This window comes from Malaclemys terrapin, chromosome 2 (genome assembly GCF_027887155.1).
Source record: "Malaclemys terrapin pileata isolate rMalTer1 chromosome 2, rMalTer1.hap1, whole genome shotgun sequence".
NCBI lineage: Eukaryota > Metazoa > Chordata > Testudines > Emydidae > Malaclemys > Malaclemys terrapin.
Genome location: NC_071506.1, coordinates 88,651,969 through 88,724,057, shown reverse-complemented (window position 1 = coordinate 88,724,057; position 72,089 = coordinate 88,651,969). Strand labels below are relative to the sequence as shown.

Genomic DNA, 72,089 nt, shown 5'->3' with positions numbered 1-72,089 from the left:
TTTCCTACTCACTGTCTTCTGAAATGTCCACATTCAAGAATCTGTCAAAAATCATGACATCTTTTAAGAACCACCGAGAAGTCTAGATGGTTTAGATTAGTTACATGTTTGGGTTCAAGCTTCACAGGACTTTGTAGCCAAAGTAACATAGTCCCCATGGAACAAAATCCCATTGTACGTGGTATGATTTCAACAGCCTTTCATGAGCCTGAGCTCTGAGATGGGATGCTAGTGAAGGAGGTTCTACATAGCTGCACTCAGCCATGTGCAACGGGCTTTCCACTTCAGCTCATTCTCTGGGAACATGGGTGAAATCCTTAGCCCTACCTTTTACACTGGGTAAGAGTGGTGTACAGGGGCCCTAGAAGCCCCAGCTCTAGTTAAGGGAGATTTAAGCCAACACAGGTACTGCAGGTGACAGTTAGAAGGCTACCTTCTGAAGACCGCTGTCTGAAGCCCTGGAGTAAGAGGCATGCCAGGGCAGGGCTGAGGATGAATGTGATGTTGACACTGCAGTACAGCAGAGAGATTCTGGCCACTACTTTATCCCAAAAGGCAGGCCAAGTTTTGGAGGAAGCAAACATGGCTTTAAGCCACCATAGCCCTGGCCCCTGCCATCCCTTGTGGCTGAGAGTTCTGTGCTACACCTCTTGGAGGCACTGCACAGAATCTCACCAACAGGCTCTTAAACTTGTTGAAACATACAAGAACCAATTTGAATAGATCATAATTCCCGCTACCAAGCATGTCAACCATTAATAAATTTGTCCTCACAATCCATCTGTTAAGCAGCAAAGTATTATCTCCATTGTATAGATGGGGAGCAAAGAGAGGCACAGACTTGCCCAAAGTCATACTGTTACCTGGGGTTCTTTTAACCCAAAGCTCTTGGTAACATTTACACGGTGTGAGGTGGTGTCAGGAAATAAATCAGGGGAGACACGGCTGTCCGACCGATAGATGGCTGGCACAAACAGGACAACACAAGCGTGCTTTCACTTAAAGCTAAACTTTACTTAGTCTAAAGCACTTACACATGTCCGCAACAGGTTAGTAAAACACCCACAACCCTTGATAATTACCAAAGCGGAGCATGGTTTTTGAGTGGCACCATGACAGGCTTCACCTGGCCAGGCTTCTGTCTGCCGGTGGGGACCCAAAGATGCGTCCAGAGGGAGTGTTCCTGAAGAGCCCCTCCTGAGAAGTCCAATTACCTTAAACTTTTCCCCCTTATTTATACATTGTATTACTAATGACATATCCCTTAAAGATATGCTAAGCAAGCAGTTTTTAAAAGATCAAGAAATTCTTATTGTCATCAATTTACCAGATATGTTCCCCCCCCCCCCAGAATGTCCATACCTTAGGTCCGTGACAAACATTTATATGCCGGGGGCGCATATAAACAGACTTCCTGTTTTTCTAAAATACATAGATCAGCAATTTTAACATTCTCAGCAGGAAGGACGCAGGGTCAAGCTGCCCTGTCTATGGCACCCAAAACCCCTTCCCGCCCATCTTGGTCTTGCAGAGGCCTCAGCGTAACCAATTTATGACCTGCTGACTTGGCTATTGTTACCAACTATTGTTGGTATTGTTAGACACTTTACTGGTTTGCCAAAATCTCCCCGAATACTACGAAGACTAAGAGTCAGGAATTGATCCAGAGTCTTCGGAGTCCCAGTCTAGTTCAGCAGGGCAGCCCAGACCCCAGCCACGCAGGCCCTGTGGCCTTTAGCACACATCTGGGCTGCAGCTGTGTGTGTGTTAATTGGGCCGCATGTGAGCTGCACATTGAGAACCGCTAGTCTAGATAATACTTAGTCTTTCCCTGAGTGCAGGGGACTGGACTAGATGACCTCTCGAGGTCCCTTAAGTCCTATGATTCTATCTGTGTTGGGTGAAAGTCACCTTAGAGTAGGTTACTATCGCTACTCTCTGAATGGAAGAGGAAATGTTTTAAACTGGAGAGTCATGAATAACGCTTCTAATCTGAATTTTCAGATTTAGAACGGTTTGTATGAAGACTCACAAAACTTTCAGAATTCATTAATTTTTTCATTAATACCCAGAAGTTGTTTAAATATTCACAAATAATAAACATGATGCGACAAGTCATAGTGACCAAATCTGACCCTTTCTTTTTGCAAAGATATTCACAGATCAGATTCTTGGATTTTTTTAAACTGTTGAACTAGCTCTGATAAGAACATCTTATCACACTGTGTTTATGTCAGTCTGCCAAAACTTGACCCCAGGACATTCAAAAGTTATGAGTCTCAATGCTTCACATAGATTTTAATTTTTTCAGAAAAGTTTGCTCAGCCCTAGTTAAGGTAGATCCAAAAGACAAATCCTATTTACTTGGTGTTCTCTACTTGCAAACACTGTATAACTCCAGCAATACTGCCATCTAGTGGATTTATTCCTGTCTGCCTATACTGCACATATGAGCCCTTCCTGCGTATGTGCAGAAGACAATACTGGATGGGATCAATGCTATTAAAATCAAAACTTAGTGACCATACATTGACACCCCAAAAGAATTACCCAAATTTGTAAAGCCACCATCCCACCCAGCAATCTTTGCAAACCATTACCACTGACACATGGACCCATACATCTACGGATATCACGTGAGAGCTGAAAGAAAGCCATCTCTTGCTGAGTGGAGTCAGAGCTGAGCCAAGCTTCTCTCAGCTGCGAGTGTTTGTTACAGACTGATCAGTTCAGCAATTAATCTAAATAGTATCTCATTCCTCCCTCAAATCCCCCCCCTGTAGAGTCACTTGTATAAATATTTTTCACATGATTTCCTGTACTACTTTGTAGTGTTTCTGGGCACGGTTAAAGTCGCCAATGCTTTCTGTACTGGAAGTGGCTGTATTTCCATGAGAGTGGAGTGAGCCCTAAACTTCTTAAGTTATATATGCAAAGTACTTTGAGTTCCTTGGATGACAGAGTCTACATAAAATGCTAGAAGATAAAAATAATGACTAACGTAGTCTTGCAAGATAGCCCAGCCAGCGCACATTGCTCACCTGCTTTTTAATCTGTGCAGGTGGTAGAGTCCCACAGCTCGCCAGGGATATCAGTTGGCAGATCCTTCATAGAGCCATGAGCATGGGCATGTAACTGGCACGGTTCACCACCCTCCCCCACACCTGTCCCTTCTGCAGCATCTGAAGTGCACCAGCTTGCAGCCCCTTTTCTGGCTCCTCCAGAACCACCTTCTCAGGTTCTGACTGTACACACACCCCACACACACACCCCTCCCGATTTATGCACACCCTGTCCATGGCCCCAAGAAGTCGCAAGACCTCCTCATCAACCTCCCCCTGGTGCTGGCCAAGGTGGCCATCCATCAAACCAGAGGGAGGATACTGGACAGGGAGATACTCTGACTGTGGGGCCTATTTTCGTTCCACCCAGGCCGAGTTCCTCTGGACCACGTCCACTGGCTCCCGAGACACATTCATAGATTATTATAGGACTGGAAGGGACCTCGAGAGGTCATCGAGTCCAGTCCCCATTTCGGATGCTCCTCAACCTAGCCACCTCCTCCTGTAGCTCTACCACCTGCTGCCTGAGAGATTCCACCAGCAGGCACCTCTCACATTGGATGGTCCCCCCAGCCTGGATATCAGTAAGTGGAAATTGCAAGTTACAGTCTTTGCAAAACCACACCAGGATCTGGGTAGAGGCATCCATGCTCAGGCGCTCTGTCTGGCTACAGGCACAGGTGGAGGAGACAGTAGCAGTGCTGGCACAGGTGTTGCGGGTCTTCCTAACCATCATAAGCCTCCCTCTGTCAAACTCCCGTCTGCAGCCCCCTGTCAGCTGAAAGGGTTGTTTAAGCAAACAGTTATGAATGTAGTTGCTTTATAGGTATTAAGGGGAATCAAGAGAAAACAGATGGAACTGGCAAGGGACCCTCGCCCCCTTCCTGCTCCCCTTGCAAAGCTCCCTGGTCGCTTGTGCGCTGCTTTATAAAGCCCTGGCCTGTATGAATGCCCCGCCCACTGATGAAGGCTCAGCCACTTACCAGAGGCTTCTAGCTTTCAAACCTTCCTTTGAAGCTCACAGCTTCCAACTGCCAGCCACAGCACACGGTCCTTCAAACAACCAAAACAAACAAACAGACTGACAAACACAAGCTCAGCACACAGCAAGTAACCCTCAAACACAAACAAACACACACTACAGACAGTCACTTACCCCAAAAGGGTGCTGTATTGCTCCTCCTTCACCTGGAGAACTCCCTTGCGAAACTCCCTGTTAGCAGCCCCTGTTCGCAAAAAAGGAGGAGTGGACCTTGTCTGAGGTCTCTGCTCAGTATCCCTTTCTGGATTCCTGATTTTGACCCTGTGTCCCTCATGCCCATCCTTAGTTCTCTCATTAGTTGTCCCCCGGAATTGCTCAGTATCTGGGTCCAATAGCTCCTCCCCTTAGACTGGATTCCCAATAGGTGCTCTGTAACCTAACAAATTTTATTTATAGATAGATAGTGACAGACCCAGAACAGTGGGGTACAGGAGTCTGTTAGAGGGCAAATATACTGGTCACTGGATGAATAGTTTTCTGTTCCGTGAGTGACCAGAGCAGGGGCTGCATTAGAGTAATCAGGAACCTGCTAGAACCAGTGCAGGCAGGCTGGCTAATTAGGACACCTGGAGCCAATTAAGAAGCTGCTAGAATCAATTAAGGCAGGCTAATCAGGGCACCTGGGTTTTAAAAAGGAGCTCACTTCAGTTTGTGGTGGGAGTGTGAGGAACTGGGAGCAAGAGGCGCAAGGAGCTGAGAGTGAGAGGGTGTGCTGCTGGAGGACTGAGGAACACAAGCGTTATCAGACACCAGGAGGAAGGTCCTGTGGTGAGAATAAGGAAGGTGTTTGGAGGAGGCCATGGGGAAGTAGCCCAGGGAGTTATAGCTGTCATGCAGCTGTTACAAGAGGCACTATAGACAGCTGCAGTCCACAGGGCCCTGGGCTGGAACCCAGAGTAGAGGGTGGGCCCAGGTTCCCCCCAAGCCTCCCAATTGACCTGAACTGTGGGTTCTCCCAGAGGGGAAGGTCTCTGGGCTGTTCCCCAATCCACATGGTGAATCTCTGAGGCAAGAAAATCCGCCAATAAGCGCAGGACCCACCAAGATAGAGAAGGAACTTATATATATATATATATATAAAAATGGGGGAAGGGGGAGAGGAGAAATAACCTCAGTTCTTAGGTCCATTAGAGCAACTTTGCATTGATCTCCAACCATAAAACTGGCTTAAGGCTGACAGATCTGAACAGTGAAAGATTCTGCTTGCACATGGGGATCTTCAGTGATAAAGAGACACAATAATGGCTCCAAAGCCACCAGCTCCTGTCTGTCATGGGGAGATGTGTGGGAGAAAGGGACCATACCCAGCACCCCAGGGATCCCTGGCTCCTAAAATGGTGGCAGGTGGGGGCAAATGGCAGCTCTGAGACAATGCATCTTGCACACACCTGAGACTCTGGCCTGGAATATTTCACTTTCCCCAAATGTGACAGAATATACCCCTGTATTCACACCCTATACACTAGGGTATTAATCTTTGTACAAATTATGCCTTGTAAGGTATCATCTGAAAACTCAATTTGCTGATCAGTATTCTCCTGGTAAAAGGTGTGTGGCCACATTGTATGTGAAATTAAGACTCCCCTGTATGACATTAACACCACATGTTCCAAACCCCACAGCCCTGTCCAAACAGATCTGTCGAAAACGAAAGGAACATATGCATGCCCTTAATTTGCATGTAAGCAGTAAACAGTCATCAAGCAGGGAGGGAAAACAAAATAAGTTCAAACACGGGGGGGGGGGGGGGAACAACCTCAGCAGGGAATATCATCCCGCATAGACTATCTCATGGATCTCAGAAGAAAATATTTTTCCAAGAAAGGGACTGAAACCATGAAAAGGAGGAACTGACACTCTAAGGCACCGCCCCCCCCCCCCCCGACCACCTCATTCTTTTCACCACAGAAGACAAAAGGAAAAAGCTGTTGAACTCTGGGGGAGGGGTCCTGACCAGAGAATCAGATCAGTCATCTGCTGGAGCATGTGGTGAGAAAGTTTACTTTGTAACTAAGAAGGTTTCATAAGTAAATGCTAGTAAGTGTTTTATCTTTATTTTTCTTGTAAAGACTTCTTACTTTTATGCCTCATTACAAGTAATCACTTAAAATCTCTTTGTAGCGTGACAAAGTTCCTCCTCTATCTTGGTGGGTCCTGCGCTTATACGCGGATTTTCTTTCCGCAGAGATTCACCTGCCTGCAGCAGCTGACTACGCTTCACGAGCTTCCCTGAGATAAGCGTGATAGCACTCCCCAAGTCAACCAATGCCGTTGTCCCTACCCCATTTAGTTTCACTGGTCTGGTATACATATGTGGGGTTAGCGAGACCCCCACAAGGTGGATTAGGGAGCATGGATCTGCCCAGTTCCCCAGGTTACACTGCATAGGCTCCTCAGCATTAGGACACTGTGCAGCTATGTGTCCCCACTCCCTGCAGGCATAACATCTGTATGGAGCCCTAGGCATTCCCGGGTCTCTTGGTTTGGGCAGTCTAACATCACGATCCTTTTCTCCCTCAGTGCTCTGACTCTTTGTGGCCTCTGATGGGCCTTCAGCCTCTCTTTTTCCACCTGGGCCCTCCTGGTGGCCCAGTCACCCAAACTTTAGGGCTTGGTGCTGCTAGTTTAACCTGGGGTGCCTCTTCCTTAACTGGTCGGGTCAGCTCCCTTGCTGTCCTTCGCCTCTCTACCAGGGCGACCACCTCGTCATAGGTGGAGGGTTCATTCTGGCTTACCCAGGCACGAAGGTCTGGTGGTAGTCCCCTCACGTATCGGTCGATGACCAGAACCGCTAGTATCTCTTCTGGACTCCAGGACTCTGTTTGCAACCACTTTCGTACGAGATGGATGAGGTCATACAATTGGAACTGCGGGGTTTTCATAGAATCATAGAATATCAGAGTTGGAAGGGACCTCAAGAGGTCATCTAGTCCAACCCCCTGCTCAAAGCAGGACCAATTCCCAGCTAAATCATCCCAGCCAGGGCTTTGTCAAGCCGGGCCTTAAAAACCTCCAAGGAAGGAGACTCCACCACCTCCCTAGGTAACGCATTCCAGTGTTTCACCACCCTCCTAGTGAAATAGTTTTTCCTGATATCCAACCTGGACCTCCCCCACTGCAACTTGAGACCATTGCTCCTTGTTCTGTCATCTGCCACCACTGAGAACAGCCGAGCTCCATCCTCTTTGGAACCCCCCTTCAGGTAGTTGAAGGCTGCTATCAAATCCCCCCTCATTCTTCTCTTCTGGAGACTAAACAATCCCAGTTCTCTCAGCCTCTCCTCATAAGTCATGTGCTCCAGACCCCTAATCATTTTTGTTGCCCTCCGCTGGACTCTTTCCAATTTTTCCACATCCTTCTTGTAGTGTGGGGACCAAAACTGGACACAGTATTCCAGATGAGGCCTCACCAATGTCGAATAAAGGGGAACGATCACGTTCCTCGATCTGCTGGCAATGCCCCTACTTATACAGCCCAAAATGCCGTTAGCCTTCTTGGCAACAAGAGCACACTGTTGACTCATATCCAGCTTCATATCCACTGTGACCCCTAGGTCCTTTTCAGCAGAACTGCTACCTAGCCATTCGGTCCCTAGTCTGTAGCAGTGCATGGGATTCTTCCGTCCTAAGTGCAGGACTCTGCACTTGTCCTTGTTGAACCTCATCAGGTTTTTTTCTGCCCAATCCTCTAATTTGTCTAGGTCCCTCTGTATCCTATCCCTACCCTCTAGTGTATCTACCACGCCTCCTAGTTTAGTGTCATCTGCAAACTTGCTGAGAGTGCAGTCCACACCATCCTCCAGATCATTAATAAAGATATTAAACAAAACCGGCCCCAGGACCGACCCTTGGGGCACTCCACTTGAAACCGGCTGCCAACTAGACATGGAGCCATTGATCACTACCCGTTGAGCCCGATGATCTAGCCAGCTTTCTATCCACCTTACAGTCCATTCATCCAGCCCATACTTCTTTAACTTGGTGGCAAGAATACTGTGGGAGACAGTATCAAAAGCTTTGCTAAAGTCAAGAAATAACACATCCACTGCTTTCCCCTCATCCACAGAGCCAGTTATCTCATCATAGAAGGCAATTAGGTTAGTCAGGCACGACTTCCCCTTCGTGAATCCATGCTGACTGTTCCTGATCACTTTCCTCTCCTCTAAATGTTTCATAATTGATTCCTTGAGGACCTGCTCCATGATTTTTCCAGGGACTGAGGTGAGGCTGACTGGCCTGTAGTTCCCCGGATCCTCCTTCTTCCCTTTTTTAAAGATGGGCACTACATTAGCCTTTTTCCAGTCATCTGGGACCTCCCCCGATCGCCATGAGTTTTCAAAAATAATGGCTAATGGCTCTGCAATCTCACCCGCCAACTCCTTTAGCACCCTCGGATGCAGCGCATCCGGCCCCATGGACTTGTGCACGTCCAGTTTTTCTAAATAGTCCCGAACCACTTCTTTCTCCACAGAGGGTTGGTCACCTTCTCCCCATGCTGTACTGCCCAGTGCAGCAATCTGGGAGCTGACCTTGTGCGTGAAGACAGAGGCAAAAAAATCATTGAGTACATTAGCTTTTTCCACATCCTCGGTCACTAGGTTGCCTCCCTTATTCAGTAAGGGGCCCACACTTTCCTTGATTTTCTTCTTGTTGCTAACATACCTGAAGAAACCCTTCTTGTTACTCTTAACATCTCTTGCTAACTGCAACTCCAAGTGTGATTTGGCCTTCCTGATTTCACTCCTGCACGCCTGAGCAATATTTTTATACTCCTCCCTGGTCATTTGTCCAATCTTCCACTCCTTATAAGCCTCTTTTTTGCGTTTAAGATCAGCAAGGATTTCACTGTTTAGCCAAGCTGGTCGCCTGCCATATTTACTATTCTTTCTACACATCAGGATGGTTTGTTCCTGCAACCTCAATAAGGATTCTTTAAAATACAGCCAGCTCTCCTGGACCCCTTTGCCCTTCATGTTATTCTCCCAGGGGATCCTGCCCATCTGTTCCCTGAGGGAGTCAAAGTCTGCTTTTCTGAAGTCCAGGGTCCGTATTCTGCTGCTCTCCTTTCTTCCTTGTGTCAGGATCCTGAACTCGACCATCTCATGGTCACTGCCTCCCAGGTTCCCATCCACTTTTGCTTCCCCTACTAGTTCTTCCCTGTTTGTGAGCAGCAGGTCAAGAAAAGCTTTGCCCCTAGTTGGTTCCTCCAGCACTTGCACCAGGAAATTGTCTCCTACACTTTCCAAAAATTTCCTGGATTGCCTGTGCACCGCTGTATTGCTCTCCCAGCAGATATCAGGGTGATTAAAGTCTCCCATGAGAACCAGGGCCTGTGATCTAGCAACTTCTGCTAGTTGCCAGAAGAAAGCCTCGTCCACCTCATCCCCCTGGTCTGGTGGTCTATAGCAGACTCCAACCACGACATCACCCTTGTTGCTCACACTTCTCAACTTTATCCAGAGACTCTCAGGTTTTTCTGCAGTATCATACCGGAGCTCTGAGCAGTCATACTCCTCTTACATACAACGCAACTCCCCCACCTTTTCTGCCCTGCCTGTCCTTCCTGAACAGTTTATATCCATCCATGACCGTACTCCAGTCATGTGAGTTATCCCACCAAGTCTCTGTTATTCCAATCACATCATAGTTCCCTGACTGTGCCAGGACTTCTAGTTCTCCCTGCTTGTTTCCCAGGCTTCTTGCATTTGTGTATAGGCACTTAAGATAACTCAACGATCGTCCCTCTTTCTCAGCATGAGACAGGAGTCCTCCCCTGTTGCGCTCTCCTGCTTGTGCTTTGTGTTTTGTCTTCCTGGTACCGCCAACCGTGATACTGCTGGGCCCGCACTGCTGTTGTTACCCCAGAGCTGGCCAGGATCTCTGCTTTCAGCTGGGGGTAATCTGCCGCAGCCTCTTCAGGCAGATCATGGTAGGCCTTCTGGGCCTCCCCACACAGAAATGGGGCAAGGATGCCAGACCACTGATTTCGAGGCCAGGCCTCCCGTAGGGCTGTCCTCTCAAAAGCCAGAAGGTATGCCTCTACATCATCCTCCCGTGTCATTTTCTGCAGCCAATGGCTGGCCCCTATGAGCCACATCCCATCATGACTGCGATTCAGCTCTGTAAGGAACTTTACCTGGTTTACCGGTTCCCACAACATAGCTCGGTCTTGAGCAGCCTGGTCCATCAGCAGCTGATTAGACTCTTGCTGCAGCCGCTCTGCCTCCTGCTGGGCCGCTGTAGCTTGTATTTGGAGGATTCATGTAGCAACAGATCCACCAGCCCTCGCTCTATCCATTCCCCTAGAAAACCTATGCTTCACTTCCTCCTGCCTTTTCATCCTACCATGCAAGGAACCCATATGGAGCTGAACCTAATGACACAGATACTATCTTGCCAGTGAAATGTAGCTGTTCCCTATAACTGCCTGGGGCCAGTGTTCCCTGAAGGGTGGGGAACCTGTGTTCTCCACACTCCTCCCCATCCAGCGGAGTTCAGCCGCAGCCCCAGATCGACTGGAGATTGGTTCCAACATCCCCTTTCAGGCACTAGGGCTGAGAGAGTCTTGAAAGGCCGGGCCCCAATGTGCTGCAACACTTTTTCACCCCTTAACAGCTGTTAACATCCTGCTGACAGCCCGTGGAACTATTCCTTCTATTTTTACCTCCACATTGTATTTAACCAGGCCTGAGCCCAAAGCTACCACAAAGGGCAACTTATTTCCTCTCTGCTCCTCTACAGGGTTAGTACATTACTACATTTCTTGCAGAGGACTAAGATGGTCTGTTCTAGTACAGGACTAGTTCAGCTCTACCCCTTGCCCACAATATACCCTTGACACAGGCCCTTGGAGAACCAAGCAAGCATAGCATGCTCTGGAAACCCTGTGCATCACAAACTTGCTGTCTCAGACAGCCAGTTCAGCCTCCATCCTACACTCATGTAATGCAGGTCATGATAGGAAGAAAATGAAACAATAGCCAGCTCCTGCAAAGAAAGGAGAGGCCACAAAGCAAGGAATGAAATGCAAAAAACCACTAAGCAGCCAAAACAGACCAGTCTGAGGACATCAACTTCATGCTGTTCAGTGCATGATCAACAGTCAACAAACCGCACATGAAAGCAATACAGGGCACAAACTCATTTGCTTTTCCTTTGCAGGTCATCTTTAAGTATAGTGGGCACTACCAGGTGCCTGCTATTAGACCCAGAGAATCTTTACAGATGACACCCACAGTGATTAAATGACCTGTGCAGGTGGGTACAACAAGCAGGATCAATATTAGAATGACTCCTAGACTTCTGCTCTAACAACTAGACCACAGTCTGGTATTGATATATTTTGCCAGAGAGCTGGCTGCTCTTGAAAACATTTTTGAATGGATGATAATTTAGAGATTTGCTTTAGTGTTCTGGCTCACAGTTGACACCCAGTGTGGCATCTTTTATACCCAATGAAGTACAGGAGAGGATAAAGATTAAAGGAACTGAGAGAAAGTGCTACAGTTGTCTAGCAATAAGCTCAATGCTGGCTTGAAGAGAGATTCCCAGCTGGAGATATTAGCTAGGTTAGTTGGATACCAGAGAATAGTCGTATTCTCTTCCAGTACTGCTCAGAGAGAGGATGATTATGAATAGTTGAAAAATCCAAAATGTGTTTTATATTGGAGCATAAAACACAAAATGACTATTTTAATATAAAGTTAAGGAACTGATTAAAACCTTAGAATTCATACGTAAAGCAATTAGTTCTCCTTTAACCCAGCCTCACCAAACCTAGCCATTGCACGGGTCTCAAACAGTGCATTGTACATTGTGCTATGTTAGCTAAACTTATCAAAGTAAATAATGATTTACATGAATGCCTCACTTAGTAAAGTCAGAATTTACTTGTATTTATTTATCCTTAAGACTCATTTCAAATGCAATTCTTACACAACGCCAATTTTACCACTACCTGGCATCCTTTCCCTTTCTCATTGTATTTGATGTCCTTTAACAGAAACTAAATTGGTTTTTAAATGGGTAAGAGAAAAGTTCTTCCACGGACATCATACCAGAGCTACCACTTATTGGGACCAACTAGACTTAAAACAATTAAAAAAAACACTTACACCGGGGGGTGGAGGGAGAGAGAAAGAGAGCAACACAAGAATCTTGATGGAGATCATTAGCTTTTGTGAGCTACATTCAGAGTACCCCTTTCACACTTCACAGATTGGGAAATCAACCCTGGAAAATTAGCAGTTAAAGAACAATGATATTAGCAAGAAAAATCAAAGGAAGAGACTTATTGGAGCATCTTTTTTCCAATAGAAAGAGGGTTTGGTTTCCCCCCCCCCCCCCAGGAGAATGTAGAAATGGATCCCACTGTAAAAACAAAAACCTAAAAATTCCTTAAACAAAACCATTATAAAAAGTAAATATCCTTTTTTGCTGCAGCAAGAAGAAATACTCCCAGAAGAGAGAATAAAGCATTAAAAACAAAAACACACAACCACCACCACCACCAGAGATCAGGAACAAAATAGAGCCTTTCAGGGGTATTTTCACTTGCTGTCCAACTTTTATATATCCTGTTGGTAGGCTCTTTAGATAATTCCAGATTTGACAAAACAAATAGATTCTGCTGAACACAGAATAAGCATAGTGAAAAAAAGATGTAGTTTTGCTTAATATATTTTGCAATAAATATAGCTTTCACATGCAAGTCACCACAAGTGTCAGTAACTCTTGAAACTTTCTATCTGACAAGGATAACACCTGATGTGATCAGAGATTAAAATGCATCATAGGATTTGTCTGAAACCACACTATGCCCCATTTCAGATGTCTTACCTTTCCTCTGTCAAATTGCATCCATGCTTCAATTTCTTTTGTCGGAGATCAGTTCCCCCTCCAGCCAAACTATAAAGCCCTCCCCTTCCAGGGCAAACAAAACTAGTCCAAAGGATACACAACATAATAGTTCCAGTCCCCTTTCTCAGGGATAAACAGTCCCCCCTGTTAATGCAGGAGAAAGGAAGGATTCCCTCACTGCAATCCCAAGGCTGAAGTCTGTAAACAAAACACACAGGTGCCAACTCTGCCTCATTCCACACCACTACTGTTTCAACCGAGCCCTGTTCTGTCCCCTAATTAACCCCTCCCCAGCACAAATTCCTGCCTCTTCATTTTAATGAGCCTTTCCCACAGCCCCACCTGTTTGAAGTTTGCCCAGTTCTCTTTAATGAGACCCAACAACAGTTCTGAGCTCTCCCAGCCCTTCCTGTTCCCTATAGGCTTATCCTTTATAAGCCACAGGCTGCTCTTTGTATAGTCCTGCCACTCCAGTTATATGGCTGTCTTGCTCATATGCGCCTATTTGCCAGGCTATAGAGGGTTGAACCCCAGTAATAGGCAGGCAAGCAGCATTTGCTCTTAAAGGGGCCAGTACTCTCAGTTACAACCATACAAGACAATTTTGACAAACTGTTCAGCTACATACAATTGTCAGTAGAACTATTCACAGTGGAAACCTTGCTAGACAAGATCTTGTTGAAGTCAAGGGGATTTTGTGGACTCTGCATGCTACACCTAATAAGAAAAGGCTAAATTCTGCCCCTGATGAGCATCCACAGTTCTACTGAAATATTACAAGAAGCGGTTTGTGACCTTTTCTTTTCAAAAATCAAATTCTTCAGAAAAAAACAAAAAGCTTCTTGACAATCTACATATTACATTCAAATGGTCCTGAAAGATCCTGAAAAACTGAATTCATCATGGGAATACTAGCAGCATTTTATTAGAGCAGCACTACGAGATTCTGCAACTGAACATAAATGGTCAGTGCATTCACATAATTAACTGAGTGATCAACTCAAATCTTTATTAAAGAAATTCTATGTTATCCCCTCCCTCCCAAAAAATCCCAAAGAAAAGAATGGTAGGTAGGCTATTTCCCCCCTACCCACCTGCCCGGTTAAGGTTACACAGTTAAGGACTCTAGAGTCAGGAAACTTGAAAGTTAAAGATAGTTACGGTTGTCCTTTCTGTGTCTGATACATATACATTTCAACACAATCTTGAATTAAGTGCTCACACTCCTTCTGAAGTAATGAAGTATAAATTGCCTTCTATTTTATATATTTAGGGTTATCTAAAGGTGTGATAACTTACAGTTACGACTTATGATAGTCTGAATTATTAGAATACAACTTCTGCATTTACTGACTTAACTATGGAGCATTAACATTGTGTTTTGGGTCTCTACAGTATTTAACAATAAGTCAGCTGCAACACATCCTCAATAAGCATAATCGCACACACTTGAGCAAGTCTGATATTCCATCCATTGTGAAAAGACAAAAAGTGTAGCATATTATGCAAATTGTTATAATGCCCCCAAATGGCAGGCGGTCACAGCTGAGAATACCAGATTCAGGACAAACTGCTGAGAAATAGGGTAGACTCACCCCAAACTGATGGTTAGTCTATCAGAAGATATACCAAACCAGTAACCAAAATAAACTTCTCACCACACTGGTTAACAAGAAATCAAAAATGCAGTCTCCTTATGCATTCCAGCACTTATTTCACCACCAGACTCTAAGCTTTATGATGAGTGGTTATTGAAAACCAATTTCATCAAACAAAGGGTTCTTTTGATCCGAAGAGATCAGCTTCATAGCTAGATCAATATATAACTCAGATCTTACCCAATAATCATGCTGTTTGTTTACAAGAGAAAAAATATGAAATGTTTAAGGAAATCATATACATACAGGCAACTGAAAAAGTTCTTATGTTAGGTTTGAAGCAGCGACAGAATAAACTGCTAGTTTGTAAGTCTCTCTAGAAATTACCCAAATAGCCTGGGGGTCATCAGTCCTTGTTTAGAGCTTCCTTGTTGGAAATCCAGTCCAAAGAAATGAAGACAAAGTAGAGATGTTTCCAGAGTCTTTTATACCATGTGGCTGGAATTTTACTATCCCAAACAAAGCCCACAGCAATTTGTAGAAAAGTACAGGCACAAGAGAGAGTCCAAGATAACTCACCCTTACAGGGCTTGCTGACTCACAGGGGCAAGCCATTGGCTAGTTGGAGGCTAAGGCATTTGCAGGAAGAGCCATCTGGGTCGAATCAGTTTCTTCTGTGGCCCATTATGAGAATTAATTGCCTCTGATGGGCCATCAATACACAGCTGTCTGGCTTCAGTGTAGATGTTACCTGGTGTTACCCCAGGAACAGACACATTTGAAATACTGGTACATAGTCAATATTCATAACTTTAGATACAAAAATGATACACTCATATAAACAGGAAAATCATATTTGATAGATTGTAACTTTTCCATTAAATACATGACATGCGGTGTACAAGATTTGTTGCAGTTGTGTAACAGTGGTAGCAACAATAATATACCTGTTCATATTTCAATCATACAGCATCACAGCCCCTCTAATTTTTCTGTCCAACTTAGACCTGAAGGTGAAGTCTTTCTTACAAAAATATATGGCTACTGAATGGCAGATACATAAAAAGGAGAGTGGGAGAATTTGTTAATTATTACTTGTAAAAAAAATTCTCTTCAAAAGAATAGGTCCACAGATCCTCAGTATGGAGCTGTACCTGTAGAGGGCAGAATCAAAGCTGATTGAATGGCTGATCAGGAACTAGCCCCCGCCTTCTGAGACCCCCCCGCCCTTAGTATTGAGGTATTTCTAAATCTAGCCCCTGCCCGCTCTGGAATTTGTATCGTGAAACAAAAACCAAATCTCTTGTCTTGCATCAGCACCTTGCAAAAAAATACTCAGCAACAAACGAACAACAAGAAATTTTAACTACTGCAGAGCACTTTAACCATGAGTTAAACATCTCCCTTAATGGATTGTCAGAGAGGGCCAGATCTTTTACCTATCCCTTCTAAAGAGAGACATTTTTCAGGTAAACAGCCACAAATTCTGCCATTCTTTCTCAGGGCGAGATCCACAGATCCTCAGTGTATTTTCTCAGTACTGGCCAACCTGCAGTACAAAGAGTGTTCTGTTAATCTGGCAGTGGTGGCATGGCTGATCACAGTGTAAGTGGGGTCTGAGTTAGCCCAGACATTTAGGTACCATTTTCTGTCAACTTCTCCATTCCTCTGATTTTCTGTGAGATGTTCTGCCAGAGAGACCTGCCCAGACATGTTACACTGGAAGCTGCTGCAGTCAGTAACCTAGAATCAGGGGTTTTCAGTAATCTTGCTGAAGAACTCCCATCCCACCCCCAGCAAATAATAGCTCAGTAAGGCATAGAATCCTAAAAGGTTGTTTGGCTGGTTCTCTCATTGCTCTGAGCAGGAGGTCTATAGACTGTTACAGCTCTGTTGCAGCTAATGGGGGGAGGGGGGCAGGAATTGGGAACCAGGATCAGATGAGGAATCCTGTGAACTTCTGCTACCAGACACATTTTTTAACCTTGCCCTTTTGAGAGTGGATACAAGGGCTGTAAGTAAGGTGGTCAATCACGTTCCCAAAATACCTGACATTCCAGTACTTCCAGGATTAGGCACCAGCGTTCTCAGTTCCTGGGGAGGGAAAGGAAGGTGCTCCACCTCAGACCCCACCTCTTCCCAACCCATTCTTCCCCCTCCCTGGAGCATGCCCCGCCCTCACGCTGCTCCCTTCCCCCTAGCGCCTCTTGCACACCACGGAACTGCTGCTTGTGGCCGGTGGGAGGCACTGGGAGCATGGGTGGCAGGTTTGTAAAAATGTTGGTGATGCCCAGAACCCGCCCCCCCAAACTCCACCCCCACCTGCCTAAGACTCTGGGAGGGAGTTTGGGTTGGGGAGGAGGTCTGGGGTGCAGGATCTGGGATGGAGTTTGGGTGCTGGGTGCAGGCTCTGGGGTGGGGGAGGAGGGAGGGGGAGAGCAGCATTTCATATCTGATACTGGACAAAACCACATCTGGTTGAGTACCAGAACTGGATGGGGGAACCAACCTTTCAGAAAGAGGACCATCCAGTTTAATACTGGATGAGTGGCCTCCCTAAGTGTAAGAGGACACGACTGTTGCTGCCTGTGCCTCACAAGATGTCACCATCTGAGGAGAAAGTACTTTTGGCACCAAACTCAGGAGCTCCCTAGCCTGGAGGGAATTTTTTCCTTGGGGGGGGGGGGGGAAGTCTCTTCTTCTCCCCTCCCTGCACAATCCCCAACTTCCCCTGGGTCTAGGGGCTTGAGACCAAACTGCCCAACTAGGAAAGGGGGGTTGGATGATGAGACCTGCGATGCCGGAGGTGCATACCCAAAATGGTCTGAGCTGCTGCTCCTTGCTCCAGCTGTGGGGGAACTCCTGGGGAAGGGAGGAGGAGCAAATCCTTTCCAGTGCCTGAGGATGAAAGGAAGCTGGAATGCACAAGGCACAAACCGTTCCTTTTGCACCCTCAGGTAGGGGATACAGAGCAGGAGCAGCACAGCCTTCGACTCCTCTTCTTTGGGCCCTTCTCTGCCATCCTCCTAGCAGCTAGGTTGGGGGGGGTGGATGTTGTGGCAACTCCAGGCAGAAAACAAACTGCCTCTTCAAGCTTTTTCTTTCCTTCTCTCTCTTGCAGTAGGTCCTGGGTTCCAATGCCCAGCCAGTAACTATTGGAGGCAGGACAAAACTGAGAAGGTCTTCACAAGGTGGGGACTAGCCCCTCATCAGCCATCTAATCAGCTTTGAATCTGGTTCTGCCCACTACAGCTACAGATAGGCAATGACCCTCAATGAAGTTCTTTGGCCCTAACCCAGAAAGAGAATTATAAATTTAAGACCAGTCTGGACAGAGAAAAATACTAAGATTACCAGAGTATAAGCAGAGTACCCCACTCTATGCTCCGAGGTTTTAGCTACCAAATATCTCCATTATCAAGGCCTTAAAATATTCTGCGCTGCCTTAGTAGTCCTGCACATCTGCCTTAAGAATGCGCCTTCAAAGCCCACACAGGCTAACCACTGTACCTTACATGCCAAAATCTGTGCTCTGGGCTCCAATGTAGCATGAGAGAACCATAATTCATTCTTTCTAGCTGTTCAACTTGGAAACTCATTTACTGTCAGAAGACTGGTGCCAGAGAAATACTGGATAGTTTGTCAGTAAAATAAGACACGTGGCATGTACAAGACATATGGAGCACTGTCCACCTTTACACTTTAAGAATTCTTTGCTAGACTATTACTAACACAATTAGTCTGGGACAGTTGTTGAGAAATGCAGCAAAGAATCCCTGGTTAGAAAGTTGTCAGTTGCACAAAAAATATCCCTGAATCCTGCTGTAGGGTTTTCATCTTTAATTCCTGAATTGTGGTGTGTTGGCGACAGAGGAGTGCCACTGAGATGCCACAGCCTGGGATTTCTTGTTTGTGGAGTTGTGTGCATGTATCACGCATAGAATAGCGGCATACCTCTCTCTGTTGTGTAGATATGGCAGCTGCCTCAGTTTCCCACCACTAGTATATCCTTCCTGGGCTGGAAGAGGAGATATCAGAGTGTAGATTCTGCTCATCATTGTCCCAGAAAGACGTCATAGGCTGGGCCTTTTCTCTTGTGATCAGATTCATAATAATACAGAGAGTTTAAAAAGGAAGATTAGCAGACAACTCCCCCTTTGCCTACAAATCTCATCTCCTGCTTGGTATTGCGCCAGTGGTTTAGTGGAAATGGAGCAATCAGTCTAGGATTCCCCTGCCAGTAGGGGAAGAATCACTGGTGGCGTAAAGCTGGAGTAGCCAACCTCACAGTACCTGCTTAGGCATAGTTGTGATGTTAGGGCATAGCGGGAGTGCAATGAACTCTGGAAATCAACAGTGGGCAGAGTGATCACTATAGAAACATTTTAGATACTGTAATTTAGAGTAGCCCTTTGGCCATTCTAAATTGCACTGGGGGCCATTTCAGCCAATAGCTAGGTTCAGGATTAGGCAAGAAGAAAAGATAGCTTGCAGCCCCTATCTCCTCCCTCCACTCCTGGGTCCTCTGCCAAACTACAGCACAACTGTGACTAATGATCTGGCTCTTTATCTCCATTGAGTCTCATACATAAACATACAAAATTAGATATTTTTAGAGTATAATATTCAGGTCATAATGGTAGAGAATCCCCAAGTCTCAATGGGAATACTATCTGTAGTAACATTAAGATCCAGCCACAGTGACTATTGTAAACTATTGTATAGTTAACAATGAAATATCTTGATTCAGTTGTGTAGTAACACAAACACAAAACGACTTGAAGATAGGAAGCTGGGACGCAGTTTAGAGGATAAGACACACAGGAAATCTCTTTCTTACTATAAAAAGAAGAACAGGAGTACTTGTGGCACCTTAGAGACTAACAAATTTATTAGAGCATAAGCTTTCGTGGACTACAGCCCACTTCTTCGGATGCATATAGAATGGAACATATAATGAGGAGATATATATACACACATACAGAGAGCATAAACAGGTGGGAGTTGTCTTACTAACTCTGAGAGGCCAATTAATTAAGAGAAAAAAAAAAAAAAAAAAAACTTTTGAAGTGATAATCAAGCTAGCCGAGTACAGACAGTGTGATAAGAAGTGTGAGAGTACTTACAAGGGGAGATAGTCAACATTTGTAATGGCTCAGCCATTCCCAGTCCTTATTCAAACCGGAGTTAATTGTGTCTAGTTTGCATATCAATTCTAGCTCTGCAGTCTCTCTTTGGAGTCTGTTTTTGAAGTTTTTCTGTTGTAATATAGCCACCCGCAGGTCTGTCACTGAATGACCAGACAGGTTAAAGTGTTCTCCCACTGGTTTTTGAGTATTTTGATTCCTGATGTCAGATTTGTGTCCATTAATTCTTTTGCGTAGAGACTGTCCGGTTTGGCCAATGTACATGGCAGAGGGGCATTGCTGGCACATGATGGCATAGATCACATTGGTAGATGTGCAGGTGAACGAGCCCCTGATGGTATGGCTGATGTGATTAGGTCCTATGATGATGTCACTTGAATAGATATGTGGACAGAGTTGGCATCGGGGTTTGTTACAAGGATAGGTTCCTGGGTTAGTGGTTTTGTTCAGTGATGTGTGGTTGCTGGTGAGTATTTGCTTTAGGTTGGGGGGTTGTCTGTAAGCGAGGACAGGTCTGTCTCCCAAGATCTGTGAGAGTAAAGGATCATCTTTCAGGATAGGTTGTAGATCTCTGATGATGCGCTGGAGAGGCTTTAGTTGGGGGCTGAAGGTGACAGCTAGTGGTGTTCTGTTATTTTCTTTGTTGGGCCTGTCTTGTAAGAGGTGACTTCTGGGTACTCGTCTGGCTCTGTCAATCTGTTTTTTCACTTCAGCAGGTGGGTATTGTAGTTTTAAGAATGCTTGATAGAGATCTTGTAGGTGCTTGTCTCTATCGGAGGGATTGGAGCAAATGCGGTTATATCTTAGAGCTTGGCTGTAGACAATGGATCGTGTGGTGTGTCCTGGATGGAAGCTGGAGGCATGTAGGTAAGTGTAGCGGTCAGTAGGTTTCCGGTATAGGGTGGTATTGATGTGACCATCGCTTATTAGCACAGTAGTGTCCAGGAAATGGACCGCTTGTGTGGATTGATCTAGGCTGAGGTTGATGGTGGGATGGAAATTATTGAAATCATGGTGAAATTCCTCAAGGGCTTCTTTTCCATGGGTCCAGATGATGAAGATGTCATCAATGTAGCGCAAGTAGAGTAGGGGCGTTAGGGGACGAGAGCTAAGGAAGCGTTGTTCTAAGTCAGCCATAAAAATGTTGGCATATTGTGGGGCCATGCGGGTACCCATAGCAGTGCCGCTGACTTGAAGGTATATATTGTCCCCAAATGTGAAATAGTTGTGGGTGAGGACAAAATCACAAAGTTCAGCCACCAGGTTAGCTGTGACATTATCAGGGATACTGTTCCTGATAGCTTGTAGTCCATCTTTGTGTGGAATATTGGTGTAGAGGGCTTCTACGTCCATAGTGGCCAGGATGGTGTTTTCTGGAAGATCACCGATGGATTGTAGTTTCCTCAGGAAGTCAGTGGTGTCTCGAAGATAGCTGGGAGTGCTGGTAGCGTAGGGTCTTAGGACAGAGTCTACATAACCAGACAAGCCTGATGTTAGGGTGCCAATGCCTGAGATGATGGGGCGTCCAGGATATCCAGGTTTATGGATCTTGGGTAGCAAATAGAATACCCCTGGTCGGGGTTCTAGGCATGTGTCTGTACGGATTTGTTCCTGTGCTTTGTCAGGGAGTTTTTTTAGCAGATGGTGTAGTTTCTTTAGGTAATCTTCAGTGGGATCAGAGGATAATGGCCTGTAGAATGTGGTGTTAGAGAGCTGTCTAGCAGCCTCCTGGTCATATTCCAATTTATTCATGATGACGACAGCACCTCCTTTGTCAGCCTTTTTGATTATGATGTCAGGGTTGTTTCTGAGGCTGTAGATGGCGTTGTGTTCAGCATGGCTGAGGTTATGTGGCAAGTGATGTTGCTTTTCCACAATTTCAGCCTTTGCACGTCGACGGAAGCAATCTATGTAGAAATCCAGTCTGTTGTTTCGACCGTCCGGAGGAGTCCATGCAGAATCCTTTTTTTTGTAGTGCTGGTAGGGAGGATTCTGTGGGTTAGTATGCTGTTCAGAGGTATGTTGGAAATATTCTTTGAGTCGGAGACGTCGAAAGTAGGATTCTAGGTCACCGCAGAACTGTATCATATTCATGGGTCTGGAGGGACAAAAGGAGAGGCCCCGAGATAGGACAGACTCTTCTGCTGGGCTAAGAGTATAGCTGGAAAGATTAACAATATTGCTGGGTGGGTTAAGGGAGCTACTGTTGTGGCTGCTTGTGGCATGTAGCAGTTTAGATAGTTTAGTGTCCTTTTTCCTTTGTAGAGAGGCAAAGTTTGTCTTGTAAATGGCTTGTCTAGTTTTTGTAAAGTCTATCCATGAGGAAGTTTGTGTGGAAGGAAAAAGGACACTAAACTATCTAAACTGCTACATGCCACAAGCAGCCACAACAGTAGCTCCCTTAACCCACCCAGCAATATTGTTAATCTTTCCAGCTATACTCTTAGCCCAGCAGAAGAGTCTGTCCTATCTCGGGGCCTCTCCTTTTGTCCCTCCAGACCCATGAATATGATACAGTTCTGCGGTGACCTAGAATCCTACTTTCGACGTCTCCGACTCAAAGAATATTTCCAACATACCTCTGAACAGCATACTAACCCACAGAATCCTCCCTACCAGCACTACAAAAAAAAGGATTCTGCATGGACTCCTCCGGACGGTCGAAACAACAGACTGGATTTCTACATAGATTGCTTCCGTCGACGTGCAAAGGCTGAAATTGTGGAAAAGCAACATCACTTGCCACATAACCTCAGCCATGCTGAACACAACGCCATCTACAGCCTCAGAAACAACCCTGACATCATAATCAAAAAGGCTGACAAAGGAGGTGCTGTCGTCATCATGAATAAATTGGAATATGACCAGGAGGCTGCTAGACAGCTCTCTAACACCACATTCTACAGGCCATTATCCTCTGATCCCACTGAAGATTACCTAAAGAAACTACACCATCTGCTAAAAAAACTCCCTGACAAAGCACAGGAACAAATCCGTACAGACACATGCCTAGAACCCCGACCAGGGGTATTCTATTTGCTACCCAAGATCCATAAACCTGGATATCCTGGACGCCCCATCATCTCAGGCATTGGCACCCTAACATCAGGCTTGTCTGGTTATGTAGACTCTGTCCTAAGACCCTACGCTACCAGCACTCCCAGCTATCTTCGAGACACCACTGACTTCCTGAGGAAACTACAATCCATCGGTGATCTTCCAGAAAACACCATCCTGGCCACTATGGACGTAGAAGCCCTCTACACCAATATTCCACACAAAGATGGACTACAAGCTATCAGGAACAGTATCCCTGATAATGTCACAGCTAACCTGGTGGCTGAACTTTGTGATTTTGTCCTCACCCACAACTATTTCACATTTGGGGACAATATATACCTTCAAGTCAGCGGCACTGCTATGGGTACCCGCATGGCCCCACAATATGCCAACATTTTTATGGCTGACTTAGAACAACGCTTCCTTAGCTCTCGTCCCCTAACGCCCCTACTCTACTTGCGCTACATTGATGACATCTTCATCATCTGGACCCATGGAAAAGAAGCCCTTGAGGAATTTCACCATGATTTCAATAATTTCCATCCCACCATCAACCTCAGCCTAGATCAATCCACACAAGCGGTCCATTTCCTGGACACTACTGTGCTAATAAGCGATGGTCACATCAATACCACCCTATACCGGAAACCTACTGACCGCTACACTTACCTACATGCCTCCAGCTTCCATCCAGGACACACCACACGATCCATTGTCTACAGCCAAGCTCTAAGATATAACCGCATTTGCTCCAATCCCTCCGATAGAGACAAGCACCTACAAGATCTCTATCAAGCATTCTTAAAACTACAATACCCACCTGCTGAAGTGAAAAAACAGATTGACAGAGCCAGACGAGTACCCAGAAGTCACCTCTTACAAGACAGGCCCAACAAAGAAAATAACAGAACACCACTAGCTGTCACCTTCAGCCCCCAACTAAAGCCTCTCCAGCGCATCATCAGAGATCTACAACCTATCCTGAAAGATGATCCTTTACTCTCACAGATCTTGGGAGACAGACCTGTCCTCGCTTACAGACAACCCCCCAACCTAAAGCAAATACTCACCAGCAACCACACATCACTGAACAAAACCACTAACCCAGGAACCTATCCTTGTAACAAACCCCGATGCCAACTCTGTCCACATATCTATTCAAGTGACATCATCATAGGACCTAATCACATCAGCCATACCATCAGGGGCTCGTTCACCTGCACATCTACCAATGTGATCTATGCCATCATGTGCCAGCAATGCCCCTCTGCCATGTACATTGGCCAAACCGGACAGTCTCTACGCAAAAGAATTAATGGACACAAATCTGACATCAGGAATCAAAATACTCAAAAACCAGTGGGAGAACACTTTAACCTGTCTGGTCATTCAGTGACAGACCTGCGGGTGGCTATATTACAACAGAAAAACTTCAAAAACAGACTCCAAAGAGAGACTGCAGAGCTAGAATTGATATGCAAACTAGACACAATTAACTCCGGTTTGAATAAGGACTGGGAATGGCTGAGCCATTACAAATGTTGACTATCTCCCCTTGTAAGTACTCTCACACTTCTTATCACACTGTCTGTACTCGGCTAGCTTGATTATCACTTCAAAAGTTTTTTTTTTTTTTTCTCTTAATTAATTGGCCTCTCAGAGTTAGTAAGACAACTCCCACCTGTTTATGCTCTCTGTATGTGTGTATATATATCTCCTCATTATATGTTCCATTCTATATGCATCCGAAGAAGTGGGCTGTAGTCCACGAAAGCTTATGCTCTAATAAATTTGTTAGTCTCTAAGGTGCCACAAGTACTCCTGTTCTTCTTTTTGCGGATACAGACTAACACGGCTGTTACTCTGAAACTTTCTTACTATGCCATCCACAGAACAACAAAAAGTAGAGGACCATTGATCTGTCCAGGGATGCAGCACTTGATTTGTGAGAGGTTCACAACAGGTCTCCCATGCATATCTTTTTTGCCAAATTAATACTCCACCATAGGAAATTAAAAAGTGAGCTATCCCAGCTGGAAAGCAACAGTCCCTTTCAACACTTACACACTTCACTATATGAAGTTGACACAGATTCCAAACTGCAACACCACCTAGTGATCATAAAATAGTAGTGCTTTAGTGCAAAGTACAATGCTTAGGATTGATTAGTTCAACATGTACAATTAAAACAAGATAAAAAAACAAAATGCAAGCAAAACAACTAAAAAATATCAGAGGGGTAGCCGTGTTAGTCTGAATCTGTAAAAAGCAACAGAGGGTCCTGTGGCACCGTTGAGACTAACAGAAGTACTGGGAGCATAAGCTTTCGTGGGTAAGAACCTCACTTCTTCAGATGCAAGACTAAAAAATAAAAAATAAAAAACTAAAAAATACTCATTAAATTGACATACAATAAGCGATGGCTTTCGAGCCACACAGAGCTTTTCCTCAGGTCTGGGAAAGGCACTCAGTGTCACAGCTAAATACAAGGTCGAACAGATAGTTTAGCATAAAAGTAGTTAGCACATATTCTAAGCAGGGGTGAAAGTAACTTAAAGGACTTGCCAGTACTCTGGAATCCTGAGAAGGGCAGTGGCCTCCACCAGAAGAGGCAGGGCCTTTAAATCCCCAGGCCTTTTAAATCAAGGGGAGAGACACAGGGAAGCTCTGCTCCAGCCAGATCCAGGGAGGTGCATGGGGGCAGCAAAGGGGGCTGGGGCACACTCAGGGGAGGCGCAGGGTCAGCAGGGGGCCAGGGGGGAGCCCCGAACATTCATGGAGCCGGCCCCCGGACCCTCAATATTGCTGGAGCCAGAGAGGGAGAGAATGCTCCATTTTCTTACCTGTCCTCCGTACCGGCTTACTTTCACCTCTGATTCTAAGGGACCATTCAAGGTGAAGTGGCCCATTAACAGTAATCATAGGAGAAAAAGGATAAATTCACAAAGTTGCTAGGTTTCAGAGTGGTAGCCGTGTTAGTCTGTATCAGCAAAAAGAACGAGGAGTACTTGTAGCACCTTAGAGACTAACAAATTTATTTGGGCATAAGCTTGTCCCTCTCACCAACAGAAGTTTGTCCAGTAAAAGATATCACCTCACCTATATTGTCTCCTTAGATTCTTGACATTCAGGCTCACTAGTCAGAGGGTATCCTAACAGCCAACCAAATGCATTAGCTGATACCAAGGCAGAGCAGTAGGCAACATCATAAACAGGAGAAAGAAGTGTTAAAAAAGGAGGGAAGAGAGGAGGTGAAGAAGGTTTAGCTTCCCCCAACACAGGGATGCTTGTCTTCTGTAGGACAGCATATGCTCCAGCTAAACTGAAGATATTGCAATTCAAGGCAACCAAAGCATTAGGGACAAACAGGGTTCTGGAAGATGCTTCATTTGCAATAATTGCTATACATGTTAGTTTTTTTCCTCAGTCAAACACATTAATCTTCTTCTAAACAGTATAAAAGGTATGTGTAATAGTTGAGAGAAAGTGAGAACTCTTTGGTTTATCCAGTCTTATTATAGTATTGACTATCCCTCAGATCAGGAGTGCACAAGTAACACTAAATCTCTGAAGTGGGGGTTGGAATTTAAACCAAGCTCATAGATTCAGCCACACTATCCTGGTAACAGATTACAGGAAATCTAAAGCAGCTTTTGAAAATCTGTAACAAGTAGATATTAGACTACAGAAGAGAGAAAGGGAAACTCCTCCTCGAGATGACTCCACACGGGGAACTCATTTGCGATGTCCTGATAGCAGTGGGAAGCATGTCTCAGAATGAATTATAGTACACTTTAATATGCAGAAAATTAGAAACCCATTTGTCACTAGACATACGGGTTAGCTAATGATATTTTGGCAGTGGATGGATTGCTACAACATAGTAAACGAAGACTATACAAAATTCACATGGAGTATGTTTATTTTTATATTAATTTTACCCCAGAGGAAAAGTAGAGCATCACATTTTTTTGGCAATCACTTGAAATAACTAAAAAAGGCTCCAGGTTACTCCTGTTTCTGATTTATTACAGTTAATTTTATAACCTGACAAGAGGATAAGCAATAGCTTACATATTGCCACCACAGGATTGCATACTTTAATATTAAAGAGTTATCAGCATAAAATATGGCCTTGTATTCTTATTGACCTATTCTTAATCCAGACATGAGAATGTTTTGAGATAGCATTGTTCAGGATTGCAGAAGAGACATCAAATAACCATGAAAACAGAGGTCCACCTAGCAACTCAATCTAACTCAGAATGAGGAAATAAATTTATTAGTTATGAGAGGCTTTTGTGTCTGAACAAAGCAATTTAAGAAGCTAGGATTAATCTAACCTAAGAAGCCAAAACCAGATTTATTTAGGGTCCAGAAAAGGCAGCCTTTTTCCATCATGGGAAAAGCGATAGCCAACAGCTGAACCCCCCAGGTCTATAAACTAAAGCAGATTATGTGATTTTGAACAAAGCCAATCTGGTTCAGACATATAAACAGAAGGCAAAAAAACAGTTTCTAATCTTCAAACCAAAATCTTAGCCAAAGTTTTCTATCCCTGTTTGCTACAGATGTAAGTCTATAATTTCCCTATCCACCTGCATTTTTTTTTTAAACCAACTAAAATTCAGGCAATGTGTAGATTGGTGTGGCTATTAGATCCAGCTTCTTTACATGTAAAGCAAGTCATTGTCATTCTGAAAATTTTGACTCACATTTTCTAGTTTAATAGTTCTTATCTATGTCACTGGGAATAAGAATTCCCTCTTCTGCAGGAATTACTGGACTTCGTTATTTAGGAGGCCCGACTAGATAATCATAATTTATCCCTTCTGGCCTTAAAGTCAAGTTCTTCTGGACAACTGCTAACATCTTTTACTATGTTTTTCTGCACTTTTCCAATATCCTTGCTCATAACCTGACCCCAGGACACCAAAAAAGTCATTAGTTATTACAGTATAAACCTCTTTAATACTTTTGAAAAAGCTTTGCTTTTACTCTGTGCTAGTGCTTGTTCACAGCACCAGATGGATGATTAACATTGTGCTACATAGAATGTTAAGTGTCAAAGGTTCTTCAATCCTTTCTGTGTCAGCAAGGTTTTCTATAAGGTCATGGTGAAGTTTTCCAGCAGTTACATTATGCACCTTAGAGGCTTTTAAGATGTGAAATGTGCTATGAAAAGATATTTGTTCGCATTCAGGCTCAGGAAGAAAATTTCCTCAAATTCTCATGGCAATGTTACAGTTCAGGTAGAAACACACTCCTCTTCAGTAGTCATGTAGGGCAGGTACCAATGCTTCACACTGAGGCTAGGTCTACACTACCCGCCTGAATCGGCGGGTAGAAATCAACCTCTCGGGGATTGATTTATCGTGTCCCGTTGGGACGCGACAATCGATCCCCGAATCGACGCTCTTACTCCACCAGCGGAGGTGGGAGTAAGCGCTGTCGACAGAAAGCCGCAGAAGTCGATTTTGCCGCCGTCCTCACAACGGGGTAAGTCGGCTGCGATATGTCCAATTCAGCTACGCTATTCACGTAGCTGAATTTGCGTATCTTAAATCGACTCCCCCCTGTAGTGTAGATGTACCCTGAGTAATTAACAGGGCAGCTGGGTGCAGTTGCCATCCTTTTATCACAAGGAGTTAATTTGACAGAAAACAAACAGTATTTGTGGAAACTGCAAATGTTCAACCCAGACAGACCCAGACTATAGAGGTCTCATAGAATAGCTGTTGTGATGGTGGCTTTATACCCCTCAACCTGTGGTATACAGTCATCATAATTGGATGTTACCTTGTGTTATTACAACTCTAAGGGAAATTTGATCTTCAGCATTAGACAGCATATTCCAACAGAGAAATGGATTTTATACACAAAGAACACTGCAAAGTATGGCCTTTGCACAAAGCCATGCAAAAGTGTCAGAGTATATGGAGTATTCATTCATATTTTGCTGAAATAGTCACTGCACTAACAATGCAAGTAAGATTTTAATTTAAATAATTTATTGGCAACTTATATTAGAGATAGGGATACTTCTTAGTCATTAAGTAATTAAGTCTGCATTAGTGTATAAGGGTACATCTACACTACAGCGGGGAGTCGATTTAAGATACGCAAATTCAGCTACGTGAATAGCGTAGCTGAATTCGACATATTGCAGCCGACTTACCCCGTTGTGAGGACGGCGGCAAAATCGACTTCTGACGCTTTTTGTCGGTGGCGCTTACTACCACCTCCGCTGGTGGAGTTAGAGCGCCGATTCGGGGATCGATTGTCGCGTCCTGACGGGACGCGATAAATCGATCCCCGAGAGGTCGATTTCTACCCGCCGATTCAGGCGGGTAGTATAGACCAGACCTAGGTGTGGGAGACACATTGCTACCTGATTTGTCCACACCCACATACCCAATTTCAACTATTTGTGAACAAATGGAAAAATCCAAAATGTACAGACTGACCCATGTCTTTCCCAGAGACAATCATATAGTGCCATAATTAACCCCCACCACAGTTGCTTAGCCTCATGTTACTGAATTCAAAGTGCCCTTGAAGACTTTTAAAGGCACCTTTGCTTCTGTAGTCAAGAACACTGGGCAGGAAATGTTTTTGTAGCTGACGCTAGTTAAAATTTGCCATGTATTTTGCTTATTTGTTTTCTCTCATTCTTAATCAGACACGGTAGAATCCATATAGACCATGCAATATAAATAAAGTCAGAAACAAAAGCAACTGACATGATTAATATTTTATCTTTTTATTTGAAAATTAAAGAAGTAAAACCGGAATTTTATGTATTTCAGGAGGATGAAAATCAGCACCATTTGCTAGCAGGAAAAAAAGTTAAGAGCCAAATGCTGAATCTTCTAAAAAGGTGAAACTCACATCTGATTTGTGGGTGTAACGTTTAGAGGGATAACCAGCTGCTGAGTGAATAAATCACTGCTGAATGTTTTAATAAGGTCCAATGAAAGCTGATTTACTAAATAAAACTACAAATAAGGAACCTAAATAGCAGCATCCACTGCCATTCACACTGAAGTCAGAATGCCAGGCGAGTTCCTTGTTCATAGAAAAAAGCTGCAAAGTCATTTTGACACTAAGAAAAAAGAAATGCAATCCGAATGCCCATTTGTTCCAATCAAAGCAGCACATATGGTTCTTTAAGCTTATCTCTAGATTTGAAACTCCGTCCTTACATTAGTAAGCCATGTTGGAATGAGACCAGGACACTTCTCTGCATACAGTTTTGAATATTCTCACTTGTAGTGCTTGCTTAGCACATTAAGATTACTAAGTAAAATCTAACAGATATACTTCATCAGCTGCTACTTAAATACTGGAAAGAGGGTGAGGTACCACAAGAGATGCATGACGCAAAAAATCACTTTGTACAAAAAGGGCAACTGCAACAACTACGGTGGTATCTCGCTACTAAGCGTAGCAGGAAAAACTTTCACAAAAGTCATCTTAGTGAGCCTACAACAGCTGGTAAATCATGTCCACTCTGAATCAGTTTGGATTCAGGGGTGCAAGATCAATTATATAGACATGATATTTTCTCTGCGTCCACTCCAAGAAAAGTGCAAAGAGCAAAACCGACTATTGTACATCGCCTTTGTGGACCTACCCAAAGCATTCGACAAAGTCAGCAGAGCAGGTCTATTTGCAATACTAGAAAAGATAACAGGGTTGCGGGACATGCTAAGTCTTATATGTTCATTCCACAACAACAGGAGAGCAACATGTCCAGGTTGACGGGTCCACTTCAGACAGCTTTGAGATGAAATGCGGAGTGAAGCAAGGAGGTGTTCTTGCCCCTACACTCTTTGGAATCTTCTTCTCATTACTCTTGAACTGCATGTTTAAGGACATGAAAGATGGAGTGTATCTGCACACAAGGTCAGATGGGAAACTCTTCAATCTATCCTGACTTAAGTCAAAGACTAAAGTCAAAAAGGTGCTAATCAGGGAACTTCTATTCGCTGATGATGCTGCCCTCATAGCCCACAATGAAGATCTATTAAAAGAACTCAGACTGCCTTTCAAGTACCTGTCAGACATTTGCTCTCACCATCAGTATCAAGAAAATGGTTGTATTAGGACAGGGGGTTCCACAAGATCCTTCAATTACCTTAAATGCAAACCAGCTAGAAGTAGTCCAAAAGTTCACTGTAGAACCTAAACAGCTGACCACCAACCTCTCACTAGATGAAGAACTAAATGTTCACATTGGAAATGCTGCCACCACCTTTAGCAGACTAACTAAAACAGCAGGAGACAATTCAAAGCTTACCATCAAGACCAAAATGCTAGTGTACCAAGCTTGCATCCTCAGCACTCTTACGTATGGTGGTGAAACATGGACATTTTATACTCACCAGGAGAAAAGGTTGAACAGTTTTCACCTACATGGTTTACACCGCATACTCAACACCAAATGGCAAGATGAAGTCACCAATGCAGAGGTTCTTCAAAGGGCAAATTTACCAACTTTGACAGCCCTACTCAGGCAAAGAGGACTACGCTGGCTGGGCCATCTGAGTGGGTTGGAAGACGGATGCATACCCAAGGACATGTTATACGGGGAGCTATCAGAGGGAACAAGAACAACAGGGCATCCCAAGCTTCGCTATAAAGACACATGCAAGCGAGATATAAGGAATTTGGAATTGATCCTGACTAATGGAAAATCTTGACAAGTGATGGTAACAAGTGGAGCTATCGTCTCCATCAGAGTATCAAAGTCCATGATAGGAGTTGACTCCGACAGCTTGAAGAGAAAAGGAAGCAAGCAGCACCCAACCAAGGTACATACATTTGTAATAACTGCCAAAGGTCATGCAAATCTCAGATTGGCCTATTCAGTCACACGAGATATTTCAAACCATCTACATCATAGGCTGCAATTCCCATTGTCTCTCGCAGATGAAAGGATGCCAACAACATTACCATCGTTGAGCAGGTTAGCAGCAGCAGAGACTATATCAGAGCCCATGCTTCCTCACCAACACTCCCAGAGCCATAAGCCCTTGTGATTAATGTTTGTATAACGAAAAACACCAAGACAGACCCTGTGGTACCCTTCTCTTCAGGCAGAGAAGCAATTACTCACAATTACCCTACATGGCTTCATAGAAAGTTGACCACTATCCACCCTTGCTAGGATGTGCAGATGGGTCAGAGCCTCATGCACTGATATCAAAGGCTGCTGACAGATCTGAAAGAACTAAGGGTGAATTCCGTGCCCCACTGAAGTAAAGCAAAATTCCATGACTTCAATGGGGCCAGAATTTCATTTAGAAGATTTTGTCCACTGCCAGGATGAGAGCACTTAAACCAGTGCAGTTTACGCCATAGCCATGCCTATAACCCAGTGGGTCTCAAACTTTTTTTTTTACTGGCAATCCTTCACATCACAAGCCTCTGACTGTGAACCCCCTAATAAATTAAACACACTTAAATATATCTAACACCATTATAAATACTGGAGGCAAGCGGGGTTTGGGGTGGAGGTTGACAGCTCATGACCCCTTGTGCAATGACCTCGCGACCTCCTAAGGGGTCCGGACTCCCAGTTTGAGAATCCATGCTATAACCTGAGTGACCAGGATTAAGGATGCCTGAAGACTTCAAAAATGGCTAGAGTTGCTAAGCCACTACCTTTTTAATAATCTTTCAAAGTTAAATAAAAGCAGGAGGCTGAAAAACAGGTCTATAATTAAGACTGTCAGCATCAAAAGTTGGTTTTCTGAGCAGAGGCCTCCACAGCTTCTATGACAGTGAGCCATCTAGTTGAGACAGTGAGAGATAGAGATACACTTCCCTACTTCATCCTATTTATCAAAATGGCCTTGAAGTCAGTGTGGAAAGGATAGCTTAATTCATGGGAGCAGATGGAATCATACAAGGATAAAATGTAGAGGGAGAAGGGGACTAAAAACAACAGTTTTGAGGGGCTCTTGAAAAAGGGAAGCAAGATATGAAGGACAGCCACCAGAAGGGAAAGCTGGCAGAGGCAGGAATTAAAATGAAACATCTTAATTATCTAATGCAGAGCTGTACCTGAAAGGTAAAAGCAAATTTGTAATTGGTGTCCTGATGTAAAGGGATAGCAAAGAAAGCATCAGCCAGATGCATCTTAAAAAAAAAAATTAGCTACACTCAATCATGTGAAGAATAACTTGATTTAGTTTCACTAATACAGTACAAAATACCTTTTAAAAATGAATTCTTCTCCTAGCTTAAAACAGTGTATTTTTTCCTATAGCATTATTTTAAAAACAAACTATAAAAGAAAAATCCTCTTCACTTTTCACAAATGTAGTTTTTAGGATGACAGAACTGTCTATGTCCAATACAGATCTAGCAAATGAAGTCAACAGAATACTGTTTTTAAACTCTGCTTGGGGATTCAGATATTCTAAATTATTTAATTACAGTATGTAGCTTCATAGATTCTAGGATTGGAAGGGACCTCAAGAGGTCATAGAGTCCAGTCCCCTGCCCTCATGGCAGGACCAAATACTGTCTAGACCATCCCTGATAGACATTTATCTAACCTACTCTTAAATATCTCCAGAGATGGAGATTCCACAACCTCCCTAGGCAGTTTATTCCATTGTTTAACCACCCTGACGGTTAGGAATTTTTTCCTATGTCCAACCTAAACCTTTCTTGCTGCAGTTTAAGCCCATTGCTTCTTGTTCTATCCTTAGAGACTAAGGTGAACAAGTTTTCTCCCTCCTCCTTATGACACCCTTTTAGATACCTGAAAATGTGTAATGTGTTGTAATTCTTCTACTATCTTTCATACAGCATTATGACACTTGCTGCAATTGTGTACTATTTAGAAGAAATGGATTCTTGAGATTATCCAACAAAGGAATTCATGCTGAAATTGGAAGATCACCACAAGAGGAAAAGCTAGCATAAGTTCGTAATTTCAAGTTTTATTTTTATATTGGTGAAACACAGAACCTCTTCCGAAAGAGGCAGCATCTGCAGAGCTGTTACAAATACGCTTCATACTCTAATACACCTCACAGGTTTGGAAAAGGTATGGATAAAGCAGTTTCACACTGTATGAACATTTTACACTGCATCTGGGCATACAAATTCAGTCATATTAAAAGATAATTTATAGATCATCTGACTTCACATACAGTGGATAATATTTCAGCATCTTCATGCAAACTTACTTTTGTTTTTAAATAGTTGGCATCATTTTTGGAAATAATTTTCATACTGCAAGACCGTATATTTTCACTTTAACATATTATTTAAACGATAAATTACAAAAAAGTACCAACTGTTTTGGAAAGTAGAAACAAACATTAAATATATAATATAGACATATCTGTTTACAATTACATATTTACTAAAGGCAGTAACATTCCTATTACACTTTCATTACCTAAAATAGGGGAGAATAGATGATATAAGATAGACTTTATCTAGTTTTCATCCATAGCCATCTTTTCATATTTCAGTCTTGAAAGCAACATTGCAATCAAATATTAAATTTTTATTCTCTTTGATGCATACAAGTCCCTTTCATTTAAATGAGCTTTGCTTGCATAGTAAAGAATTTTTGCCCTTAACGTTCCTTAATCAGTACACGAGTTTTAGCTGGAAAACCGCTATCAACATGGAAGGAATTGTCTAGCTAAAACCTCACCATAATACTTCGAAAAATTAGTGGTTAGTGTCTAAAATTGTTTTTGGAAAACACAAAAAACAGATGCTACGAAAGTGCTTTGTTTCAGAAGTGAATGCATAGACTTGTAGCCTTATCTTAAACAACATGTTAGTGTTTTATCACTGGGGTAGTTTAAACAAAAACTGCTGTATTTTTTTGTCTTACTAACATATACAAGCACACTAATTTTCTTCACTTATGCATGTCACACTCCCCTTCCTCAGATATCCCAGGTTATGTGCAACAGGTAGCCTTAAATTCCCAGCGTAGTCAGTAAAGTTCTCCTCACACAAAAGTACATCAATGATATCCTACAAGAGCCCCTCTTCTAGAGCATAGTGTACGTCCATGAGCAGTCAAGGAGTCAGAAGTTATTGAGTTCATTAGAGTAAGCTACTGCAAGAGTTACATTTATTAGTACTGTTCAAAGGACAAGTTGCACATCTTCAAAGCCCTCTCACCAGTCTTGACAGAAAAGCAAAACATTCACACTTGCCAAATTTTATCTTTGATATTTTATATAAGTCAAGGTGTGCAAGCAAACTTCCAATATCCATGTCCCTAGTATAATGTGACAATTAAAAAAACAACCCACACATGGGGAAAGTTCAGCACTAAAAAGGGTATTTTCAAACAACTTCACATTTCAGATCCAAGCTTCAGTCCATTACTACACAATTTGGACACAGAACCAGTTTTTAAAACATCTATCCTAGCATAACAGACTAAAAGACTCAACAATGAGAGCTACTATCAACACTGTATGTCATACTAGCCTTGCCTGACCAATGTGGTACATATTCAAAGTTTGCACATTCTTTCACAACGTTCCTAAATCAGATATCAAAACTCAAAAGAGCTTTTTCACACTTGTACATTTAACAGAATTGTTTCAAGAATTCTCAAAATTTCTGAAATAATTTGATGGAACATGGTAGAAGCCACAATATTAGCATTTATACCTTGCTTCTGGTCTAATGCTCACTGCAATTTAGGAGTCATGGTGCTTCATGTACATCATGAATCCCCCCCACGTCAAATTCTGGATGACTTCATCCTATAGTAGGCCTTCCTGGGTTCTTCTGTAGAAGTTTCTGCAGAATTGAAATCTATGGTCACCTGTTAAGCATGGACTAGTCAAAATGGAGCAGTCAAATTTAGTTTGATCCTGAAGAATATACACTAGATTTTTGTGATTTTACACTTAAGTTCTTCAAATAACTTTGATGGGTTATTAATGGGAACTTTGGGCCAAAGCTACAAAATGCAAAACAGACCACTTACTGCCTACATTATGCTTTAAATAATTGTAGAAGAGTACTGCTGATTCCAAATTCAAATCAAACAACTCAAATTTTTGAAGAACGGTGTTTTGAGATATTTCCTAAATGTTACCTTTCACTTAGATTTTTGCTGATTTCTTTTTCTGCAGAGGCTTTATATTCGGCAAACAGTCTTTTTTTTTAAATTGATTATGGTTGGCTCCTTTCTCCTTTGCAATATGTACATTACAAACAGCATCTCAATCTGCATGCAAATGTAACACCAAAGATCTATTGAGAATATTGTTTCTTTAGATGAAAGATAGCCCCATTGTTTTCCCATAGGTATCTGAAGAAACTTGCAAGATGGCTTCATATCAGTTGTCTTAGTATTTTCCACACCCTTTTACACTCCTGGATAATGCTTATAAAAAGAAGGCATTTAAAACAAATCCCTCTATAGGTTAAAAATGTTTTCAGAATAAATGGAATGGTTGACACCTAAGAGGCTTAAACTTGTGTAAAAATCTGATCTGGTAAAGAGTTTGTCTTCTTTATTCAGATATTCAATGTGCTAAAACCTACACCAAGATGAATACCCTTTAAAACTGCCAAAGTGGAAAGAAATCACAAACATGTTATAGGGAACCAGAAGAACCAGTCAAAATATTCTAGAATCCAATGATTTGAAACTAGTTGTTTCAATACTTCTCCCCAATCTAATTTAGTTTATTTTAACCCATGTGCTTTTAGAGAAGAGACAATATTACTCTGAAATATTTCAATGAGAGGAAGGTAGTGCACTCAGGAAGTTCTTACCATGTACGGAATGGAATCCAGAAATGCTTCAACAAGTGGTGGGCTATCATGCTTTTTTGTAATAGTACCCAAAAGCTGTCAAGTCTATATTAGCATTCCAATATCATGATTGCAATGAAGCACTGGTAATTCTGGTACCTTTGGATATGCTTAACATCCATAAACAGCAAGTCTGATATTATTTAACATTGAACATGTTTACAACTAGCATAGTCCACCAGAATATTCATCATCTTCCTCCTCAGCATGGGAGCCAACTGCAGCCGGTCCTCCTGCTTTGTCCTGTGCAGTAACTGGTGATTTCTTCTTAGTTCCCCCTCCTGGGACTGCCAGACTAAGAGCAAGCTTGGCATACTGACAACAACAACCAACAACATGACGACAGGTTTAGTGTCCACATTGTCATAGGGCCAAATCTTACTTGCCTTTCTCTAGAAAGAATCACACTGAATTAAATGGGACTACACTCATAAGTAAGGTGAGCAGGGTTTGCCTCAGTCTATTGACTACACTCAAAATGCAACAATCCATTATTTTGTAACATTCTGTTCCAATAGCATAAAAAGAGACCTAATGCATGTACTATTCTCTCTGTGCTAAAGTGATTAAACATGTACTCTGATTTCTGCTCCTTTATAGAATAATCATTGCCGTGTTGCACAGCACAATTGACTAGAAGTTTACGATAAGCGAGTCTCGTCAATGCAGTTTTTTTAAATGTGCAGCATCTATTCACCACCAGATAAGTGGTCTTTTACAGAAGCTTTTTCAATCAAGATGGCATCATATTTTCAGATGTTAAAGTTATATTAGGTGAAAATTAATAAATATTGTTAGAAAACCTACACTAGGATGATCAGAAGTTTCTATGACTGCCTTTCTGTCTTAAGTCTTCTTTCTACAATTTGCAAATATGCAGTTTTTTTTTTTTTTAAATAGCAAGTATTTTCTTGAAAGAAAAAAAAAAAAAGACATCTTTCTTTAAAATAGCAAAAGGCCATGGTAGCTCACTGTAAAATTACAGGACCACTCTTGAGAACTGAGCAGTGCTTGCAACTCCTCTTGATATCAATAAAAGAGGAAGGTGCTTAGCATTTCTCAGTGCCAGTCCATGGATTTCTAGCTAAAATGGACTTGCACGAATAGTACCGTATTTCTGAGCTGAAGCACTGACTGCAGAGTTTTCAGCCCATGTTGGGGACAGAAGGGAACTGAACTCAGATGCTATTCAAGAATATTCCAGCCAATTTTTCAGACGACTTACGAATGCCATAAGAAGCTGTTCATTCATCTGACCCTTCCAGATAAGCGGGAAGATCAGAGGAATGTGGAAATTTACAAGTGGTGAGCAGTAAAGTGGAAAATCTGAGAAGCTGGAGGATGGGACAAACATACAGCAACTCCAGTTTTTTCCTCCCAAAACAGTTCTCTTTCTCTTACCAGGAAAAAGATTTATGAAAATCCATATGAAATGTTAACTTACATCATTGTCCATGTACTTGAAGAGTGGTGAGTTACAGACATCAGAAACTTGATCCTGGTCCTGGTTGTCATATCCTTCTAGAAGCTGTTCTAGTGCTGCACAATCTTCACTTCCATTGAATCCCGGTATACTAAAGGAAACAAAAGTTCATTTAAAACATTTAACTTGTCCACTCACAGCACTCAACTCTTTGTCTATGTTTACATGTCACTGATTAAGAGTAGAGGGACAGGCAGCTGTAAGGCTTGTGTTTATAAAATTTTATGGTATTGCTTAAATAAGTCTCAAAACCCAGGCTGAACAAAAATGTCTAATGGCGTGAAAATGTATTTTTGACTGTATGATCATCTAACCATGTAAATTATAAACAGATCTCAATTTTTTTAAAATGTTTAGTTGTCTGCTTGGGACTAGTTGTCTGCATGGTCCCAAATGATAGAAGTGCCTTAAATCTCATGAGTTTCTGTTAACTAGTCATAATATTTTTCTTTTACAGTGCATGTATGGAATCATAAGTGTGAGATTAGGCAGGGTAAAGACTTAATTTAAAATGGATCATTTTAACCTAACTCCAGATATCGTGCATTTTTTAAATTCTAGTCTTAAGATACCATTTTCTTGCCATTTTGGAACACAAAATAACAGTAAATTCAATTGGTGACAATCAAAAAAGGCCTTTATCAGTACTGAACAGTTACAAGAGCTAATCCTTCTCTGTTCAGTGTATGAAAGACAGATACTAAAATGAGGCACCACTTAAAATGAATAAATTTTTTAGTAAAAGAATTCCAACAGCAACAACCCTGTATTGTTTATTCAGCTTTTATTAAAGCTAAGCAAACAGATAATCTGGGAAGAAAGAACAGAAAAGGGAAGAGTAGTGAACTGAACAAAATTCTTCTAGCTGTTTAATTTTTAAGCAAATAGTAAAGCAATATAAATATTTTTATTGTTTATTTTAAGGGTATGCATGTCTTGCTATTAAGCCAATAGTGTATTAACAACTACAACTGACCATTTGAAAACAATAACAATATTTTTCAAATGGTAGTCTTTCAAAAAACAAAACAAAAACAAAAAAACCACCACATTGTTGTACCATAAACCAAACCAACAGAGTACAGGCTTCAAACCTGTGGAAATATAGAATTGCCACATGGCTCTTTAATAAATATTGCTATGAATTAATTTTCAACATAACCAAAATTTAAGTTTGAAAACAATGAGGCAAAAATATGCCTTACCTGTAACTTTCCCTGACACATCTTTCTGCAGCAACATAGTCATGTCTATGGAGATGAACTAAGACTTGAGCAATAGTTTTCTAAGATAAAAGAAATGACTGATCACTCTTTAGTAACCAAATGTAAGATATTTTACTTCTATTATGAATTCAATACCAAAAGTCCTGTAGCTTGCTCAGGATAGGTGTAAAAAGGACACTAGAACCAACGAGGCAGTCAATTGGTCTACACTGTTCCTGGCTCCACATTCCCAAATGAAAAAAAAAATGATGGGCTCTGAAAATATTGATCTACTCCATCTGTGGATCTGTCCCATCTTTTTTAAAGGTAGTGTAGAGGAAAAAGATCAAAGTGGACCAATTCTGTTGTAACCTTAGATCATCTGAACCTAGGCTTACAAATTTAGAACTGAAAGACAAAATTATTCTAACAAGAATTTTGAAACCACAAACCAATTTTTTGCTTATTTTAGGATTTTCTGATGAGATATGCTTATCAGTTGTCCAAAAAGTTAACCCATTCAAAATATCTAGCCCCACTTCCTGCCATCAACACACATTTAGAAAATAAATGAACGTCTCCCATCCCACAAAAATTAAATAATTCTTTGCGCTAACTATATTTGCAGGTTCACCTACACAAATATTTTATCTTTTAGCATTTTCAATACAATTATCAGAAAGCTCTAAAAACCATTCTGATTATCTGCGACAGCTATCTTCAGCATTTTCAAGACTATTATACTGACACAAGACAGTTAAGGGGGTGGGTGAAAGGAGGGGATAGCCATTCAGGAGGTGCTCATCCAGTAAGAAGTTTATCCTGGACTGCAAGGCATACAATGCCATTCAGTTAGAGGTGCTGCAGACCCACAGGCCAATCAATTTCCCTTTGCGCATAAACAGGAAAGAAACATTCTCTCAGGTCTTTACCTTATAACATGTTGGATAATTTTCAACTTCTTTATAAATACTTTTTTCCTTCTGAATAGACAACGCAGCCTCATCTAATCTAGAAACAAGAACAAACACAGAAGGAAGTGTGAGAAACCAGTGTAAAGAAACCAGTGATTAGAGCCTTATGATGTGCGTATTTTAATGTTTGTAGGTGGTAAAAAAGGCACAGAAGCTGTAAAGATATTTCAGTAGTCCACATGAAGCCTATTAAAAAAAAAGGTCATATTTGCATCTTCTAATCGTTTTTTTCCCTCCATGCTGAAAAAAAGCTACCATTTTTGTTTAAATCCACTGGCATTAAGAATCAAAGTAATCTAAACACTAAACCATCAAGTCTTTAAGTTTTCATTTGGTCTTCAATCTTGAGGGCATCACTGTAACATTGCAAAGGTTAAAAAAAATACATCTTTCAGAAATCCTGTTATTTTTGAGTTGCCAGGTAAAATACTAGAGTGAAATCCAGAAATCAGTGCTTCTGTGTGAAAGCAATCAATGCCACATGCCAGTAAAGTTTAGTTTTATGTTAATCAGAGCATCAATAAATGTATGTACTATACTTTTCTAGCATTTCTGTCCCTGTCATTGCCAGGTCCCAGACCTATGTGAAAACAAAAGCCGTAATCTTTGAAGTCAACCCAACTCATTCAAGGAAGTCACAATCCAGTGCACTTTTTATTTAAAAAAAAAAAAAACAAAAAAACAAAAAAACCACACTCATGGTGATGAATTGTGGGTATCCAGAACTGCATAAAAGCAGACAGGGCTCAGTCCTGTAAAGAGCTGAGCTCTGGTCTAATCTGGCGTTTACATTCTTGCTGGATTCCACCAGGATGTTCAGCACTCTATAGGTATAAATCCAAATAATGCAAAATAGAAAGGAAATGGAATATTTACTTGCAAATATCTTGGTGATCAGTTATTTTGAGTAAGGATCATTTCAGGCAGTGGAAGTGCACAGAGAGCTAATATTTCCAACCAAGCAGTTGTACATGCACATACTGTTGAAATATAGCAACTATTTTACAAGTCACAACATTACACTACAGCTTTTGGACAGGAAGTAAACACTGTATCCAACTGAAACTTCAGAGTAAATTTAGGTAGGAAGTACATCAAGGCTAATGACCCAAGAGTTCCTGGATATTTGAAGACAGATGTGGTGAGGATCTTCATGAAACATCTCATCCAAAAGGTGACACCTTTAGCAGCACAGTATCAGCATCAAGCTGGAGCACTGGAAGGGACAAATGTCAGCTACTGAAACATCAATTTATCTGAGAATGTTTGGCACTATTCTGATTATTATTATTTTTTTTTTTTTTTAAAGACTCTCCCCACATACCTACAGTATAGATTTTAAACCACACATACACGCTTATCATAATCTACATAGAAAATTAATGAAACTCAAACTTTAGCGGGACTGTCCAAGTTCTCCATCCTTTTTATGCCTGAGGAATATATTTGCAATGTGAACACACATGTTTTTAATAAAAAGGACAAGAGTGGGTCTTTTCAGACAAAACAGTAGGTGATTTCAGGTTGCAAAAAACAATAATCCTGCCTAATACCCTGGAGAGGCATTTTTAAAGTTTTGCATACATTTAAAATTTATCCAAGTACTTGCTAGTGTTTTATAACATTGATGTAAAAAACATGCCATTTAAGAGAACTTAGGAACTCTACCTTCATGGTCTACTAATTTACATTTTTAAGCATAAAAGAATTGTTTGGTTTTGGAAAAGGCATGTAATCAAGAAGCACAGGATTTAAAATTTCATTAGCCACTCTATTAGAGGTTCAGATTACATTTGTCAGCTATAAATCACTAACTTCATATTCGAATTAATCAAGCTATTTTGGATGCAAATTACTATAACTGAATGTATTAAGAACTTCACATGGCAGCTAAGTGATTCAATATATCTCACAATTCTTGTGAATCATAATTCATTTCCATACCGAAGTTTCTTTCACTGAAACTCACAAAACAATCATTCAAAGAATATGGATATTTTAGACTACTACTCTTCTGACATCCACAGAAGTACAGTAGGACCTCCCTGATCTGCTCACACAAATTATGTCTAAATCTACTATTGTGATTGATTATGAAGCATATTTTTGTTGTGTTTTCATCACTTATTTCCACTTTAATTATATTCAAGTTACATGATGTTCCAAACCCCAAGTGACATCAGATACAACATGGCCTCTATAAATCAGTATGACAATCAAGCTAGCCTCAAAAACATTAATATACACATCTCACCTGACAGTCCTTCCACTCCTGTAATATAAGGGTTTTCCTTGTTTCCTTTTAGATTACCATTGTTGCTCGCAATTACAGCACACACTCAAGGCTTGACTCAAAGACAGCCTTATAGTGAGCTATAGGTTGTAGTTATGTATGTTTATGCTAAATCATGGTAAAATTTGGTACTACTAACCAATAGTATTAGAAAAACAGGTGAACCTGAGGATTCAAAGTCAAACTCTTCACCCTTGATTCAGAATCAGACACCTGCATATGGGATGCTTTGGTTGGGTAAGTCACTTAATTCCCCTACTTTAGATTCCCTCATGTGTAAATTGGGTAGAATATTAAGTGCTCACTACCCAGTGTTGTGGGGAATAATTCACACTGATGAAGAACTGTAGAGATGAAACACACCAGGTTCTCAGTAATTCATAAATCTTCACTGAATTATTATTAGGAGGAACATTTTATAGCACCAAAAAACAAAACAAGAAAAAAAAAAAATCAGATGAGTTTTTCAGCACTCAGGTATAGCCAGCAGAAACGTAAACTGGATCTTAGTCTTGACAAGCATCAACATAATCTTCTGTTTCCAGATAGTGACTTTTGAAGAGGCAGTACATAGATTCAGTGAAACTCAGCAGTAAAGGTTTCAATTATATTTAGAGGAAAACTTAGGTTTTCAGAATATAAAGAGTTATACCTTCGTCCTCTGACTAAAAGTCTTGAGGCTTTCCCTAGTAATTCTACAGCCTGCCGTAAACGTTCTTCATTCTAAAGGAGCAGAACAAAATCAAAAGGTTTTATACATTTGTGGCTTTAATTCTATGCAACTTCTCTTTTTTTTTTAAATGAAATACAAACATAAGGCATGAGCTCAGGTCAATGTGGGGTTCTCCCATGGCCTTAGTACTTTTAGTCAGCAGAGCTCCCTCCCTCTGGACTGCCCAAGAAGTGGGAAGAAGCTGGATAGGAGATTAAATTCAGATCCTATACAGTGGGGGATGGAGTACTGGTAGGGACTCTGACCCTGCACCTTTACATTAAAGGTCCCAATAGGAGCTGCGTGACTTCCTGTGCAACATTATTCACCCACTGCTGTGATAGAGAACAAGATAGAGCTCAAAACTCAACCTCACCTTACAGCTATCTGTGTGCAGAGTTATTTTAGGCTGACTGACCTTGAACACTTCTTCCTTCTACTCAATCTTTATTTCCTTGCCAATCTTTATTTCCTTGCCAATCTTTATTTCCTTTGTTGTTCAAATTAAAATGGTAGTACTTACTTCGAACACTGATGCTGTCTGCTGATAGAGTTGTACAGCCTTTTCTGGGTTCATACTTTCTATTAGCCTGAAATAAATACAAGCCAGCATTATTATTATTCAGCTCAAATAGTAAAGTTTTCTCCTAGTACAGGATTCAAACAACAGTCTGTAAAAAGAAGGCACCAATGTTTTGTGATTTGTCCTAGCGACCAATGCTGCAGGCTTACTTTCCAGCCCGTTCCAGGGCAATAGCTGCTGTGTCAGGTGTTCCATTCTCCAGGTACATCATACTGGCCTTCTCAATCAGCTGAACTGCTTCAGGAAGTTTTTGCATCTCCTGTAAGAAAAAGTTGGAAGAATAACAGTGTCAGGAACTATGCTAATATATAAACAGACCAAACGAAAATATTCTGTATTGCATAGCGTTACATTGGTAGAGTTCAGCTCCCAGCAAAGTAAACTACAACATCCACAGTACAAACAAGCATACAAGAAACCCAGCCTACTTTCCCCTCCATCTGCCTATAATAAATCAAAAAAGTTGGCTGATTTTGTTCTTTGGATTAGCCACACGATGAAATATCTAAATGAATACTCACACAGTGCAGTTACAAAACCAGAGCAGCCAGTCTTGTTTCCCTTTGTAACGTTTCAATTTTGGAATAAATAAATCAGTTCCCTGGTAGCCCAACTTCACAATTTGTTTAGAGGGCACATCATCAGAAGTGGACATATATACAGACATTTTGGAATACTCGATTTGAACCCTGAAATAATGATTCTCTGAAAGTCTGTTTAACTGATCAACATCTGGGTTACAAGTTCACTTTGAGCTCCCTAAAAACTGGCTTATGGTGGTTAATTAGCTTATTTTACTATACACTGATTTTCTATCCCCTAAATGAGGTTTTCAACTATTGGTTAAACCCATTCAATAAACTGCACAGCTATCAAGTCATTATTGCATGCAAAAATCACTAACAGGATTCTGGCAAATGTGATTAGAAAACTAATTCCTGTTGACTACAAGATTTATGTTGAGCTAAAGCAGAAGGGCTAAGGTATGGGAGTCACCAAGAACTACAATATGTCAGCTTACTGAAGAATCAGGAGGTATATAATGGTGGTCTGTTAATGCCTTAGTATGTTAAAAATAGCATTTAAAAATACCATTTAAAAATACCATCCACAGTGCTTGCGTTGAAACTATAGGATATTCCACTCCTCAGCACCAAGATTGGTTTGATGAAAACAACGAGGAAATCCTAGCATTAATTCAACAGAAAAGAACTGCATTCTGGCACTGGCAAAATGATTCCTCTAACCAACGAAAACATGAGGCTTATCACCTGCTCAAGGCAGCAGTCCAGAGGAGGCTACGTGACATCAAAAATAAGTGGTGGCAAGAGAAGGCCTCTGAGATCCAGAGTTTCATAGACCAAGATGACATGAGAAGCTTCTTTCAAGCAACAAAAGCTATATATGGGCCAAGCTCCAAAGGCCCAACCCCCTTACGTTCACAGATTGTCCTTGAGGAGGGTGGAGCCAATGCGGCCATTAAACAACGCTGGAAGGAGCCCTTGAAGAGCCTACTAAACCGTGAATCAACCGTCTCTGAAGACCCCATCGAGTCTATTCCACAACGCTCAGCAATGGCACACCTTGCTGATCCCCCGTCTTCTGAGGAAGTCCGGTGTGCCATCACCCAGACAAAAAAAAAATCACAAGGCACCAGGCCTAGACAGCATCCTGCCCCTTTGAGGGTGTCTCCCCAGTAAGTGACAACAGGACATAATATTATTTACCTGAACTAAAAAATAAGCTGCTACTATGAAGTACATTTATCTTTTCTTAATACATACATACTAAACTCAACCTCCCCCCCTCCCGATTTTGATTTATCAAGTTTCAACCAGGAAAGAAGGTTGCATCATTTAAAATTCTTGGGGAGGGGGGGAATAAATGTCAACACTGGAAGTGCTAGCACCACTTTAACACTAATTAATGTTGCAAGCTGAAAATTGCATATATTTCAAAATACAACTGTCCACAGGAGACTTATTGTTTTAAAACAAACAAACACAAAATGACCAGTAAATACCTTTAACATCATACCAGCTTGTTCATAAGCTCTGCAAAGAGAAAAGAAATTAGGTTTACTTACAGTGTTATTTCAGTGAGTTGAAGTGACAGGTCTTGCTATGTAGCAAGAGTTACTATACATCAGCTAATGGTGAATCATAACAATGCATACATTTCAAACATTTTACATGCCTTTTATTTAAAAAAGACAGTTTCTCACTTGTGCGCTAGTGATAGATATTGCAACCTCGTGCTGTATCTTTGGGGACCACTTTATTACGTTCATGAATAGTTTATGTATGATTGTATTCAACTCCATGGAGAAGCAGCTGTGGTAACACGTCAGGAACTAAAAACAGTGGACAACGATTAAGGACAGTCACTAATTCTGTAAGCAACTCTAAAGACGTACCACCCCCACTGTTAGTTTGTATATACTGATTCAAACTGGGTTTTCCAGACACTGAGAAACAAAGAAAGAACTTTTGATATAAATAGCTGTGTTTGTATCAGGACCTTCTTTTGATCTAGCAAACAGACATGCTTTTATCCAATGGGGCTCCAATCCTGCTGAAGGGTTGGAAGAATGATGGCCTACCAGAGCCTGGAGTGGACCACAAATTGGGGATAAAGATGCAGTAATCCTGAGACCGTAACAGTGTTGTCTTCTATGGATAAAGTGCTTTTGACCATATTTGGAGCACTGAAAAAGCAGTGTTTCCCAGCCCGGACCAAAGATACCTTCCTGCTTCTATAACATGTACTGTGTGTGGCAAATTTTGCACCAGTGCTTCAAATTAATCACACAATCTTTTCACTATTTGCCATGAGTTGGAGGAATGGGAGGGTAGGAAATGTCTGATTGTGTTTTCACTACAAAGACTAGACCACAGTGGCACGAAAGACATATTTAAAAAACACACTACTAAAAGAATTAAGAACAGCTAATATTATAAGGCACCATTCTGGTGATTAGAGACATTGAAGGAATTTCAAGTGTGTGAAGAGAAATCAAATTATTTATTACCTTAATCATACATGCAGTAAGCAAAAACAAATGAAATAAGCAGATCCTGAGTAATATCCTATTGATGATCAATCAAGAGATATTGGAACTAATCTTGAGAAGTGATAAAAAGTCATAATTTCCATTTACTTCAATGGGATTTGCAGAGTCTCAAAAGCTTTCCAGGATGAAGCCACTAATTAGTCTGATCATGAACCAGTGAAAATAATGGAAACTTTGCCATTTATTTAAATGAAAGCAGACTTAGCCCCAAATGTATGCATCTTTTAAATAGTCTTTAGATACACATAGTATACTGGGAAATGCATCAAATTAACTGAGGAATTTAAACTTACTTGGCAGCATGGAAGAGACTGGATGTAACAGAGCCAAAGTTAAGGATACAAGCCATAAAAATCTGACAGGTAATTATGTATCAAAAATAATTTATTGGAGGATTAAGCAAACTAAATTTTTATTTAAATACTAGTTCCAAAAATAACATTTACACAGAGGCAAAACTAATCTGATAAGTGTGCCTGCTAGTTTTTGTTTGTTTTGTTTTAAATAAACCTAAGGGCGAAATAAAATTCAATATATCCAACTATGGAAGAGCTGACAAAACTAGATTACATACATTTATTTAAAGACTTTTGGTTACTACATTGTGTTAGATAGCGTAATGTTAGCTAATCTTTTAGCAGTGTGTTTAATGTGTAGCATCCATTTCTAGGCACTGCATGGCAAAAACCATACAAATTATTAACTAAAAAAAATTAGCACACATATTCCCCAAGGGAGATTTCTTCAACTTAAAACCCACGTTACAAACTAAAAAGAGGAGATCCCATCTAAGTTATCTACTTGCAGCAAAAAAAACACCACAAACAAGAAAATCCCTCAAAAAGTAAAAATGTCAAGGAAATCTAAGGACTAAATCCAGTAACAGAAAGCAAACACTGGAATCTGTTAATATGATTGTTATTCAAATAAATAAATAAATAAATAAATATGTGCTGAGTGGTACCTGGGCACCCCAATCATAGATCAGGGCCCCCACTGTGCTAGTGACTGGCCAAACAAAATAAGAAGATGGTTCCTGCTCCGTAGGGCTTCTTATTTTTCATTCACCAGATTGTTTTCTTGGGGGCTTGAATTCTTTCTTTAAAATGAATTTTGGAAGTTGGCTAAGAAACCTTTTAATATTTAGTCTGCGTTTGTCTCTTACATCTTTCCACACCACCCCCTCCCTTAGTCCAGTTCTGATTGCTAAACAGTTATTAAATTCCTTAAATACTGAACTAACCATCACTGAAAAGATACGCTCTATTATTTGCATGTGCTTCAGCTTCCCTCAAATAGGCGTCCTTTGCCTGGTCAAACTGTTTGGCATTCTTAAAAGCAACACCTACAAAGAAGAAGAAAGAAAACAAAGTGTTTATGTTTTGCCATTTTCCTTCTTTCATCTATTGTTCAAGACACACAAGGCCAGATTTTTTAAAAGGTATTTAGCCACCTAAAAAATGCAGATGAGCATGTAGTGGGATTTTCAAATGGGAGGTGGCTGCCTAGACCCCTTTGAAAATCCCACTAGGCGCCTATCTGCATCTTTTGGTCCCTATATCTTTAAAAATCTGCCCCATAATGAAAGTATTTAATTACATTTTTTATCAATTTATTATACTTTATATCAAGGCTCATAAGAATCATTCTTAAATTATTAGTACTTTCTCCCTCTACACAATGTAGGCTAATTGGATTTTCACTATAGTCAGCCCCTCTTCTCAGCTGAATACCTGCACTTCAGTATCCTTTCCATTCACTAACCAGGAACGATGCCAAATAAGTTTAAGGTTCTAAAACATTAGAAGTGAGGTCTCATTGCAGTCTCCCTTCTAAATTAAGATCCTCATCAACAAAGTGCATCTGCAATAAATACCAGCCTTCATAATTAGTTCTGGGCACATTACAATATAAAGAAACCTAACCAGCTAATGTGTACTTATTTAATCAGGATTTTAAAAATCAGAGCAGACTCAACTCAACTCCACAACTGGGGAGCGCACGCACCCACACACATCCTTTTTTTCCCCCAGCTGCTATTGATGACTTACGAAAACAAAACCAAGAATTTAATATCTAAGTGAGTGACTGGGACTATAAAGTGTAATAGGCCAGAAAGATATGCTGCAAATGCTATTAGTGGATGAAATAGATTTTGGAAGGAGGTTAGCGTGAGTAGACAAAAATTAATCGAACAGAATTGGGCTGCTACATTTTATATTAGTGTGACACTTTCTGGAATACATGCAAATAGGGAGCAGAAATCCTCAAGACTTAAGATGTCAAAAACATTCAATAGAATTTCTGCTCAGAATCTTACTGAAAAAGAGTCAATACTGAGAGATTTAAATTCAACAATATAGAACTCAAGACAGAACACTGAGATAGTTGTCAAAAATAAATCTGAAGCATGAGTGAGCACCAAAATTTGTTTATTTGAAGATGGTGTTATAAGACCACTGACAAGAGTTCCCAGAGAGCTCAAGGGAAGGGAAGTGGGAGTGGGGGGAAAAGAGCGAGAGAAAAGGTAGGAGGGACAGGGGAGAAGGAGAAATGGTGCAAAAAGAGATTTAATTTTACAAAGTTCAGTGGTATCCAAGACAGCAATCAGGCAAAACCAGGATGGCACTGCAATATGAAGGCCAAGACAGATTTAAATATCACCTGCATACGAATGGAAAGTTACACCATATAAACACAACTGAATTCTAAGAGCACCATCTGTGTCCAAGGGTTCCAAAAGATTTTTAAGAAATGGAGCAGGGTATGTCAGAGCCAGCAGCAAAGCATTAACCTTGAGGATAAGGGGAGAAAGCTATCAGATTCCTCATCAACCTCAACTGAGCAGGAAGAGAGAGAGAGAGGAATATTTGCCCTTTAAATAGTATGCACCTTCAAAGTATCCAATAGACAAACTTTGCATATGAACTTTCTCTCTCTGTCAAATAAATTAGTATTGAACATATTATAAAGAGGACAAAAATGAATAAAGTCAAGGTCACTTCTGCAGAGGTTTCCACTATTTGCCTCTATACAGCATTAGGAGTTTCTCTTCCTCACTCAAAGTCCAATTATTTTGCCACTCCTGGCATGGAGCTCCCACTGAAGACAACAGGGATTCCCATGCAGAGTGGACAGGAGCATGCGCGCACACACAAATCAAGCCCCTATTTACAAACAAACAAACAAAAAAAAAAGGAGTCTAACTATGCCTCACAATAAAAGTTTTTCAATTTTATTCAAAAGTCCGTTTAACTCTGTGTTCAACCATATTTGCAAGTAAGATATTTAAAATTGTAATTTGCACTGAGATTCAGTTTACATGTTATGAGTTTTAATAATTTCAAATAAATATTTAAAACACAAGTGCAATTTGAAATGTAGTAAATTAGAAAGATTTGGTTCTTTATTTTATTCCCTGCCCTCACAACCATCTACAGATTTACAGACAATGTTTTAAAATGATGACATCTAAAATATTATTTAAGATTAAATTACCGGATTATTTAAACCTATAAAATGCATTCCCATTTATAGTCATACATACCTGCCTTTCCATATTCAGTAGCTGCACTATCATAGTCTGGTTTCCACTTTAAGAATCCAGTTTTCAGGCTGAAATGCAAAATCAAAAGTTCACCATCAATAATGGTTGAAACAAGAACCTGTTCTTCCTGCTCTCAACATATATAGTTTTGTTTCTGTTGTTTTAAGAAGTGGCAATGTGGGAGGAAGAGGGGGCAGGCCCGCAAGGGGCCACTGTCTCCCATCCCCTTTGAGGGATGTGAGATACAGAGAAATGGCAGAGAACTGCCAGATACTATGGGTTGGTAAGTAAGGAACAACAATTTGGGCCCCACTGGTCCATCCGGATCAGACCAGGAGCAGATGCTTAGACAATTTTGGACATTCTGTAATTTCTCCCTCTCTTTTCAGGATAAGCCTCAAATTATTTCTGCTGAGTGGGGAGTTTGGAAGGCAAGCACTTGTATTTAGCAATAGTGGGAAAAACTGTTTCAGGATGGAGGTTTTGGAATTAAAAGTTAACTATCACGTATTGTACTTCTGACCGTTTATATTGTCTATCTACAGCAGTGGTTTTTAACCCTTTTTCATTTGTGGACCCCTACAAGGTTTTGAATGGAAGCGTGGAGCCCTTTGGAAATCTTAGACGCTGTCTGCAGACCCCCAGAGACCACAGGTTGAAAACCACTGGTCTACAGTGTTTGTCTCTCTTGGCTACTTAAATCACAACCTCTTTGGAACAATGATTACATCTAATACATTTAAACTATTCTCAACACAACAGTACCAATCTTGCTTGGTAGCCTTCCGGTGACATCATCCTATATACAAACAAACAACAAAAGTAGCTATATGTAAATGATTTGCTTTCAAAATAAGTTTGCTGTGAGCACAGCTTCACTGAAACTGCTTGAACAAAAGCCAGGCACAAGTTTTCCACCTCATCTCTTTTCAGTTTTTATAACTGATGTATTTCTCCTTCATCTTAGTTCTCCCATTCACCTGCCTCGGCTTCCCTTTTCTCTCTATCAGCCTCCTAGTGTCTGTCTCAAAGTCTTGAGGAGTGGAAGAGGCTTCCCCTAGTGTGAGCAGTCATTCCAGCGGAGGGGCCTGTCACTGCCCCCATCTGGAGTTAGGGGAACTCTGAGAGCTCAGGGCCCCGCGATCCACACAAGGTATTTCTGTGACCACACTCCCCACGGTTAATGGGGCTGTTCTCACAGCACCCTGTGTTACAGGTGGGGAGCTAAGGCAGAGACAAGCGACTTGCCCACGGTCACACTGGGAGTTTGTGGTGGAGGAGCAGGGCCCATGAGCCCCAGGCTAGTGCCCCCGCACACTTCCTGGTGGCCACCCCACCCGCTGCCAGGCTCCCGGGGGCCTCCAGCTCTCCTCACGTTGGAACCCCCCAGTCCCTCTAACCGCCCTCCCCCCCCCCCGCGGCTCCCGGCCCGCGCACGGCACTCTGGGAGCTGTAGTTCTCCCGGCGGGGGGAAGCGCGCTGGGCTGAGCTCCCAAGGCGCCCGGGAGGTTGGGGCCGATGACAGCCCGGAGCCACGGGGAACCCGGCGGAAGCGGCTACTCAGCGAACGCCCATCCCCCTCCTCGACCCTCTCCCAGGAGCGAGCGGCGCAGCCACTCTCCAGCCCGGCCCCAGCCCGGCCCGCGGCCTCCTCGGGACCCTGGGCAGAGACAGCCCGGCCTGACCCCAGCCTCCTGCGCCGCGCTCACTATTTCTCCGCCTTGGCGACGTGCTCAAGCGCCTCGTTGATCTTCTGCGCCGCCATCTCGCTGCGCTGTACCTGCCAGGAACCGCCGCCGCTGCGTTAGGAAAGGAGGGACAGGCTACGGCAAGCCGTAAGGGCTCATCAGCATACGTGGGGGGCGGGGCCTGATGCTACACGCCTGCGCGGGTAGGGGACGGAGTCGATAAGGGGGCGTGGCTACAGAGGACAGCTGGAGATAGCGCTGCGCGCGCAGACCCGGCCCACAGGCGTGAGGGCGCGCGGCTCACGTGCTGCAGCAGGGTCCCTGCGAGGCTGTGTAGAGAGCCTGTCGTCGACCCCGGGGCAGAATAGGGGGCCGTTTTATCCGGTCGCCGCTGGCAGGGACATGGGCAGTGCTGCGGCTCTCTGGTCTGCCCAGCTCACCTGGCCCTTCCCAGCTCTCCCCTTGTCTCTTATGGCCTCCGCCCTGTCTGGCCTCATCCCCCTTTGGCCGCCTCTCCCACAGCTGTCTTCGCCCAGGCAGGGTTCCCAGACCTGCTGGGTGTGTGGTGCTCCCTTTCCTTTGGCCAGCCCCTCTCAAGTCCCCCCTTCTGCCGGGTGCTCCTGGCCGCACAGCAGGATAACTTCTGACCACTCCAAGGAACAGCTGATGCTAGAAAAGCCAGCTGCAGGGAATCCAAGAGGAGCCTTGGCTTGTGCCGGCTCTGCCTAGCCCCTTATCTTCCATTTCAGGGCAGGCAGGGGAGCTCAGCTGCCAGAGTGGTACCTGCCCCTTCCTCAGAAGCCTGGCGTAGTAGAGAAGGACACAAAGCTAATGTCAAAACCTACCTTCTTGTCATTTATAAAACATAACTTTTCCCTCTCCTTATTGTGTGTTTAATTTCCACAGGGCTTTTGCCTGGAAAACAAGACCGAAAAAACCCAATCAGCCCCCAAAACAATGTAGTTGGGAGTCAGTGGCCATGTCTCTCTGACAAGCAGACTGCCCTGCCATGTCCTTACTGTACTAGGGTGACATCAGCAAGCCAGGTGTTGCCTGACCATGCCCTCCTCAGCTCTGAAATCTAAAATCAGTTAGCAGATATATAGCAAGGCTACCTGCTGTCCAGCCAGGCCCCAGTAAAGTATTTACTTCTTGACAGGGCTCCACAGATATTCAACCCCCTTCATTTCCCATCCTCCCAACTCTTTCCCCTAAGTCAGACACATGCTAGAGTAAAGGAAATAGAATGGATGGAGCCACGATTAAAAGCCCAGAGAGATGGTCACTCTCCAGACCTGCACCTGGATCATTGCTGTCTCTGGAACCTAGAGGAAAACAGGAGAGAAAAACTATATAGCAACAAAACAAAGAGTAGGTCAGGATTCAAAATATCCCATCACACGATAAGGGTCAATTAATACCCAGAAGTATTATAAGAGTCAGAATCCACTGACTGTAGTGATGGTTATTATATTAAAGGTTATAAGCTAGTGGGTCATCCTGCACACAACATCCTCAAAGGTTAGGACTTTCTTACAAGCATTAGCTGGTAGCATTCATATAGTGGGTTCTGGGTGGCAAGATTCCTGTAGCAGAGAATGACCCAAGAAATGTCTCCTCTCCCTAGCTATGGCAGTCAGGACAGAATTTGGTCCTAAAAGTATGACCTATTCTAGTTACTGTGCTTTTCAACGAATGTGTGTGCTTGTAAGGAAGTGAATTAATGGAAATGAGAAATACAGAGCTGCTGTTTTGTAGGCATAAAATAACCCAAAATATTTGTGAAGTACCCGACCCCACTTTTTTTTTTTTTTTTTTTTTTTAGTTTTCCAACACTGTTCTGTTCTCTGGTTATAAAAAGCTGATCAATTCCAAATGAAGTTACTTATGTGCACTGTCTGGTGATGCATTTACTGGAATGACCAGGCTAAAGATTTCCAAGGATAGTATTTAATGAAACAGGATATTCCTGGGTAACTTTTATTGTATAGACCCAGAAGCTATAAGATGGAGTTGTTGCTCTTCAGTGGATTTTACATCTGGGAATGCTCATATCACAATCTCTGATGGTGAGCTGTATATTATTAACTTGTTTAAAAATGGCCAGGTTCTCTATGAAAAATGTACATTTGCTGTAATATAGGAAATAACAAACTATAGTCTCACACATTCCATTTAACTTAATGTAGATACAATTAGACCTTCTGTCAGATCTTGTTAGTTGTAGAACATTATTGCTAATACACCAGTAAAACTTGTTTCCTGCCTAACTCTCTTTCCCCTTGGATATACGTGTCACAAACTGATCCAGTCCCACTCTCTGACCAGACACCGGTCTGTCACAGTTGGATCTACGCACTGAATCCCACCATATACTCCTTAGCTCCAATGGGTCTGGGTAGTGACTGGTCACTGTTAATACCTCTGGGTATTACACTCCAGTAAAACACCTGTGGCTGGCCCATGTCAGCTGATTCAGGATATGGATACACTACAACTTAAGTCGACATAAATTATGTCACTCAGAGGTGTGAATAAGCACCTATGTGGACAACGCTATGTCAGTGGGAGAGCTCCCGCTGACATAGCTGCCGCCACTCACTGTGAGTGGATTAATTAAGTCAACAGGAGAGCTCTCGAGCGTAAGTTTACAGCGGCATTTCAGGTTGTGAAACATACTTTTGGCTTAGAGAGCATACCTCTTTTTAAATGGCCTCTGACTGGGGCACTGGAACGGAGAGACCAGGGGGCCCATAGCCCCCCAACTTATTACTGGCAGTAAGGGCAAGCGATGGGAGGAGTGATCAGGGGGTGGGTCTTGAGGGAAACAGGCAGTGCGGGAGCAGAGCTTTGGGGAAAGGGGTAGTGCAAGACTGGGACCTCAGGGGAAAGGAGTGGAGCCACAATTTGGGTGCTGTGGCCCCCTCCCGCCCCCGCTTTTAGGAAGCTTCTGTCACCCCTGCCTCTGATTCCTTTTCTTCCCCGTGCTTCCACTGGGCAGTTTCTAGGTACCATCACCCCTTGCTCCCTGGGCAGAGAATTGTTCAAAGTCAATGGCCCTGCTGGTAGCAAATCCATTCTCCATTGGGGTAGAACCATTTGCTCTTGCTTCCCAGGCATAGTTTTTCCATTAGGTGTCAAGTTCCTGCTACACCAATGCTTAAAATCACACTAAAAGTTACATTGAAAATGGAGTTTGAAATATAACATGGCAATCACAAAACCAAAATAGAATTCATAAGTTGACACAGACATAATCCTTAAACTGTCAGAGGGTACTCAAAATGAATAGTGCTTTAAATGGATCCTGGAACCGATGCAGGAAAAAGAAAGTTTTTGCCAAATTAGAAATCCGGATTATCTGTTCCTACAGGTTGGCAAACTGGTCAATGAATGGCTCTTCCAGATGCCAATGCCTGCTCCATAGCCGCGAGGAAACAAGTCTCCTCTCCAAAGGCCTATATAAACTCCACCGAAATCAATCAGAGTCTTTATATGTTTTCGCTCATGTATCTCATCAACTACAGTCTGGTACTGCCCCATGCAGATTGTCAGAGGAATGAACACAGATTCTGTTTTTAGCTTTACATTTGTAAGCACTGGTTCCATTAGTGTTCTTCAGCATAATTTGTTCAACAAAACTATGTGTAGTTGTTTTCTCATCTTAGCTATTTGCTTCTGACCCAAGAAGATCCTGGATAAAAACCCTCTTCTGACTCCATGCTTTTGGATGATGAAGAAAGTGTTTACTATTTCTGCTTTATAGTATCTGTGCCTTTGTCAACAACTTCGTTGTGCTTATTTCACTTGTTAACTGTTCAGATTGCTTAAGTGTACCATTTATAGTCTGAGCTGCAATCCACTGACATGGAACATTTAACTCCTGAACATAATGCATATTCAAAACTCATTTATTTTTAGTCAGGCATCTTAATATAACAGCATGAGTTCCACTTTGTGACTTCTTTTATTCGGTGAGTGGCAAACAGGCCTATTTCTCGCTGCACACTGTGCACTTCAGAAACTGCAATGGATTTAAAATGCCTAAAATGTCCAGTAACTTAATGCAATCATTCCCTAAACTGTTGCATACATAAAACATCATTACTGCGTAGTTGCAGGATGTATGCACAACAGCTCAAATTATGCACATTACAATGGTCACAAACAATATGGCAGCCGTCTTTGGAATCTGCTGTATTTCTACAATTTTCAGGGGGGAAAAACGTTTATTTTGGAATGGTCGTCTCTGTGGATATGCTTTTGTAGGCTTTGCAAGGCAAGTCTGCAATTCTTGGACTAAATTCAGTATCAATGCAGTGCACAGCAAGATTGACTCAAGGCTGGGCTGCATTGCTCTAAGTCCCAACATCAGAGACAAAGGAAATAGATCTTGCAGATTTCATCAGCATTAAAGCTTGTTGACCCACACTCTCGTATGTACTGTCAGATAATAAAGTATGGGAAAGGATTTGATAACATGGTTCCACAATTAATGAAGCTTTCATCCTCTACAATAGTATATGTCTGCATATCAAATATAAGCATCTAATTGAAGGCAATGAAGGTAATAGATTTTTTCCAGTCACCTGTGGGCAGGACACTCCTCCATAATCCACTGAAATGATTTTAGTGGTTAATGTTTTCTTAAAACTCAGAAAACAGTGGTTCCTTCATATGAAAGAATAGCTGCTATAAAGACATTCATATTTTAACTACACTTGAGTTGGGCCCATCTCTAACTTAATATATTGTTAGATTAAAAGATCTTTATTAATAGTCTTTATCTGGAGGAAAATTTTAAAAAATCCAGGCAGATAAGATACATTAGATTTTCTGTGCCACTTTCCTACCAAAGCATATCCTCTTACCTCTCAGAAAAGAATCCACAGGGGGTGGTTTTGTAAATAAAGTACTGACTGGGACTCAGGAGATCTGGATTCAATTCCCAGTCTTGTTACAGACTTTCCATGTGAGACAAATTACTGAATAGCCTCAGTTCCCAATCTGTACATCTGGGAATAAAACTTCCTTTGTCTATTTTGCCTATTTAGATTGTAAACTCTTCAGAGCTGGGACTGTCTTTTATATTGTGTTTCTACAGTGCTCAGCACAATGGGGCTCCAATCTCAGCTGTGGCCTCTAGACATTGCCACAATACAAAAATAAAATAATAATAATAGTTACTCAAATGAGGTAGTTTGCCACTCTCCACTGACAGTGCTGAGGACAACTGAATAGGGGATACCCGCTTCAGGTCCAAACTAGAACCTAGATGGGGAGTAGTGCTTCTGCTCTGTCACCAAGTGTGGCACAGAACAGTGCTGCTGTTACAAAAGGTTTGTAACCAAAGGATGGAACAACTTGGCATCAGATCAAACAAGGAGAAAAAGAAAAACAGGATTTCAATTGGCAAGCCAATTTCTTACTGAATCAACAGGCACAAAGCTAATTTCCATGGTCTTTTGCTGGCTTTCATATTGGGGGATATTTTAAATGGAAGATTAAGTGACCTAGCTCAGGTGTGCCTGGTTGGTCCATAAAATGTATTGAGTTTGCACCAGCTGCCAATATGAAAATTTAAAGTGTGTGGATACTAAGTACTTACAGCTTGGGCTCTTCGTTTGTGTCTTATGGGCGTATTCTTGATCACAAAGGACATTTTTGTCTACCAAGATGCTGGAATTTATTGACAACATTCAAGAATTTGAAGGCTGTGTTCTCAGGAATTTAGCCTCTCTGACATGATACTGATAAACTACCAATATATCATATGCAGCTCATTAGACCTGATGACCAGCAGTTAAAACAGAATAGCCTGCTTGAATCCTTCAGAATAATTAGTGTTATTAAAATCTGTTAATACCTTTTGAACTACAGATAAAGCTTTCGCTAACATGCTACATTTCCTTTCTTATAGTATCTATTTAACCAATTTTCTTTGTTTTGGTTTAGTGGAAGTTTTATATTTTACATGAGCCTCATAAAACTAATATTTATAGTGACAGATATTAAAATAATCCTCCTTTCCTTTCTGTTTGTCTTATTTTGATGAAATAAGTTGCTTGGCTTTACTACTGTACAGTTTAATATATGGGACACATGATTAATGACAAGTCTGCATGGAAAGAAGGGGATGGGGGTGTCTCAGTAGTGGAAAATGTTAAATAGTGTGTGAGAGTAATCTGGCAGATCAACTCAGCTGCTTTTGGGACATCCCCGCCTCAGATAAGTAGTTAGACTTGATAATATCTGCACTGCGGCACTTAATTTAAGCACATGTCACAACTGATCACAGTGATCAGAAGAACAGGCACTGTGTTAAACACATTAATGTCATCCCACTTAATTTCATGCTCTGATCTGAAAGCCCTGATAGCAAAATGCCATGGATGGACTGAAGTTGCTTTTTCGAAATCATATTCTCTTTCTTTGCTGGAGTCATCGAAAAGGATATTGTTGATTTGTGATTAGACCACTCATTTCACCAACTTAAAATGTTGTGTATTACAGGAATAAATGGCCTCTTGATTCCCCTAAATTATTTCTTTTAACATTCAAAGCATTAACAACCCTCTCCCCACCCCAAAGTAACAACAATGACAATCACTACACTTACAGGTCTGATTTTCCTAAATACATGGGCATCCTTCCCATTAATGTTAACAGAAGTTACAGATGTACATAGGGAGGAGGAAAGCCAACATAGAGCATTCTTTTGGGTGGAGTCTACCCCAGCGACGGCAGGGCTCCGGCGGCACTTTAAAGGGCCCGGGGCTCCCTGCACCGGGCCACTCTGATTGTCATGGTGTCTGAGCAATGCCATATCTGAATTTTCACAAAATCCCCATATTGTCAAAGCAGCATGCAGTGATATAGCAATATAGTTCCCAACAAAGTCAATGGAGACTTATGTGGTTGAAATCCCCCCTAATAATAAAAGCATTTCCTTACAACTTAGTCATATGACTTAGTAAGTCATTATGCTGTTCATCGTGGCTATGATTTTCAAAAACACCTACATGATTTAGAAGCACAACTGGCATTCAATGGAACTTATGTTCCTAAGTTACACAGGCACTTTTGGAATTCCCACCCTAGGGTTGCAGGAAAGAAAATATATTGCATGGAAATGTCAGTACAGAAAGCACATAGGGCCCAGTTTATAATTGCCCTAGGGTACCTTTGTGCCTGCTAAGCACACAGTGTATAGTAATTTCACAGGGAGAAGATTTCTGATACTAGAGGCTCCTTTAATTTAGCAGACAATGGCATAATGGTTCTTACCAGTGGCTGGAAGTTGAAGCTCGACAAATTCAGACTGGAAATAAGTCACACATTTTTTTACAGTGAAGGTAATTAACCACTTGGACAACTAACCTAGGTTATAGTTAAGGCTGCGAGTCTGTCATGGAGGTCACGAAAGTCATGGATTCCGTGACTTTCCAGGACCACCGTGACTTCTGCAGCAGCAGGTGCAGCTGGCCCTGGGGGCTGCTGGAACAGCAGCAGTCCTGGGGGCTGCCCTGGAGCAGCGGTCCCCAGGGGCCTCAGAGTAGTGGGCAACCAGGAACAGTCAGCCCCTGCTGTCAGACTAGGGGCCAGCTGTTGGCCCCAGGATTCCCCAGAGCAGTCACCCCAAGAGCAGCTAACATTTAGTCCGGGGTATTTATAGTAAAAGTCATGGCTAGGTCATGGGCCGTGAATCTTTGTTTATTGCCCATGACCTGTCCATGACTTTTACTGAAAATACCCCTGACTAAATCTTAGCCTTAGTTATAGTGGATTCTCCATCACTTCAAGACTGGATATCTTTCTGAAAGATATGCTAAGCTCAGTCAGAAGTTATGGGCTTGATGCCAAAATTACCAGGTGAAAATCTATGACCTGTGTTACATAAAAAGAGGAGGTCAGATATCATAATGGTCACTTCTGGACTTAAAAATCTATGAATCTACATTATGGGTCAATAAAATGGCTTTCTAATTTCATTAAAGGTGTAATGAACTCTAGCAAACACAAGAGGGCTCAATTTGAACATATATTTGGTAGAATCCAGGGTAGTACCAAACAAAAACAATATGCTCTGTTAGCGTTACATAAGCCTAAATTAAATTCTACTGCAACTGAGAGTCGTGAGATCTTCTTAGCTGCCTGTTTGCTATTAAACTTACCATACAAAATCACTGCTCTGGCTATTATTGTTTTGTGTTTTAAAAATGTCAGGGTTAGAAGTTAGAAGCTTTGGAATAAAACGTGCAAGATCTGGCTCAACCAGGCCCATAAAAAATGCGCACAAAAATGTAAAGTTCCTGTTTTTACCTTCATATTTGACTTGGCCATCCTTTATTAAATAGTTTTTCCCAGAGTTTAGCTGCCACAATTCTGGCAGCTGGCTTATGCTCTCTCCTTCTCTATGCATCCAAATTTTCCCCTGTTTTACTTTTATGGAAACATGAAAAGTAGGGAAGAACCCAGGGGAAGGGGATATTTCAAAATGGTTTGGGTTATACCTTTTCAGGCACAAGTAGGGTTTAATGGATGTGCATTAGCCCAGCCTTGCCATCTCAGACTGTAAACTTTGCAGAGCAGGGGACCATGCCTTCCCTTATTTTTGTATAGTTCCAAGTAAAATAGGGCCTGATCCTGCTTGGCGCCTTTGGAAACTACTACACTATACATAATAAATAGTAATTGCCATAAAAATGTTCCAGCCCAGGCAAAACCTTTACCATGATGATGATAATGAAAAACAAATCATGTTTTACTCACCCATCAAAGAAATAACCTAACTGGGGGAGTACAATTTTACAAGTCTTCTTGAACTTCAGCATATGCAACTGTGCTTTATTTTCCAGGTGCAGCAGATCTGGGAAATCTTCCATAGCTGTCCACCTTCTCACAACTTTCTGCCGAGAGAAAGTCATGGCTAGGTCATGAGCCGTGAATCCTACATTTTCAGCCACAAGAAAGGAACAGTGTCTTCATACAGAAGAGAGAGACAAGGTGAATAAGGAAGAGAATCTTTTTGCAACTATCTCTAGAATGCACTGACTTGGAAACAGCTGGGTGCTTCCATGTAATGAAGGTATAGTGTTCAAAAAACAAAACTGCAATCAGAGGCAAAAAGTTATTTTTAGCATGAATAATTATAGACAGGTTCTTGAACGTATATTGGAAAAGAAAATTATCCCAATACAATACAAACATTAAAACCAAACTAAAATCTGCCCTTGACCATCTCCAATAGACAACTCCACCTGTTAAGCATCACCAAGGTTCTAGTATAATTTTGTTTGGCCTTAAATTTAAGACCACCTCTTATGCTAGTGGTTTCAGATAGATTTCACTATAAATGGTTTTCTTCAGGGACATTCTTTTGTCAAGAAATATAAAGCTACCTTTAAATAGCAAGTAATGTATTCATTTACAAGCCCTTTCGGAGGGAAATCTTATAACAAGGGAATTTCTGGATTGCAGTTTATTAGTATTAGTGCAGATTTTTATTTCACAGTCTATTATTTCCTTTTGAAAAAATTACCTGGGTAGAAATTATTAATGATAATTAATGATCTTAGCTCTTTTCTTTTTTTCTTCTTGAACAACTTCGGTTAGTGAAAAAACAAGGTCAGTGTATTACTGAAGGAAGAGCTAACATTTTCATTCAGGTCAATACTGCAAGGTAAAGAGCAAGAAAAGATTAATTTGTTATGCTTTTTACATGCTGTGCTTGGCAAGTGGGTTATCTTTTATTTATAGTAATTGGTGCTGTTGAAAAAATCCCCACTGCACACACAAAGACAGAGAATGGCAGGGCTGCAGTCATTGGTAGAGATGGGCCTAAGCCCCAGACTTTGAATCTGAGCTAAGATCAGAATTTTTTGCCACATTTGATGCTGTTTGGATGTGGGCTTTTGGTTCAACTGATTACAGAGATAGGGCATGAACTGCAAAGTTCTGATCCAGATTTGGCTGCAAACTTGCCCAAATTTCAAAAGTGTTTGGATAAAAGGTTTTGGTTCAAGATTATCTCTGACCTTTAGTGGGAGCTCTAAATTCATATCAATACTGGGGAAAATGTTAACTTAAGACCAGATTTTGCTCCCCGATGTTTATGTATAATTGCCACTGCCCACATTGGGTGTTGCACACACAGCTCCAAGGGACCCTCACTAGGATCTCAATATTTTTTTCAGATAAGTGTCCCAGAAATATAAAAAGAAAATAAGTCTATGTGTTACTGTAGTACAACTATGGATTTGCTAAATAAATCCATGTTGCAAACGTAGGATGTATATAAAACAGCCAGATGTACAACAAGCTACGTCCTCACTACGATTCAGGCGGGTAGTGTAGACGTAGCCACAGATTCTATTTTGAGGAACCACAAAAAACTTGGCATTTTGTTCCCTATAGCATGTCAGTCTCAGCACATCAAAAAGAGACAAACGATGCTAGAACTGAAAATGGCATGGGGAGGATTTCTTTCTGCCATTTTACTATTTAATTCTTGCTGTGCACCTGCAAAGGGGAAAGTTAAGGGAAGTACAATCGCTGTAACATAATAGAGGTGGGAAATCTGTGTGGCTTAAGGAGCTTGTGAGTGTGGTAGATATGTGATTGAAAGATTTTTAGCCCACATCTTGGGTTTGAAATTCCTTATCAGTACTGAGTTTTGCTTAGTTAGGCTAATAGGTGGGGATGGAGTTTGAGGCAGATAGATTGAGTAACTGTTTGTCCAGCCATTGGGATGAATGTTGTGGGCTGAGCAATAGTAGAAGTGGGAAATAAGGTCAAACAGCATGAGTAGCTCCAGATGGAAGTAACATTCTTGAGCAGAAGGTAGTACAGTGATGGCCTTGGGCAGAATCCTGTGGTAGAAAGTATCCTAAGGGTGGAGGACAGAATATATGGTTGCATATGGCATTGCACAGGGGCCTTTCTTCCCCATGCTTGGACAGTTCCAGATGCTTCCTGCACAATGACTGAGAGCTCTCATTTGGAGCAATGCACACACCCACACAGCTAACTTGGAAACAGGGCCGGCTCTGGCTTTTTTTGCCACCCCAAGCAAAAAAAAAAAAAAATCGGGGCGGCAAAGCAAAAAAAAACAACAAAAAAAACCCTGCGGCACAGCCGGAGCAGCAAAACAGGAAAAAAAACAACCTGCAGGGCGGCTGGAGCCAGGGTGCAGGGGGACTCTCTGTGCTGCAGACGTGCTCCGGCTAGCGGGGGGGAGAGGGAGGAAGTGGGGGGAGAGACAGAAGGGGGGTGGCCAGGGCTTCAGCGGGGTGCACGCCATGCAGCCCCAACCGCCGCGCCGCCTGCCGGGAGGGCTCTGCGCCGCTTCGGTCAGCAGGGAGGGAAGGACGCGGGCTGCCCTGCCGGGCTTGCTACAGACCTGGCACCGGCTGGAGCAGATGGCGCATGCAGCCTGTTCCCAGCAGGGCACTCCCCTCCTCCGTGCCGCTGCCCCCTACAGGGCGGCCGGATCGACGAACAAAAAAAAAATTAATTAATTTTAAAAAACGGCCATGCCGCCCTAGGATTGGGCGGAATGCCGCCCCGTAGAATCTGCCACCCCAAGCACGAGCTTGCTCAGCTGGTGCCTGGAGCTGGCCCTGCTTGGAAACCAAATTTCTGTCTGAAAATTTTGCACCTGCTATAGTCACCAACGGTCCCCTGTAATATGGAACTGAAAGAAGTTAGCAAAACAATTATTTCTCTATTTTTCCAGTTTGTTTACTTTATGCAACTGACAGCATAATTAAGTTGCAAAACAACCAACTGTTTCCCTGTATAGTCAATTAGTTAGTTTCTCCTTTGCTAAAAATATTCCTATAAACTTCAACAGGCCTTCACTGCTTTTTAAAGGGATTAAGAAAAAACCCAGCAACACCAAACAAACTATTTAAAGGGAGCTGTATTAGAAAATAGACCTTTAAAAAAAAGTGTCCCTTTAAAGCACAATCTCAACCATATTTTCTTAAATTACAAAAAAATTCCCTCTTTATTTGAAACCTTGTTTGCTAAATTCAGGCTAGAGATTTTTTGAATCAGAATAGTGAAGCCTTCAGAATTGGCTATGTGTGAAAGATGATACACCCTTAGCTATTGAGAGGCACTGCTACAGTACCTAGTTGTTTTCCATTGTATTAGCATAGTATGGATTAGATGATGTTCTATGAGCCATAGTCTTGCTTAGCACTGTGAACAGGCATCATCCTTCCCCTAGTATGTTTACAAGCTGCAAAATCAGCTCCTTCATATGCAACCGTATTTTATCTAGCTGTGAACAGTTTGAAAAAAAGTCCTGTATACATTCTGTTCTCTGGATGTGAAATTGACCCTTATGCCAACACACGGCCTATGGGCCACTTAAATCCCACTTAAGACTTCAAGGCCTATGCACCACTTAAGTCCCATTTAAACCCTCAAGGGCTTAAGTGGATTTAAGTGACATGTAAGCCTTGTGCTGGCCTTCTGCATGGGGTTGAATTTCAAACTCTCTGAATAGCATTGAATTGCTTGGAGGCTTCATGCAGGAGTTGTGACTTGGTCAGGCTTCCTACATATGCATCCGCACATACACATAGGCATAACATATCAACCATACCCTTCGGCATTTTGGAGATGCCCAATCACAGCTGGCTCCCAAGTGGTTTTCAGCAAAGCCAAAACTGGGCAGTTCGGGGCGCTTTTGTCATGCACTGTTGCAACAGCACAGATCTGTGTGCATTGGTTTTCTGGAGCATGCAGAGTATGCCAGAATATGGCCCTATATGTTGTATATGATGGAGAAAGTTCTGTACTGGCTTCTGCTCTGTGCAAACCTATTGAAGTCAATATAGTTGTGCAAGGTGTAAATGAATGTGGTATTTGGCCGTAGGTTTTTACCACATTTTTGTACAATACAATTTTTATTTTAAAACAAAGGATAATAAAATACAAATTCTCTTGAATAGGGCTTAGCATTATAAAAAAAACCCCTCCAAAATACAAGGAAAACAAAACTGATCCTACATGCAGGAAAATCCCAGGTAATCTTTAATCTCAGATGTTTAAAGTCACTTAATCTGTATTTGTAAAGCACCTAGGATTATTTGGTTGATATGTGCTATGTAAATATTAGTACAGTAGAATCCTGATTACCCAACTCCTCATCTATCTCAGTCCCTTTTTCTTTGGAATGCTTCTTGTGTCTTCCCATTCTGCTGAATATCTGTCTATTAACTCCTGGTTATCCAAACACAGTTGTCTTGGCCTAAGTGATGTAACTAATCAGGTTGCTAATCTATTAATTGATATTTTGAATAAAAAGGCTGCCATATTATCACATAACTCATCTCTATTATGCTCACTGGTCCTTTGCCAGGAATTTGCATAGTAGCTGACATTTTACATAGCAACAGAAATACTTCTGGCACTCTCTATTATGTGGGAAGTCTCCAAGCAATAGAAACTGTGTGCATATCTCCCAGCAGGTTAGCATACTGTTCCTGCTGAGGAACAATGTGAAGGCTACTTCACTCATCTTCTGCCTTGTGGGGTGTAGAGAGGAAAGTGGGTGGGTCTAAGGTGAAGGGGGCATGATGAACACTATGGTCTTCTGAAGAGGAGAATGCTATGTTGCTGCTGCAGATGTTGGCCTGAGTAACTGACTTTTGTTCCTCCTTGGAATAAATAACTTGTCAGCTGACCAACCTTCTTTACTTTCAGGCACTTTCTACAGTCTCAGCTTCCCAGGTTTCACACCTCCCATTACCTTTTCGATGCTACTCTTCATACACAACCCTTCCTGCTCAACCTCTCTTCTACCTCATCAGCTGCAAACCATCCACTCAGCTGCAGATTGCAGCTCCTTTAGCAGCATCAGTAACAAAGCCTGCTCTCCCCAGCCAGCCTTACAATACCCCTATTTCTACTCACAAGTCCAATCCCCTATCCCATCTTCAGTTCCCACACAACTACTTTCACTTCCTTCATGTCAGCATTAGTCTCCTAGGTCCAGATCTTCCAAGGTATTTCGTCACCTAACTCCAATTTCAATGGGCCCTTAACTCCCAGTCTGATTTGTCTCCATCTTTAGCATCTACCTCTGTCCTCTTCCTCAACCACCAGATATGAATGGACATAGAGCTCTCTTCCTGCTCAATTCACAGATTCTGAGTAGGGAGGGGAGCACAAGAAGTCTCCACATCTCCTGGGCCACACTGAGTTCTGTTCTTTTGGCCTTGGCCAGTTCTAGTCTATCAGCAGACAGAGGGTTTACCATTCTAAATTTGATAGACTAATGCAGAATAAATGGAACATGTAGAACATTTTTCACAGAATGACACTAGTAGAATCTTAAAGTCTTACAAAAATGCCATGGAAAGCTTCAGGAAAAGAAAAATTGCCCTGTGGCCATTAAAAGCTTTAATGGCACAAAATGAAACGTTCGTCCACCTGGTAAGTGTAATGGAAAAAAGAGATAATATCAAAGCATGACAGTGTACTTTATATGTGCTTCCCTGACCAGAAACATGTGTCTGGAAGGACAAGGACAAAATTGATTGCTATAAATAATGACTTTGAGTTGAGTGCAAGGAAATGAATCCAGCCTTTATTTCGTCTCCGACTCCTTAATAAAGTGTTAAGGAGAAGTCAATTAAATTGACCAGTTCAAAAAAGGTAAATCTTGAAGGGTCATTAAGCTAATAAAAAACACCATTAAGAACCAGGTTCTGCCATGCTTACTCATACTGAGTAGTGCCTCTCTGAACATTTTCTTTGATTTCCGTTGAACTGTTTGTAGAGTAATCTTTGTGAAAAGAGGTGACAGAATTAGGCCCTAGTTGCTTGTCGCAAATTCTGTTCCTCTTTTAAGGTATGTCTACAGTAAAGCTGGAATGTGTAAATTCTAGCTCAAAGAGACATACCCATGCTAGCTCTGACTGAGCTAACATGCTAAAAATAGAGTGCAGCCATTGTGGCGCAAGCAGCGGGAGGGGCTAGCCACCCTGAGGATGTACCCGTCCAAGACACTAGTGTCAATACACAACCCTGATTGGGCTATTCAGTTCTACAGTACATTTATGCCTAGTCAAGTCCATCCACATTTAAGAGAATCCTTGTGTGCCTATACACATATATATTCACATACATAATGCAAGATTTGGTTGTTATGGGAAAGAGTCTCTCTCTTTCATTCACCATAGAATTCACTCAGTATCTTATCTCAGATCAGCAAGACTGAGCCAAGGATTTAATCCCATGCTACTCTATGACAAGAGTCTTTTCATCTCCCAGTGACTCCAGCTCAGGCTGATAATGACCAAAAACTATTGCCACCTGATAGCTATTCATTGGCCTGTCCTGGTGGCTTCAGTACTGTTCACATTGCACAAGTTTTCCCATCACAAAAATGATCATGTCCACAACTGACACCATTGTTGACAGTCACAGTACAGAGGCCAAGGAATGAATGGGTCTGGAGAGGAGCTATCCTCTTGTCTCTGGCAATGATGTCTTCTGGCCTGTGTTAATGAGTGGGATGGGATGGAAGAAGCGTGTGTTGCTTGTTTTGTACCTGCTCTCTCCAGTCTCTAGACTCTTATCTGTCTATGAATTAATGTGACTTCATCACTGGGGTGTCTAAGACCCTCACAGTCATTAATTATTTTGTCCTCAAAATACACCTGTTAGATAGGGAAGTATTATTATCCACATTTTACTGATGGGAAACAGAGAGATTCCTGTGGCTTGCCCCAAATCAGACAGGAAGTCGGTGGCAAAGTTGGGAATTGAATCAAATTTTCTGAAACTCAGTCTAGTGTCTTAACGACCAGCCATCATCCCTCAAATCTGCAACCTGTCACAAGCACTATATGCAAAGGGAAAAGATGCGTAATGTGCTACCAAATTAAAACTTTAGTATTGTATTAGAAACTCAGGGCCAGATTCTTAGCTGTATCAAGTTTACACTTAGAACAACAAAGAAGAGCAGGAGCCTTCTGCTCCTCTGATCCTCAGCCAGTGGGGGGAAAGGGGAGCAAAACAGCCCTTACGCTGGCCACAGGAGCCCCACAGGTACCGCTGCACTGGCAAGGGATCACTTTCTGCCCCGACATACACTTTATATAGAGGTAGGGAATGGGTGGTATAGAGCTGGCTGTCAAGGGAATCCTCTGTTGTCCCTTTAAGGCAATTTTCTGCCTACTTCTTGCTATTAACACAGCACAAAGCATACAGAGATGGATCCAAGAATTTGGCCCCCAAATATCTAAGTACAATACTAAGGGTGCTGATGAAAAGAATAACATCTATGTAAAATATTATACAGTGAATTATAATTATTATCAGGTTCATTTGAGTTCTATCCTTTATGGTATGATAAGTGACAGAGCCATAAAAATGATGTCAGAATCTGTGAAATGACCGAGGAAATACATTCCTACAGGCTCTGTAAAGTGTGTATGATTGAGTATGTTACCCTCTGGTGCCTGAGAAGCTTACAAAGGATATAATCCCTAGTAATGCTACACAAGAGCAAATGTTGCATAGGGTAACACCAACATACAGTAATGGGAATTTGGACTGAGGAGTCCAACAAGAAGCTGCACTGGGAACATATCCTTTTTTTTCATTAGTGCTACATTATAGTATGTTTGTTCAGGAGTTATTTTATCACAGGGCTGATGAAATGTTCCTTATTGTAAATAACAAATATCATCACCATTGACATATTTACCTTAAGGACGGAGGATAATCCGAGTTAGTTTTGTTCCTATCACTCTCGGAGCTGATATCCATTGAAGGCAGAGGAACTTGGCAGTCTCCCACTGCCAACCCACTTTCTCATTTCACACCTCTTGCTCTCAAAGATCTGAGGGGAAATATCAGTGGCTTCTATACCACAGTGGCCGATCACCTTTGATGTACATTGGTCATGTACAAAATAGTTCAAGAAAACAAAAAGACAATGAGTGTTCTCCCTTTCTCTCCACCTCTCCCCCTCCCCCGCGCGCACACACACAGGTGTCTAAACCTGTTAAAGGCAAAACAACATTGTATTAAACAAAAGCCCCCTTTGCAGAGCTAATCCTTAACAGGTAAGTTTTAACAGGCCTCCTGTATTTTATTAACACTGCAGATGGATTTTGATAAACAGGATATGTATTTAATGAACCTGTCTGTCCTTTGAAAGGGTCATTGTTCTGGGATATTTTCTTTGTTAGGTCACTAGAAGTTTCTTTCCAGACATTCTTTCCCCAGATAGTCATTTTAAAAAGTGGCATTGTTTAATTTCAGAAAATCAGGACATTTTTCTAACACCACAGTGGTAGGGTTGCCTTCAGATATCTCTTGCATCAAGTGACCAGAGTGAAAGAATGAAGAGAAATGGAATGAATGGAATTACTGTCTGTATCAGATTAACAACTGACTGAGGAGAAATGGGCAAAGTGGCATGAACTGATACAAAATAAATCATTGATGTAGCGGAGTTTTTCATATGAGCCCATGGGAGATGTTTCCCATTGACTTCCCCTTGGACATTTGCAGCCATAACATTTATAATAACAATAGCATTTACTTCATCAACTGTGCTGTATCCCCTTATCTTGTATATTTATGTCACCTTGTCTTCTCATACTTAAATAAGAAAATCCCTTGCACTGTCAAAAGTTCTGTATTTCTTTAATAAAAAGTTAGTAACTTAAAAGTTTTATTGCATGGTGCAACTGCGTGATTCAAAAAAAAAAATTTTAAGACACTTGAGCCTTCACCAGTTATTTTATGTGACTGTTAACAGCTTACAGTCAGATTACCTTCATCTGTGTTCTCATCTGATCTCATCTCCAGAAAGGTAAGGTTGGACCAGGTCACTACTTGGATAGGGGACCGTGCAAGGAAAAACAAGGAAGGTGTTTAATGATTTAGTGGATGGCAATCTTCCCTGGGAATCATTGTTCCCTCAGGATATGTCTACACAAGGTTAAAAAACCCGCAACTGGCCAGGGTCAGCTGACTCAGGCTTGTTGGCTTGGGCTCTCGGGCTGAAAAATTGTTGTGCAGACATTTGGGCTTGGGCTGGAGCCCGAATGCTGGGACCCTGTGAGGGTGGAGGGTCCCAGAGCTCAGGCTCCAGCCTCAGACTGAATAGCTACATAGCAAATTTTTAGCCCCACAATGCAAACCCCAAAAGCCCAAGTCAGCTGAACTGGGCCAGCCATGGCTATGCTACGGATCTTTCATCCCTGTGTAGATGTACCCTCAGGGCAGTATTGGTGCAGCATGCTGCAAGGGGGATATCAATTTTCAGATAAAACATAAATCCAAAGCCCTAACTAGAACTGAAGAAACCTTTTGGTTAAGTATAACTCCCCCCCCATTTTACAGATGGGGAAACTAAGGCACAGTTGAATAATTTAAACTTTCTGGGGCAGAGACTGTCTTTTGGTTATCTGTACAGTGCTTAACACAATGGGGCTGTGGCCTTTAGGTGCTACTTCAACACAAATTGGGATAATTTACCCCAAGCCAATGGTAGAACTAGGAATAGAACTCAGATTACTTGAATTCCAGTCCCATGAAGATGCCACTGGATTATGCAGCATCTCTTTTGCCCAGCTGAAACTTGTTTGTATTTTCCCTGGGGAAGGGAGAGGTTAGCAAAGCCTAGCTGAAGAGTCTGACCAGCAGCAGTAAGATGCTGATGTCTTGCTCATTGGCCAGGCTGACTGCAGATCGAGTCACTTTAATAATGTTTTTTTTCCTTCCAATTATTGTCTTTTTCAATACAGCATCATAAATCTTGACTGTTCTCCTTTGGACTGGTTCCTAATGCATGTTCCTTGTTTAGGAAAATCAAGTGCATTTGGAGGTAAAGTTAGCATTTTCCTAATATTTCCCTAGCTTTGTTGTTGTTAGAGCTCTGATGTGGGAAGACCTATTGGCCACAGGCATAAGCCCCCTCTTTACACACAGCTGGCAAATGAAAACAATATCAGAACATCTCCATGACACATAAGGCTTTTATATAGTGATGTTTTATACTTTACTGCAGTTTCCTTTGGAAATGCTTAAAACAACTCCATCTGTTTCCTTTTAGTGGGATTTTGTGTTCTTCAAGTCAAAAGGAGAGGACAAAACTCATTAATTTTGCATAATAATTACACTGTCCTATATAAATATCTGTTGGACTGATTTTTTTTTCATGGGAGATGGTGCTACATAGTCTGTGCAACATAACAAGCGTTACTGTGACAGGGAGCATAGCTGTGACCCAACAAAATAGTCTCAGGATTGGCTGGTGGTTAATCCTGTGCATTGCTGTTGTACACGACAGAGGCTAATGTTATAAGTCCATAAGATTCTCCAGGAGCTACCTACATTTTGTTGACCTCTGTGAATTCCAACCTTGATTTACCTTGGCCAAAAAATTGTATTTCATCTGCAAAGCGTTCATTTTAACAAAAAATAAAATAGCATATGTGGAGCTTCATCCACCAGTCCCTCCCACCCCTTCTGAAGATTGGATCTTTAACTTGATATGACTCCTTGCTGGGGCCAGACAGGTGTTGTGTCTGCAAGGTATGCATTTTCAACAAATACACTGAGTAACATATCATAGTCTAGATGGGGTTTGCCTCTGGATGTATACAGGATATACAACATTCAAACCCTGGTGTAAAGCAAACACCATGTTTTCCTTCATCTATACCAGAAGACAGTATAACCTCATTACCCTTCTGGGAAAGCCTGGAGGCTTTGGGCCTGATTCTAATTTACACCAAATCCCCTTTTACACCACTTTGCTAGTGTAAAGGGGCATTAAAGGAGTTATAAAATATATTTATTTGCACTGTCAGGCCCCTTTATACCAAGAATCAGACCCTTGTTTTGTTGCTGTTTGGGGAGGAGGGGGCTTGCTGTTTTTATTTGCTCGCTCTTGG

General features: G+C 41.9%; 1 protein-coding gene across 1 annotated transcript; it reads right to left on the bottom strand.

The window, feature by feature from the left end:
• Positions 1-33,705: 33,705 nt before the first annotated feature.
• On the bottom strand, positions 33,706-52,308 carry NAPG (NSF attachment protein gamma). The gene is made up of 12 exons (XM_054017477.1): positions 52,174-52,308; positions 50,465-50,532; positions 48,178-48,262; positions 47,211-47,228; positions 45,868-45,898; positions 43,994-44,103; positions 43,785-43,851; positions 43,202-43,272; positions 40,215-40,293; positions 39,283-39,362; positions 38,039-38,168; positions 33,706-36,909 (listed from the first exon to the last, which is right to left on the bottom strand). Exons 1-12 carry the CDS (start codon positions 52,227-52,229, stop codon positions 36,760-36,762), a joined length of 945 nt encoding a protein of 314 aa, XP_053873452.1. The 5' UTR covers positions 52,230-52,308; the 3' UTR covers positions 33,706-36,759.
• Positions 52,309-72,089: the final 19,781 nt, after the last annotated feature.

What these genes read in the sequence shown, in the direction of transcription:
- NAPG (XM_054017477.1), bottom strand. Translation starts at nt 52,229, where the DNA reads ATGGCGGCGCAGAAGATCAACGAGGCGCTTGAGCACGTCGCCAAGGCG. An exon ending in TACTGAATATGGAAAGGCAG is followed by an intron (nt 48,263 to 50,464) that starts GTATGTATGACT and finishes TCTTCTTTGTAG; the next exon opens with GTGTTGCTTTTAAGAATGCC. An exon ending in CTTTTAGTCAGAGGACGAAG is followed by an intron (nt 40,294 to 43,201) that starts GTATAACTCTTT and finishes TCTTGTTTCTAG; the next exon opens with ATTAGATGAGGCTGCGTTGT.